General features: G+C 37.9%; 3 protein-coding genes across 4 annotated transcripts in view; all 3 read left to right on the top strand.

Moving 5' to 3' along the window:
• Positions 1–876, top strand: part of LOC120526871 (pepsin A-like) — an 8,115-nt gene extending 7,239 nt beyond the window's left edge. Inside the window, exons 8-9 of one of the 2 annotated variants that reach the window (XM_039749990.1) lie at positions 224–318; positions 747–876. In XM_039749990.1, the coding sequence (XP_039605924.1) occupies positions 224–318; positions 747–876 (225 nt within the window). Of the gene's footprint in view, positions 1–223; positions 323–741 lie in introns of both variants that reach the window. The other variant, XM_039749989.1, reaches the window with a different exon arrangement.
• An 18,600-nt stretch (positions 877–19,476) lies between these two features.
• LOC120525876 (pepsin A-like) lies at positions 19,477–27,789 on the top strand. Its single transcript, XM_039748532.1, has 9 exons — positions 19,477–19,532; positions 21,624–21,777; positions 21,872–21,989; positions 23,447–23,565; positions 24,511–24,710; positions 25,798–25,914; positions 26,413–26,557; positions 27,242–27,340; positions 27,655–27,789. Exons 1-9 carry the CDS (start codon positions 19,477–19,479, stop codon positions 27,787–27,789), a joined length of 1,143 nt encoding a protein of 380 aa, XP_039604466.1.
• A 10,659-nt stretch (positions 27,790–38,448) lies between these two features.
• LOC120525874 (pepsin A-like) lies at positions 38,449–47,777 on the top strand. The gene is made up of 9 exons (XM_039748530.1): positions 38,449–38,521; positions 40,579–40,732; positions 40,827–40,944; positions 42,157–42,275; positions 42,702–42,901; positions 44,168–44,284; positions 44,738–44,882; positions 47,103–47,201; positions 47,643–47,777. The coding sequence occupies exons 1-9, from the start codon at positions 38,466–38,468 to the stop codon at positions 47,775–47,777; spliced, it is 1,143 nt and encodes a 380-aa protein (XP_039604464.1). The 5' UTR covers positions 38,449–38,465.
• Positions 47,778–72,089: the final 24,312 nt, after the last annotated feature.

The raw sequence follows: 72,089 nt of genomic DNA, 5'->3' as shown, positions 1-72,089 counted from the left end.
CTAGATTAAAAATCTTTATTGTTTAAGTTAAAGTTAGTCAGCCTCAAATGAATAGTCTCTTATATGGTGTTAACTGAATGGTCTTTGTTTAATTGATAGGGTGCTAAAATTAGCTTCAGTTGTTTTATTATATTATATTATATTATATTATATTATATTATATTATATTATATTATATTATATTATATTATATACTTGTTTTCTCAAATTGTTATTTTGTTAGTACACTGTGAACTGCAACAACATTGGCTCAATGCCTGATGTCACCTTCGTCATCAATGGAGCTCAATTTGCCCTCCCTGCTTCTGCTTATGTAAAGCAGGTAAGGCCAAATTTGATTAACATAATAAATCTTAAATGGAATCCCAGTTTTCAGAAACTGTGTAGAGTAGAGTACTGTCAATTCTTCGGCAGATTATCCTTTAAAATGCCTAAATCCTGGAATAATAAAAAAACTAAAAACTTATTTACTTTGTTTCGTTTTATATCATATATTTTCCTCTGCTCTGTGAATATACTGTATTGTGCATGCGTTTTTTACTATACCTATGTGTATCTCATGAATGACACTTTAGATTTCTCAAATTTTAGTGTAAATGCTGTGCACACATCCGATATTACAGCCTTCTTTACAGAGATGGCAGAATATTCAGTTATGGCTAGCATAATGTCAGACATTGTGGTTTAAAATAATACATACTGTATTCTGAAATAAATTTGTTCTTTATTATCCTTTTGCAGACCAGCTCTGGTTGCTCATCTGGCTTCAGTCCCAGCAATGACCAGCTCTGGATCCTGGGTGATGTCTTCATCCGGGAATGGTACTCCATCTTCGATAGAGGCAACAACATGGTTGGTCTGGCCAAGGCTGTTTAAGCCAATCACCTTCAAAAATTTTTAATGTCAAAAATATATGATCATGAATGGTTTCCCAAATTAAAGGATTTTATCCTTGGATAATTGTGCCTGAAATTCAAGAAACTACATGTTAAACTCACCTGTAACAGTGTTAACATTGCTTTCTTCATGATTTCAATCATTGCGTAAATAGTCCCTCCAAGTTTTATTAAATGAGTATCTACAGTACATGTTAAAGACTAAAAGAGTTTGTGGATTCTGAGAACAACAGATATGAGAATGGAGAAGAGAAGCTTGTGTGGTTAAGACTGGTTAGTAAAGATATACAACTGAAAGAAATCACTACATCAAAATGTATATATCATGACCAAGGCAAAAGACAATGTTCAAGATGATCATTGAACAATTTGTGTATCTGTAAAAAAAAAAATGAATAAAGCATTTAAAAAGAACTTTCCTGCTCTTTTCATTGTGGCGAAGACTTGTAATCTTGGATCTATGAAATCTATCTTACTTATCAATCTTTGTATGCCATTACTAGCATATTTAACACCTATTTCTATCAGATATTAATTATATATATACATATTTATCAACTGGGTGTAGGTCTCACTTAATCCTGGTTGTTGCACCAGTATTTCGAGGTGCCCCCTCACACATAAACCCGCACTCACTCCCTACAGGCCAGTTTAAAGCCATCATTTGGCCCCCCACACTCACACACACATTTTGGGGAGGAAATCAGTTATATCTGGAATGCACTGTATTTCACTCTGTGTCTATTTATTCACTTAGTAGGGATTTCCCAGTGAGCATGTCTTCTGAAAAAACTGTAGGTGCGTTTATGGTATAGGTCTGTATATTTTACGCATTTATTTGCGTTGTTTATGCCTTAAATGGTTATGCATTAATACAATGGTAGATCAAAACCTTTAGAAATTAATCTAAAAAGATGTGTAAAATCAAAATAAAAAATATGACAGACACTCTAGACCTTTTTCTTCTAATTATTTTTGCATGATTATTAACCAAGTGAGGAGAATATTAGGGCTGATGTTTTATCTTGGCAATCTGGACTCTACAAACAAGAAGATGAATCAGAAATGTTCTGATGGAAACTTTTTTGCCAGTTATGCAAGGACTTACTGACATTGAAGTATTTGTTTCGAAACTTCAAGATTCCGCCACATAGGAATAAATTCTAGAAGTATTAATAACTGTTGATGAGTTGGAAGGTCAGGATGTCCTAATTTTTTGGGCATCCAGGCATTTCATAAATTAATTAATTTTTATTGGTAGACAATTTTGGTGTCTGCTATAAACAAAAATGCCACACATTGCATATAACAATGTGAAAAGTGTAATCAGTCAATTCTCTAAAGGACATGGGGTCTCAAGGAACCATATTCTCTATAAAAACAGAAGCAGGTCCTTAATGGAATACTGAAAAGAATAACAAAACCATTCTCAAGATTTTCCTTAATGTATTCTTCGACTTTTAGGATGACACAATTTACACATCATTCTTTTGGATTATGGTGAATCTAGTAAAAGATTGATAGTTCGGTCATCACTGTGATGTGATGAGAATTGTTGGGCACTCTATTTGCTCAAAATGTAAAAAGATACCTTGCATCTAGAATGTAAAACTTTTACAGAAAGGCAAGTAGTCATCAACAAGAAATAGGTGTTATACATTAGTGAATGCAATCGTTAATAAACCAATTAAATATTTTCCAAAAAAATATGAAAATTATGCTTGTGTAGCTCAGAAACATTAGAGCTAGTCTTGGCAAAGTGCAATGAATAAAAAAGGATATTTCTTCAGAATGATGTAATCCATCAATGCGTGGATAATTGAGGTGAAATTCTGTCAATATGTTTACCAATCAGAATCATATCTGCAGAATGAATTTTCTGCACCTTTTACATTGACTTACTAGGATTTTGTATTTGCCACAATAAATATGCACTGATGAAATTACCAGCTGTTATGATCAGAGATTTAAAAAAAATGATGTGGTGAAATAGTGTCACAAATGGGTGTCAGAGGATGATCTTCAGGACTCGTCTCAGGTATGTAATATCTCTCCAGGGCAAAAGGGATGCCAACGCTAATCACAACCTCTCCCTTTTCCTCTATACTGCCAAGAAGATTCCCAGTGAAGGCAACTGGCTCCACTTCTTCCATTCGCTGGCCCCTAAATTCTGAGCCGACTGAAAATGGGTATCTTTTGCTGACCGAGCAGCCCATGAGATGGAGTTCCTTAGTCAGAGCAACAGCCAAACAGTAAAAGCAAACTGGAGTACCTCGGAAAGGCTACCTTTATTTTTTTGTTTGTTAATTGCACCATCAAGCGCTCTTTTTATTGTTTGTGTACTTTAAGAATTTGGCATTCCAACTTTTCACCTGTGTTGATTGTCTCTTTTAATGCACTAAATAAAATGTTAATTGTTTATTAGTGCAGAGAATTTTATGATAATGTTTACAATCAGTGCAGCAAACAAGAGTTTGCAAAACACAGAGTGCTGAACAGATAATTTCTGATGGTTTTTGCTGAATCCATAAAGCCTTTTGATGTAATTACAGTATATAAGACACAAACTGTTTCATCGACACTGATAACGATGACTGTTTTTACAATGAAAGACACATTGAAATGAATCAATGCATTAATATTAATTCACTCATTCAATTCTTCCTGAATTCAGGGTCACAGGAAACCAATACCAGTCATGGCAGCACTGGCGTCAATGCTGTAACCAATCCTGAGAGCAGTGCCAGTCCATCATGTTACACTCTAAATCATATTGGGCATATGTAGAGGAGCAGCAAGCCTAACACACATATCTTAAGAACATGCAGCATCTAGAGGACAGCCTTTATGGATACAAGGGAACACAAAATATCCACACTGCGAGTGAGTAGGTCTGAATCTGAACCCAAGAATCTGGAAATTTGAGGAAGCAACTCTACAATGTTGTCCCTTTATTGATATTGAAACAGTTTATTGCTCTGTGTTTGCAATGAAGAGGCACTTTGAAAGACAAAGACCAATCGATTGACAGAGATAATGCTACTTTGTTTGCCCAATGCTTGCAAATAAAGACTGAGCCAGATTGCTAATATTAGAGTGCATTAGTGTTATGTTGATTAAATGATTAGCCTGAAAAGTTGCCATAAAAATCACATTTTTTTCACAAATGAAACACTACCCTGTTGGGGAATGACCAGTACACATTATAAGTAGAAATACTCTGCCATGCTTTCATTATATCTTGTTAAATTACTGCTTTTGTCTTTCAATGGTTATCTTGAAGATTTAACAGGCTTCAGTTTAAATATTTTAGTGTCAAAATTCATCAATGGCATTAAACATAATGGCAAAAGTTGAGTCAAACATCCCAGCTTCTTGAATTCTTTCCCATTAAATTTACATTGCTGACTTCTAAACAGTGCTGGATTAACCATATAAGCAAAGTAAGCACATGCTTAATGCATTAAGGGTAAAGGCGGCACCACAAAAATGTTTCATTACTGAATTTATCACATGAAAACATGTGCAGATCTGTATGTATCATTAGCTAATCAACAGTGTACTTTACAAAATGAATTTGAAAAATATGAAAAGAAGCAAAGGAAATGTTACCAGATGTCGATTACAAGGCAGCTACAACTCGCAAACGTATCAGAAAGAAGCTACTCAATGATGGAGGTACACCAGAAGTATATCTGAATGCCAGAGATAAATTTCATATCAGCACCTTTTGCATAATTGTTGACAAACTTGAAACTGAGATGAAAAGGAGAGGAGAATACACAGAAATAGCTGAGAGATTTTCTTTTCTAAGTGATCTGCCAAATGTTATTTCATCATCTAGTAACATTGAAAGGTATTCTAAGTACTGTGAAAAACTGATTGATGCTTACCAAGAGGACTTCAACAGTAATTTCTCAGCTGAACTTCAGCAGTTTCATTTAGATGTGCGCCATAAGTTCAGTGCAACAGGAAATTTAAAAGCAAGATTCAGTCATGCAGAACTTTATAAAATAATTTTAGAAGACAATATTGAGTGTGCTTTCCAAATGTAGACATTGCCTTTCGTATATTTTTAACATTAATGGTTACAAACTGCTGAGCTGAACGCTCATTTTCTCTGTTGAAACATATTAAAAATCCCCTCAGAACAACTATGCATCAAGGCAGGCTGGATGCCTTATCTCTATTATGTACAGAAGCAGATGTGTTATGTAAGATTGATTATGAAGATCGAATCAAAGAGTTTGTAAGGAAAAAAAGTAGGAGAAAATTATTGAGATAAAAATAAAATGAAGCATACAAAATAAATATTATTTTCCTTCTTACTATAAGTATGTTTTGTTTAATTTCAAATTTTCGATAATAAAATCAAATTTTATTCTCTACTTTGTTATTGTTTTAATATTTTGAATTACTAGTGTAAGGGGGCACCAGAATTACTTCATGCTGAGGGCATCTAACGGTCTTAATCCGAACCTGCTTTTAAAATATAAACTGAACCACATCTGCTTTTAACAATTCTGTGTAAATCTGATGCCAGGAAAAATTCAGTAAGAGCACAATGTACTACTTTGCAAAATGCAACTTTTCATTCATCTCTCTTCCTCTCTCTTACCCTCAGCAGAGAAAAAAAATGAAAAGTAAAAATGTTCATACAGCATCATCTACTGAAACTAAACACAACACATCTGGAATTATCTCCCAAATATGGAAGAAAAACAAGCCACAATATTTTAGTTTAATACATGGAGGTCTTTATTAGCATTAAAACAGTACACACTCTTTATAAATCAATCCCAAACTGCTTAGTTTTACCAAACAGAAATTACTTCATATTTCATGACTTTTTTTTACTTATTAGCTTTATTATTTACAGAGATCACTAATTGTCTTATCAGTAAAAGCCTATCAATAAACTCCAAGATACTCCTTTAACAAAATCAGGACATTGGTCACATCACCTTCACATTAACACTAATGACCATCTCTGGAAACATTTTATGAGTATGATACACTTAAAGGGTAAGTATAAAGATACAAATTTGGCTAAAACTGACAAGAAAATAAATTAGAATGAAACTATTTAATTTACACAAAACCTTGTTCATTACTTATTGTAAAAAGCAATCTATATTTTACTAAGAGCAGAATACAAACAAAGAATAGATACATACACTGTATATCCACAGAAACACAATACAAATTGAGCTTATATTCTTCCATACTGGCTTTATCCATGAAGCAAAAACTTACATCCATCGAGGAAACTTACATCAAATACAGTGAAAACCACACTCTGAAGCAGAAATCATAATGGAAATGAGAAGATCATGCAAACTCACACATGAGGTTTGTGATGGTCCAGGTCAGCTCCACACTACTTATTCCATCCAGGAGCTTCTTGAACCCGGATTGTCATGACCTGAGATGAACCAGGCACTTACATAGCAAGGGGCTGGTGCAAACAGTTCTCAGTGCTTTTATTAAAATCAATCCAGAAAAACATCATTCAAAAAGTGCAGTTCAAATGTTTTCCCATAAATAAATAATAAATCTATATCTATATCTATCTAATAAAAGCCAAAGCCCTCACTGACTCACTCACTCACTCACTGACTCACTCATCACTAATTCTCCAACTTCCCGTGTAGGTAGAAGGCTGACATTTGGCAGGCTCATTCCTTACAGCTTCCTTACAAAAGTTGGGCAGGTTTCATTTCGAAATTCTACGCGTAATGGTCATAACTGGAAGCTATTTTTCTCCATATACTGTAATGGAGTTGAGCTCGAAAGCCGTGGGGGGCGGAGTTTCGTGTGACATCATCACGCTTCCCACGTAATCACGTGAACTGACTGTCAACGCAGTGCGTAGAAAACCAGGAAGAGCTCCAAAAAGCGCTGAAGAAAACATGCATTATATAATTGAGAAGGCAGCGAAACAATAAGAAGCGAGCGAGTGACATATACTACCATATTCATGAGTGCTGCTACTTCGGAAACAAAAGCACTGTGTAAACCTAAAGTTTAAATTAAGTTCATAGACAGGCTGCCGCTGGCATTTGTCATGCCCACGGTAATGCGGGATACAAGTTTAATGAGAGGACGCAGGATATAAACAAGAGTTTTGATCACTTTGTAACTAAGTTAAAATTGCAGATCAAGGGCTGTGCTTATGCAAATTCCAAGAGGCTGTGTTTGTGGGGGATTGACAGTTAAGGCGGGTGGGGGAGTCACGTCATCATCTCCCCTCCCATTCACCTCATTTCGCTGTGAGCTGAGCTCTGCAGCTAACGCCGTCTTGAGGAACCAAGTTTGTGACGCTGCCACCAAATACTCACATAAAATCCACAAGTTAATACACACGCTGTCCCTACAGTTTCTCCACACTGAATCCTCCAGGCACTAATTACAAAAGGTTACATTGACAATAATGTAATACGTAATGTTAGGTTATTTTTCAAATGTTTCCTTTTCTTAGCACAAGCACAGCTGAGAAGCTTCGATGCATGTGTTCCATAACACGTTAAAAAATCACGCATTTAATCACACTTTGCATTCCAAACAAAGGGGAACTTCTGTCAATGCATGATTTCCTGGTACACCGATTACATTGATCAGCGCTTCCCGATTCATTTTACCCTCGCACCCTCATTTCAATTCAGATGCCTCCAATTTCCAGTAAGGCTCTGCTGCGCGATGACAAGTAATAAGTCTCAGGGACAAACCCTACAAAATGATGCCATTGATTTCAGGCAAGATTGCTTTTCTCCTGGACAACTTTACTTGCATTCTCAAAAGTGAGCTCGTGCAGCTTCGTCATATTACAACCGGAGTGCAGCCAGAAACTTTTAAGTGCCGGGTCTTAGCTAACATTAAATTAAGCCGTGGACATCGCAACATCACACAAGAGAGCAGCTCACATGAACTTACTGAACGCAGTACGAGTGATCACTTCCATGCATCAAACCTGTTCAAAAAACGCATTACACAATTGACAAGGTGATGGCTTTATATGTCGTTCATTTATAAAGCAGCAGAGAGGCTGTGTGAAGGCAGCTACACAAAAAAACAGCAGAGCGCCACACTCTAAATGTATTCCTGGCATCACCGTTATACCCTCTTATCTCCCATTATAATTGAAATGCCTCAAATTTCCAGTAAGGCTCTGCTTCGCGATGACAATTAATGTCTCAGGGACACACCCTACAAAAGGTTGCCACTGATTTGAGGCAACATTGCTTTCCTCCTGAACAAAACTATACGTTGCATTCTCAAAAGTAATATATATATATATATATATATATATATATACATACATACATACATATTATGGGGTGCCAAACAGGCAAATACATTGATTTTCTGAATATTTTCTGAATTCCACCTACACAGCTTCAACAATTAGTGTCCTCAGTTCCCAAACACTTATTGAGTGTCGTTAAAAGGAAAGGCGATATTACACAGTGGTAAACATGTCCCTTTCCCAGCTTTTTTGGAACGTGTTGCAGGCATCAAATTCAAAATGAGTGAAGATTTGCAAAACAACAATAAAGTTTATAAGTTTAGACATTCGATATCTTGTCTTTGTAGTGTATTCAATTGAATATAGGTTGAAAAGGATTTGCAAATCATTGTATTCTGTTTTTACGTACGTTTTACACAACGTCCCAACTCCTGCGGTGGGTTGGCACCCTGCCCAGGATTGGTTCCTGCCTTGTGCCCTGTGTTGGCTGGGATTGGCTCCAGCAGACCCCCGTGACCCTGTATTCGGATTCAACGGGTTAGAAAATGGATGGATGGATGGATGCCAGCAACACTCATGACAATGACAAAACAATTACATTGTCAATCATGTTATGTTATTATTAAAATGTTTCCTTTTCTTTTTCATTACTTCTTTAACACACTACTTCTTCGCTGCAAAGCGCGGGTATTTTGCTATACATGTATATTTATATATATATATATGTATATGTATTTATATGCATATATATGTATATGTATATATATGTGTGTGTGTGTGTATGTGTGTGTGTCTGTGTCTATATATATGACAGCAACACTCATATCAGTGACAAAACAATTACATTAACAATCATCTTACGTTATTTTTAAAATGTTTCCTTTTCTTTTTCATAACTTCTTTAACACACTACTTCTCCGCTGCGAAGCACGGGTATTCTGCTAGTAATCCAATAAAACAAAGTGCTTGTGGATGTTAAAAATCCATCAAATAAATAATACATAGGATTGAATTTAAAAAGTTGTCATCAAACCGTCCTCTTTAAAAACTCACAAGCCCAAGCGCACCCCTTTAAAACTGATATTTCCCCAACTTACCCTACTTAAGTGTCACAGCATGAAGAGACATCATCCATCAGGCGCAGAAAAACCTCAGTCCTGTCCATGTCCCTGCTGCCAATCTTATGGTGTTGCGACCATATCTGGCCTTGTGGGGGAGTCCCCCGAAGTATTTGGTGGTTGTTCTTGCTCCCTGGGTGCTCAGATTGACTCTTCTGCATAGGATATAATCTACCCATGTGCAGCTTTCTCCACCCTTGTACGTCATCCTATGTTCTTCGCTTCTCTAAAAATATGCTTTCACCACAGCCATGTCCATCGTTTTCGCAAAATCCACTATCATCTGACCTTCTTCATTCCTCACCTTGACACCATACTTACCCATCATCTCCTCATCTCCTCTGTTCCCTTCACCAATATGTCCAATGAAATCCGCTCCAATCACCACTTTCTTTATCTTGGGTACATGTCCATTACTTCATCCAACTCACTCCAGAAATCTTCTTTCTCATCCATCACACCAAATTGCGAGGCATATGCACTAACAACGTTCATCATCACACCTCCAATTTCTAGATTCATAATCATCACTCCATTCAATGCTCTTTTCACCTACAAAACACACTTGACGTAATGTTCCATCTGAATGACATCTACCCCATTTTTTCTCCCATCCACACCATGATAGAACAATTTGAATCCACCTCCGATCTACCTGGCCTTATGCCCCTTCCATTTAGTCTCTTGCACGCAAAATATATCAACCTTCCTTCTCTCCATCATATCGGCTAACTCTCTCCCCTTACCAGTCATACTGCCAACATTTATTCAAGGTTCCTACCCTCAGTTCCAATCTTATTATCTTCCTCCTCACCTTCTACCTCTGGACACGTCTCCCACCTCTTCTTTTCCTTCTTTGGCCTACAGTAGCTCAATTTCCGCCAGAACCCTGTTGGCTAACAGTATTGGTGGTGGACGTTGTTAACCCAGGCCTTGAACTATTGGGATGGGGAGAGAATGTTATTGCCCATATAAAATGTTGTTGTTTAGCTTTTCACAGTTAAAGCCATGCAGCACAAACCAGTGAAAATGTATGAAATATATAGTACAATTTGCTCCCTTAATGGTAGCCACAGTAATTTGGAAAAAAGGAATTACATCTATACCAGGAGTGCACTGTTCACAAGACATTAACTTGCATTGTAATTATCACTGACTAATAAAGAAAACCAGTTTAACTTGTAAAGGTTATTATGGAAGCCTATTAGTACTATGCTCACTTCAAAAAGGGCAGAATCCTGGTGTGGAAAGATTAGGTATTAATGTAAAAAAATGTTTTGTTTTTTTACTGAGCATACCATGTGCAGTTCATGTCATGCAGAGTGAGTAATATATACTTGCTATACTCTTTAAACTCTTCCTTTTTCTCTCTCTTTCGATTCTAAACTTGAGGTGTTGCTGTTTCTATTTATATATTCAATATTTTCATGAGCATTGTTAATGACTGTGAAGCAGATGGTATATGAAAGTCACCAGGAGAACAATGTATAAATGGCGAAACATGGTCAACACAGGAAAAATGAAAGAAATCAGTTGACAAACCAAAATGAAGGACTAACTCAGAGTCAAAAAGCAATAGCAAATATCGATACACAAGAAATTTGACTCACAAACATTTTCTGTGACACAATCCACAAAAAGTTTTATCTGCAGGATAACTTCCCCAGGAGACCTTATATTCCATCACAATGAAATAAAGATCAGGACCTTCAAGGACATGTCTATGACAACTCTGAATGCCCAAAATAACAATAAACACACATAACCCTTAAATGACAGTCAATATGGCCCAAAAATAATAAATGATTCAAAAAATTTATACAAAATATCTGATAAAATTACCAGAAGTACGATAACTCCATAAGAAGCAGCAGGCAGTTGCAAGGTTCTCAACATTACTTAGTTTTAAATCTATAAGGCAGTTTTTTGTCTGACGATTGCTGATAGTGCCATAATGATCTGATGGCAATCGAGACAGACCAGGTACCAGCAGCCAATTGTTTGATTTATTTGTTATGATCTGAGAAGTGCCTCAACTTCCATGCTTTTCTAGGCATTAGTAAAAGAGGGCCATATATTGTTAATTAGGTAAGTTAAAGTTTACTTTAGGGAAGTCTGCATACATTTTTTAGAATTTAGGTATGGCTCCATCAGAATTTTCATGCCAAAAATGACAGTAACTAAAATACTCCAATCAACTGAAATTTTGAATATTTTTATTCTACTAGGGGGACCAGTAATCTCTGTAATCACATATTATGCCTTTGAAATCATTTGTGATATGTCCTTCACAATTCTACAGTTTCAGTCTGTGGGAGAAGACTAAAGGAGTTGAATGTTTTCTGCTTACACACAAAGACTGAGGAATGACATGACAAGCGTTTTTTTTTTTTTTTTTAATTATATAAGGAATTAATATGGTAGATGTCATTTTAAAAATGAGTTATGTAACAAAAACAGAAAGGTGTTGATTGAGGGTAAAAAGCATTTCAAAGTAATTCGGAGCAATAAATACATGAAATGAATTATGAAGCAGGGTATTGAGAAATTTTGATTTATTGACTCAGTAATATTTTTAAAGGAACATACAAGCTGAGTTCTGGTGAATGTTATCTTTTATGTTATCTTTTCCTTCAATAATTGTGTCCTTAATTATCTTATCACGAACATTCAATATAATCTGTCTTAATGGATAATTTTGTAACACTTGCAACTGTGCATGCATTAGTGTTCCCAAAAGCCACTAAAATTAAATGAAGAGCAACAACAATTGGAATGTATAAAATGGTAAAAACGAATTTCTATGAATTGTCAAAGCAGAAATCCAAGAAGCTGTTACTTTATAGGGCATGTTACATTGCAATATCTGTTTCAAACAGCTGGGTCACTGGCAGAATTAGTTATTCACTTGTGGTAGCATTATAGGAAGCTGTAATGCTGCATTTTTAAGTCTACTATAACAGTTGCTACACCACACTATCTTCTAAAGAAAACAATGTGAGAAATGCATGACAAAGAACATTGCTTTACACTCAGCTTCAGTCAAGCAATTTACTGATCTCCATACATTACAAAGCCTCAAGAGTTGAGGGATATCTTGGTTGCTACAGAAAACACAAAGAAGTGTATTGATGCCAAATCAGTTGTGATCAAGCTGCCATTCAGGCATTTTGTTGCTCGTTACTTCATTCGTCCACACTCCTCAAAGCAAACTGAACACATGCAGTCCTTTTCATCATGAGGTTTCCAAGCACCTTTGACAATGTTATCTTTACCTTTAACTAATGTGTCCTTACTTATCTTATTGCAAACATTCAGTGTAATCTGTCTTAATAAATAAATGTTGTTAACTCAATTTTACTTTTTGTAAAAAATTGATTGATTTGTATGGATTGCAATAAAATTAATACAACTTCAAATAAATAAATAAATGGATAAATAAATATTGTAACAAACTGTACTGTACATGTATTAGTGTTACCAAAAGTCATCAGAATATAGAATGAAGGGAAATAACAATTGGAATGTATAAAAAGGTCAAAACATATTTCAAAGAATTGTCAAAGTTGAAACCCTAGAAATTGTTACTTGATTATGCACATTTCATTGCATATGCCATTTCAAACAGCTGGGACACTGATAGATTTAGTTATTCACTCAAGAAAGCATTGTAGAAAGCTATAATGCTGCCTTTTTAAGTGTACTATATTAGCCAGCCCACACTATCTACGAAAGAAAACAATCTGAGAAATGCATGACGACAGACACTGTTTTTCACTCAATTTGTTTCCGTGATTTCCTGATCTCCATACACTACAAACCAACAAAAGTTAAAGGATATCTTGGTTGCTACAGAAAACACAAAGAAGTACTGTATATTGATGCCAAATCAGTTGTGATCAAGCTGCCATTCAGGCATTTTGTTGCTCATTACTTCATTCATCCACACTCCTCAAAGCAAACTGAACACATGCAGTCCTTTTCATCACCACTGATGAGGTTTCCAAGCACCTTTGGCAATGTTATCTTTACCTTTAACTAATGTGTCCTTAATTATCTTATTGCAAACATTCAGTGTAACCTGTTTTAATAAATAAATGTTGTAACAAACTATACTGTACATGCATTAATGTTACCAAAAGCCACCAAAATATAGAATGAAGGGAAATAACAATTAGAATGCATAAAATGGTCAAAACATATTTGAATGAATTGTCAAAGCAGAAATCCTAGAAATTGTTACTTTATTATAGCACATTTCATTGCATATGCCATTTCAAACAACTGGGAAGCTGGTAGATTTAGTTATTCACTCATGGTAGCATTGTAGGGAGGTGCAATACTGCATTTTTAAGTGTACTTTAATAGCTGGTAGCCCACACTATCTACTAAAGAAAACAATCTGAGAAATGCATGACAAAGGCCATTGTTTTCACTTACAGTAATTTCGGTCACATGATTTCCTGATCTCCACACACTACAAAGCAACTGGTTGCTACAGAAAACACAAAGAAGTTTGTAGATGCCAAATAAGTTGTGATCAAGCTGTCATTCAGGTTTTTGGTTCATTCATCCGTACTCCGCACTGCTAACTGAACACATGATGTCCTTCTCATTATAACTGATGTGTCTTCTAAGCCCCTTTGGCAGTTAGATGTAGGACTACAGGATGGGTGCTTACTGGAGATGGCCACAATTCATACAAAACATTAGTATGAATGACATTCTATATAAACAATGACTGCCCTAAATTTAAATGATTGACTACTGCACTTGTACTAGTGAACATGTAATACAACAAATAATTGAAATTTCCTCATCCATTTCAGTACATTGTATTTTCATGTAATCTTTATCCATTTTGACTTTTTGACATTTTTGATATGTGTCAGCAACCACAGATCCTTAAGAAACCAGATTTGAAAAAAAGTTATAGACTGTTTTAGATCAACAAACAACATCTTATTAACAGGCTTCCAGCATCAGACTATGAGACCAGAAGATAACAAGCAAATAACCAAGGATTTATGTATTCAAGCACATGCTGATGGCTGGTGGGCTCTGTCCACAATATGGGAGGTTATCCTTTATCAGTGAAAAATATCTAAATGCTTCATAACAGAAGTCAACCTCATCACTGCAGAGGCTGCAGAGTCTAAGGAACTGTGAAAGCAGAGGAGAATTTTTAGAATGGCAGGTTGGCGCTGTAGGGAAGGTAACTGTGTGAGTCAGATGGCTTAGGTCTTGGAAAGATGACAGAAAGACTGATATTTAAAAATGGTAGAGCTGTGATGCAAACATCGACTGTAAACCTGAGAGATGAATGGAAACTAGTAAAATTATTAATGAATTCCTGTAGCTGGAGTAAGATGCAGCACCAACACAATCATTAATATATCTTTTGTACAGATCTGGTGCAAAGCCTTGGTAGGAAGAAAACAAAAATGCTCTTCTACCCCAAAGACTTTTAACTTATTCTGACATTCTGACCCTTTCTTTTAGTTTACCCTCTCTCTCCAGGTACTCAGGATGATTTGTATCATAAGCGATGTTATTTGTTCAGGGTTTTCTTGTGGTATTTTATATTTGTGTATGTTAATGTCATTGCCTGATATTGTAATTATAAGCTTTGTGTTTCCTGTATCTTTATATACAATACGCTACCGTGGTTGTCTGGTTGTCTGTCCAGGATTTTAAATTACCTGTAGCTCGCAAACTGTTTGAACTATTGACCTGAAATTTCGTACACATATACTACATGACGTCTACTAGCTGCTTTCGGGATGATGATTGACCTCCAAGGTTATTCCTCTTTTTGTTTTTATTTTATTTTATTGTAGAATCAACTCTCGGCAGCGGCCAGCAGGACAGCCGTGCAGCACATGCATACAGGCACCGTTCTCATCCCTACCACCTTTGCTGTCACTTTCCCTACCTCTTCATATCTTAAATCATTCTTGAGGCAGATTGAAGACTTAAGAGCCAGCTTAAGTGAAAAATTAAACAAAAACATATTAAATAATTGGAACACAAACACAGAGTTAATCAGTTAACGTGAAAAGATGGCGACAAAAGAAGAGAAGAAGCGGGCTGCTTGGGTGGACAAAAGAAGAGCTGCTCAGGAGGCAGCAAGCGCATCAACCTCAGAGCAAATGAATGTTAAATGTACAAAGTATGAGAACTATGAATGCTCAAGTCAAGGGTATTCACTGCAAGTTGTTGTGCATTGCGCCGTTACTGGTTTATATATATTTTGTGTTTTATGTAGATGTTATTTTGTATCCAGTGTTGTGTATTTGATTCTTTTTCTGCCTTTTCCCTGTTGTTCATTTTGAAAGTCTGTGAAGCACTTGGGAGCATGGGAAAGGCACTATATAAATAAAATGTATTATTATTATTATTATTACTATTTAGTTGATTAAAATGGTACTTATGAAAAGACATCACAATAGAACTACCCACTGTTAAGCTATGGAATTATGCCAACAATATGCATCTAGAGAACAGATAGATAGATAGATAGATAGATAGATAGATAGATAGATAGATAGATAGATAGATAGATAGATAGATAGATAGAACTTTATTACTATACCATAATATTACATGTATAATTATATCATAACATAAATTTTGACCACACCACCCAAACCTTAAATAATAAAAAAATATTATCATCCTATATGCTAGATATTATTTTCAGTTACGAATTATGAAGGGAGACATTCAACCAGTGCACTGCCAAGGAAAGCCGAAATATGAGTAGTTGGACAGATGCATGCAGAAACAGTAGTTTTTGGATTTTGGAGAGAAGGTCAAACTGAGATATCTGTAGTTTATCAACAATAAGCAGGTTAGCATTAGGAAGCAATTCTTTTTTGATGATGAAAAGAGAAATGGTTAAACTTGTATTCAAGACTGGTATTCATCTGTCAGATCCTGTGTGAGGGGAAGATACACAACTGCTTTAGAGAGTTGTCTTGAACTTTCTACAATATAAAGGTCCTTTTGCCCGACTACCAGCACAGCTCACTTGTCTGAATATTTGATGACAATAACATTTTGATGGCACAGAATACATAGCACCTGAAATTCACCTCTGGTAAGGCTGGATCTGTATTTGTCAGGAATTTACAGAAATATGTTGCGTTTAACTTTATTACCTGCAAAGACTGTGTTATTAATAATTTATAATTCCCTGTAAGGTCCACTGTTGTAAAATTACGACATTACCTTTAGTTTTCCTAAACATTTTTTTTTCCAAGACCACATTTACATAGTCAATGGTTCCTGGCATCAGTTTAGCCTTAGGGTTTCACCTTACAATGCTATTGGATAGTAAATGCGTATATATACACCTGCCCATCTGGCCACGAAATCATTCTACCTGCAAACCTTCCTTGAAGTTCAACTGCTTGGTTTATATAACAAGATTGAAGTAAGTAAAATGCCTGAAGTATTTTTATGTGTTTATTGCAATGTCTAGAGCATGCAGATACTTAGTTACTGTGGAATATAGTCATCATATTAGATTTCGAACTTGTTATGTCTGTCTTGTAATTCTACAACATTGTGTGAGGTTGGAAGTCACAACAGTATGTGCACCTTACACAGTACATGGGGACAGGACATTGCGCTTGATGTTCAACTACGGAAATAAAATACTAGAATAGTATAATATAAATGTAATGTTTATAGTGATTAAAAAGCTCAAAAATGTATTTTCTTTTTACAATTTGGAGTTTTGACCAGAATTAACTAATGGTTACAGTATTAGAAGCTCTTTCTGTAGCAGTATTTAAAAGGCTATCTGTATCTAACTTAAAATAATACATATCCTGGGATTGTTTGTTGACTATTTTTTTCCCCTGATACTTGCCTACACAGTAGGTCAGCACTTGTGCATATGGAGACACTGGTGAGGTGCTATGCTCCTTCTCATATTTAAGAAGCAATTGAAAACCCATCTGTTCTGTGAATATCTGTCTAAATTAAAAGAAAGAAAAAACTTTGCTCTGTGATCTTTTATATTGTTAGTTGATGTGTTGTTGCATTAAGTTTAATTGTTTTATTGATTGTTAATCTATGATTATAAATTTATTAAGTTATTACATCTTTTTACTTGTGGCAAACAACTTTTGTTACCTGTCATACGACACTCGCTGAACAAACAGGCCCAAGCCTAATGTTACTCGATGATGTTTACCTCTTTTGTAAGTAGCTGTGGATAAAAGTGTCTGCCAAGTAAATTAATGTAAATGTAATATTTTTTATTAGCCCAAACAGTAGCTTGTTGCATTAGGCAGAAACAAGTTCTGAATGTTCAAGAAAGTTGAGGGGTAAATGGTCGTTGCATTGACCAGGGACAGGTGATAATGTTCTTGAATGCAGTATATAACTGGTCTGGGGAGTTGTATGTTAGTCCTTTTAGTATGGTAAGTAGAACACATAATGGGGTTGCCAGAAAGTATTGTATCTCATATTGTTGAATGCAACTGTCAACAAAACAAATAGAGGGCAACCACTTTCAGGCAACAACAGCCCAGTAACACAGGCATCAGGGAGCCCTTCGACATTAAGGAGCCCTTTGAATGCTCAGAAGAGACCATCTTCAGGTTATGCAAGTCCACCAAATGGAATCTCAGTCAAGAGGTTATCTATGCATCCCCTACTAGATGTGTTCAAGGACATGATTGCATGTTTCCCTGTGAATACAAAGAGAGGATGCTGCAGACACTGTGATAATTGACACACCAACACACTATGCAGCAAGTACAATGTCTGTCTCTGTGTCTCAGATGAAAAGAACTGTCTTTGGGACTATCATTTTAAATGAACAGTTAAACAGTGGGTCTATGACAGGTGATTTAATTTCTAAATAAAAGTTTATTCTATTTTTTAATTATTATTACTAGCAAATTGTGGTTCACAAAAATGTAACTGTTGTGCAGTTATTATTCATACTATATAGTCTTTAACTGGACAAGAATTATTCTGTAAAGATGTAAGAAATGCATGGATACCACAGTATTTGATTTTGCCATCCATGTTGATTCAAAGTTAAAGATGACAGAGGATCTGGTCGGCTTTCAACATCAAAAACAGAACTGCCACTGTGAATCTATAGTGAAAAACAGAAACGTTAATAATGTGCAGTTTAGCAGACATTATGGGGATTTGTTATGGGTGAGTAGAGACTACCACCCATTTCTTATTCAGAAGGACTACTTCCATGGGACAGGCTATGGAAATGATAAACTCATCATGCAAGACAAAATGTTTCACTTGAGTGGGATAAAGCAGCTCGGTGAAAATTATAACAAGTATAGTAGTGTTTACTGGGATTATGCTGAAAACTGTGGATTAAGTTAAAAAAAATAAGCTGTTTCTCTTAATAGCCCAGACGTCAAAGTTTTTGATCATCCCTCCTATATACCCATTCAGTGCCCACTTTATTGGATACCCTTGCTTGCTAACTCTAAATTCTGACAGACATAAGTCAAATATTAGAATAGACAAGATGTTTAATTTAAATGACTTTCAGCAACTCAACATTGGTTAATTTGGTTTTAGCATTGGCTCAGTGTTTGTATTATTTTTTCAAACTATGATTTAGAGTGAACTAAACTGAACTGCATATCTAAAGATTTACTATACACATACTAGAAACAAATGTTAAAATTCATTTTAATTAGGCTTGTCTATCTGAATTCCTTTCTTATGGAATGAAAAGACAAGTAATTTTTTAGTACAATATTATGCTTTCGATAACATTTATGCCATTCTTTTACAGTTATATATTCTGCTACCTATGCTACGCATCTAAGAGGGGTTGAAATTTAAGTAATAGATTTAGACTTCTGCGTTAACATTTGCAGGGCACCATGCATTGCATATGTCTCTGTTATATTTTAGTTGGTTTGCTATTCATAAAGCAGTGTTAATATTTGTGATACGTATATCACAATACGTATCTCAAATGTTCAATAAAATCTGCATCAATAAAGAAAAGGTTTTCCATTGAATAGAGCAAAACTTACAGCCAAAGTGGAAGTTATCTTATTTTTTTACATTCTGCAGGATCTTTGATATCATAATCTGAAGGGAAACGTGTACAAGATATCTTTGTGGAGGATATAAAAAAATTCATAAAATCTACTGGTCACTAACCAGCTTTGAGTTCATTGGAAAAAGTTTACCAAGCTCTGGCACCAAAATGAAGTGGACTATTGCTTTGTTGGCCATCTTTGGGCTTTCAGAATGCTTGCTCAAGTAAGTTAAATCATCAACAATATTTTCATTTTACTGCTCTTTTGTTTTTAGATATGTATGGTTATACTAAAAGAAGTGCATTCTCTGACTATAAATATGTAAATCATGTCTTCACTAACCTTCATGTTATACTATCTGTGTAAGGCGTTTGTCCACATGTAAATTTACTGCTAAGTTTTCAATAAATTGGGAATCTTGTGGGTTGTCTAGCAAGACAACCTCCAGTGTTCAGGTAAGGATGTCATGTAGAAGAGGTGACAGACACAGTGACAAAGAGATCAGCTGAAGGATGAAAAGGAGAACTCAATGAGTCAAAACATAAAAGATGAAGTGAATCCTTTTTTACTTAAGCATGATTACAGCTTAGTTATAGACAGTAAGAGAGCAGGAGACTTTCAGTAACATAGTATAAGGCTGGCTTATTCTAATGTGTTTCCTACTTTCAGTTTTGCACTGCTTGACCATACTCCCTTGTGCAAATTGTACTTAAAATATGAAACATATAACCGTGAGAACATGACCAAAAAAACAGAAACTAGATTGGGTTTTGCAGATGTTTGAAGGTCTCAAGCCATTGCCCTTGTACTTACCCTGCCTACTTGTCAGGTTATGGAATATCAGGTTCTTTAAAAAGTTTATTAAGTTTATTAATAAAGGTTTATAGGCTCATTATTGTCACATGTAGAGCATACAGTGAAATTCTTATTTATATGTGGTAATCAACAATCAACTTATCACCACCAATACGTCTGTCTTCCCTACTACAAAATTTTCATAACACAGTTTTTAATTCCACAGATAGATCTGCAGTATATTTGGAATAACTGCATGGCAACTGAAAACCAAACTGGCATAACAAAAAACAAAAATCGTATAAAAGAAGAAGGGGTGGCATGGTGGCGCAGTGGGTAGCGCTGCTGCCTTGCAGTTAGGAGACCTAACTGGGTCCCGGGTCCTACCTTCATGAAGTTTGCATGTTATCCCCATGTCTGGTGCATTGGTGATTCTAAATTGTCCTTGGTGTGTGTTTGTGTGCCCTGTGGTGGGCTGGTGCCCTGCCCGGGGTGTGTTTCCTGCCTTGCGCCCTGTGTTGGCTGGGATTGGCTCCAGCAGACCCCCCGTGACCCTGTATTTAGGATATGGCGGGTTGTATAATGGATAGAGGATGGAAAAGAAGAAGAAAAACAATAAACCTGTTTGAATTTCTTGACCTCATCATCAGCAATTGCCTACTGTTTGATGAAGCTTTGCCCCTTAGAGTTGCTCCGCTGCCCACAACTAACTGATATGACAGCTTGGTCTGGACTTAAGCAGTATCTTGGAGAGAAAATCTGTAGTAGTCTTTAATATTACAGTTTTAAAACTTATTAATATTTACTGGCTTATTAATAGACAGAGTAATATTTAGAAGATAGACAAACAAATCTTTCTTTTATTTAAAACAAAAAGAAAAAACAATTCTGGGTCCAATAACTCCAAGGTTCGAACCTTGACTCAGGTACTGCTTCATTGTCTTTACAGTACAGAACCAATTTCACAGATATGTTAAAGTACACCGTACTGACTTGGTTATGGTGGCACAGTGGTAGCGCTGCTGCCTCAAAGTAAGGAGTCCTGGGTTCACTTCCCAGGTCCTCCCTGCCTGGAGTTTGCATGTTCTCCCCATGTCTGCGTGGGTTTCCTCCCACAGTCCAAAGACATGCAGGTTAGGTGCAGTCATGTTCCTAATGTGTGCTTGGTGTGTTGGTCTGTGTGTGTGGGTGCCCTGCCCGGGATTTGTTCCTGCCTTGAGCCCTGTGTTAGCTGGGATTGGCTCCAGCAGACCCCTGTGTTAGGATATAGCAGGTTGGATAATGGGTGGATGGCATATCCTATAGTTTACTACACTACCAACTTCTTTAGGTCTCCTAATGTGTCAGTATCTCCTGTAGGAGTCAACAACAATCCAAACATACATAAAACATTATCAGCACTTACCACAGACTTTGACAAATACCTACATGATTTCTAAATTGTCATTTTCCTTAAAAAGCCTTAATTATAAGAAAGAGGAACATCTGTCAAAAATTGAATCTTACCTTTGTTTTTTAGGATCCACTTATACAAGGGCAAATCTGCCCGAGATGCTCTGCAGGAGAAAGGCATACTTGAAGAGTTCACGAAGATGAATCCCTACAACCCATCCATCAAGTTCAGCTCCAATTTGGCCCAAATTGCTAAAAAACCTCTCACCAATGACTATGATGTCAGTCTATGTTTTATAATTTAGAAAGCATATGTTTTCCTCCAGATAACATCTCTATTCAGGATTCATTAAAAACTAATTTCTTTCTCCATAGCTCACTTACTATGGGATTATCTCCATTGGAACTCCACCCCAGTTCTTTAAGGTTGTCTTTGACACTGGCTCCTCCAACCTCTGGGTACCTTCTGTCTACTGCAAAAGCTTTGCCTGCTGTAAGTCACAGTTCAGTACACCAACATTAAGTACAGGGTGGTCCAGATCTAATTATGCAGATCCAGATCATCTGAATGACTTTGATTTATGCGGGGATGATTCCAGTTTGGCGCAAAGACAATTCTTCATGTCGTCAGTTCACACACTTCTCGATGGTCCAGGATTTTTCGGGTGATTTTCTATGTAATAAACTTAATAAGTTATAGCGTAATGAAAATTGCATAATTAGATTTGGACCACCCTATATTACATTTAAAACAAAGATATTGAAGCATAAAGATGCAGTTGTTTTAATATATTTAAACTTGGGAGTTCTTAGATGGAATGTAAAATCTCAGCTTCTGATACAGTTAAAGTAGAGCTGTAAATGACAACATAAGAGAAAACTGCTTTTTTCTTTTCTTAATATTTATTTAATTACTAATATACAGTTAAACCAAGCAAAAAGAGTAATATGTGCTGTAGTAAAGTCATAGAGGCCCAGGTCAGCAGACCTTTGCAGTCATTTCAACTCAACTTAATTTTTTTGGGTTTAAACAGAAATCAGTTCACTCAGTATATATCACTAGGTGACTATAATGATGAAACAGCGGTATTCGTTTTCTAGGATTTGACAATCAGGATAGGCTCCTGCTTCCTATGACCTTGTAAAACAGCAGTGAGGATCAGAAACTTGATAAAATAATTGGTAAATGCAGCTGCCATTTTTATGGATAATTGATTGTGCTTTTACTAATTTTATCTATCAATTTAACTGACACCGTGAACAAAAATTTACAGACACAAATTTCTAGATTTGTTAATTCCAACATTATCACTCTCTGTTTGATTTTTATACATTCTCTTCATAACCATGTAAGTTGTTTATAGGTATTGTGATGTTCTTTCACATTCTAAAGAGCTGATAGGTGAATTAGTGATTCGAATCCTAAACGCACCCTGATGCTCACATAATAAACACCTCAGCACTGTTTTGGATTAAGACCTTAGATGGAAGGATGGGTTATCCTGTCATTTATATTCCTACATTTTAAAATATTAAATAATATGTGTTATATGTGAATAAAATATGAGACACATACATTATGGTTGCTTTATTACACTATAATCATAATCTAAGGTTGCTATAATGTAAACATTTCTCAGTCCTTCCATGTCTGTGTGGAAGTACAGCAGTTTTCATATGAGCATATGAGGGATCGAGTGACTTGGATTAAGTGGGTTAGCGGAAGTTTTGTTTTAATGGAAACATTGTTGTAGAGAAACATTGTGAACTTCCCAATGCTGTTCTTGGTTTGTTGACCTTAGAAATTAGAAGTTTTAACATTAATGAAATATGAAATCTAAATAAATTTGATTTGAGCATTCACAATTTTGGTCCAAATAATATCAGGCTAACCTCTGCAGTAAACCCTTAAATCATTACTTTTGTTTGATTTATATTTTCTCTCTGCAGCTAACCACAATAAATTTAACCCGAATACGTCATCCACCTACAGGAACACCTCCCGGACCATCTCTGTTCAGTATGGCACGGGTGCAATGAGTGGAATCCTTGGCTACGACACAGTCACTGTGAGTAATTAATCAATTAATTACAATTATATAGTGTGTTTCTAACCTGCTCACATCTCTTTACATAGAAATTAGGGAACCGCTTCATCTACCACTAATGTAGATGATGCAATGGCAGCCATTCTTATGCCAGTACACTCAAGTACTCACTCAGTATACCAGTGGTGAAGTTGTGACATAGATAGTTAGCCAATAAGGAACAGGGGATTATTGGGTATCAGAATGACTACTGTGGTAGGCAATTTAGTCAAAACATTTGGAGACGCCCTACTCTTTTCAAACAATACTCAGTGATATAACGAAACAGAGTCAGAACCTCGATTTTACATCTCATCTGAAAAATGGTACCCATTTTTACAACACAGTGTTCCCATCCTTGCACTAGGGTATTGAGATTCACACACAGGCCACAGGGTAAATACCCCCCAATGTCCTTACCATCATCTCTTTCAGCATCAACCTATCTTTTCCTAGATGTTCTCCCATCCTAGTACTTGCCAGGTTCAGACATGCTTAGCTACAGACTGATTATCTACTCTGGAGTATAAGACAGCCTTTTGAAAACTTCTAACTATTACCATGTTTTCCTGCTTGACCTCAGTTCAACTGTTGGAAAGATACACAGACTACTGGAGTCATTCCATGTCTTTGAAGTTGAGTGATGTGATTGTGTGGGTTATGTCTTACACTCAGTTCTATCAGGATAGACTAAAGCTTCCTTGAACTTTGTAAAAGAGTAGAAAGGATCATAAACTTGATGAAGAGATTTCTGAATGCAGCTGCTTCTAGATGCATAGGTGATCATGATTTTACTAATTTTAGTTATCTTTCCATTTAAAGTGACACTGTGAGCATGAATTTGCAGACAAGGATTTTCAGATTTGGTAATGTCACTCCAAAGTATTTCATGTGAGCAAATCGTGTCTATCTTGAATATTCACTTAGGTGGGTAGCATCGTGGACACCAACCAAATCTTTGGCCTTAGTATGAATGAACCAGGAAACTTCTTCCACTATGTGCAATACGATGGAGTTCTTGGACTTGCCTACCCTGCAATCTCTGCTTCTGGGGCAACTCCATTCTTTGACAACCTGATGAGAAAGGGTCTTGTCAGTCAGAAGCTTTTCTCTTTCTACTTGAGCAGGTAAAGGATTAAATGAAAATGGGCATGAAAATAGTGGGTGAATCTTGAGATGGTAGCCTTGAGTACACATACATTTTGAAAATTATATGTGTAAATCATGACAATAATAGAAATATCTAATATGATTGTGTGAGTGATACAAACGAGTGTACCTGAATGAATCAGGTGAAATAATGCAAGTTTTAAGTGTGCAGATTCAAATCTCAGTCCTGCCTTTTAGGTGACCCAAGGAATTCTCAGAGCCTACTTGCATACCACTTTAACAAGTACTGTACACTGCAGAGCTTGTTTCTCAAAAAATAAAAATCTTATAATTACTAGATTAGATTTGACTTACTAAAATATAATTATAATACATTTCAAATTATCAAACAATCAAAGAGTCCTGAGTAGTCTTGGTTTTCTAAGATTTATTACCTCCATGTCACAGGAAGGAGCCCTTTACTTACAGGCGCTCCTTAATTTAAATTTTGTTAGATTATTTACCTAAAACAATCTATTAAAAATATAGCTTAATATACCGTAATTTTCTCCAATCCAGGAAATTAAAGTACAGGGATTACAAATACATTTCATTTTAAAAATTATTTTAATGAATCTCCCTGTACTACCTCAATTAGTGCTGATGCTTTCCTTTTCCAAAGATCTAGTTACTGTGTGTATGTGTGTCTGTGTATGTTTGCTTGTTCTTCCCATTGGTTTTCTCAAAACTCCAGAACAAGAGTGTTCTATAGTGGACATCATCTCCCTATAGCCTAGTATTGGAATTATATTATTAAAAAACACATAGCCAGATTATTTGAATATGGCACTTTACCACTGTTCCTGTAATACCAGCTACCCTTTGAAAACTGAGAGTTCCTATGTGCTTTATATTGAATAAGTATTGGATAGTTTTTGGGCAGCATGTTTATTAATATGAAAAGTTTTTTTGAATGTGCAGATGTTTAATCATCCTTTCATGGAGAGTTATGATCCATATTATTTGGTGCTAGTAGCAGAATCAAATGATGAATATGTATTTTACCTTAAAGCTTGAAAAATGAATGATCGCTACTAAAAATTTTATGTGATCCCCACACCCAAGGCATAGCCGGGCAGGCAGTGTGGTGACCTTTGGTGGATATGACCCGGCCTACTACAATGGCAGCATCCAATGGATTCCTCTGAGTTCAAAGACCTACTGGCAAATCACTGTGCAGAAGTAAGTTGTTCATTTTATTTACTGAAATGTCTATGTAAATAATTTCAAAACAGCTAATAATGAAATGTTGGTAATTCAGAAACATACAATTCCATCTGAATAGTTTCTCTCTAAGGAACTGAGTAAATATCTTGCATTTTTATATTAAGTGAAAGTATTGTGTATGCTATTGTTATAGCCAAGCCATGACACCATACTCTTAATTCTCGGTGTTGTTTGCATAGCACTCAGTGTTAGTGTGTTTAACTACTGCCAGCTCCATTCCGTTAATAAACATTTGTGGCACTAAACTGGAGCTGATGGTTTATCATCATTATTTAATTCTTGAGTATATAAAGATTGGCACTAGATTTCTGAAGAAGTTGTAAAGAAAAAGTGGTTCAGGGTAATTGACAGATGACACCAATAACACTATTTAAATTATAAAAATATGTCAAATTGAGATTCCATTGTTTAAGGAGGCTCTGGCTGCCTTTCTATATTTTTATTTTTATCTAGTGTCAAGGTCCAAGGACAGGTTGTTGCCTGTGTGCACGGCTGTGAGGCTATTGTGGATACAGGCACCTCAATGATTATTGGAGATTCCAACAATATTAACAACATTCTGGCTAGGGTTGGAATGCACAAGGATCAGAATGGGAAGGTAAGAACAATTCTGGTTGTATCAATTGCTGTTTTTTAAAACATAAAGTCATTCTTATACTTCTGTTCTCAAACTGAATGTAAAAAACTTAGGTAATTGGAGATCAAGCGGATTAAATAATCTTTAAGTTAAAGTCAGTCAGCCTCAAATGAACAGTCTCCCATAATGTGTTAATTGAGCAATTTTTGTCCCGTTAATAGGGTGTAAAAATAGCTTCATTTCTTATGTTATATTATATTATATTAGCTGTGTAAGCCTGTGCTGTAAAAAGCCTAGGGTCCTAGAAACTATTAAAATCATCAGACAAAAAACTGAAATATAGAGATGTCAGGTAATTAAAAGGAACTACTCTGGCCATCCCTCTCCTAGGAGGTTTCAATTTGCCGACATGCTCGCCTCACTTGTGTATTAGCAGTGGTAAGAAAAGTAAAACAGATACTGTTTTGCTGATGTGCTCGCCTCACTTGTGCATCAGCGACTAAGCAAGTTTCTGTTTCCTCAGAGGCGGAGTCCTTACCCTGACTCCACCTCTCACTACCGGGCCAGACAGACAGACACACACACTTTCACGTGTAGACGTTTATATATTATATTATATTATATTATATTATATTATATTATATTATATTATATTATATTATATTATATTATATTATACTAATACTCATGTCTGTGTTTTTTCAGTACTCTGTGAACTGCAAAAACATTGCCTCAATGCCTGATGTCACCTTCGTCATCAATAGAGTTGAATTTGCTCTTCCTGCTTCTGCCTATGTAGTGCAGGTAAGGAAAGGTTTCTTTAAAATAATAAATCACAATCCCAGTTTCCAGAAATTGTCTCAGCACGCGTTGCATAGGTACTTTTTAAGTACTTGAATGCTAGAATAATATTTAAACTGTAAATTTTTGAACCATATAAATGAATGTATTATGAGACAGAATAAGCACTTTTATTTACTGTACTTTGCCTCATTTCATATAACACATTATCATCCATGTTGTGAATATACTGTGCATACATTTATGCAGTTAGACACTGTGATTTAAAAAAATAAATATTCAAAAACAAATTTGTTCTTTTTTAATTATTTTTTCAGACCAGCTCTAGTTGTTCATCTGGCTTCAGCCCCAGCAATTACCAGTTCTGGATCCTGGGTGATGTTTTCCTCCGAGAATGGTACTCCATCTTTGATAGAGCCAACAACATGGTTGGTTTGGCCAAGGCTATTTAAGCCAATCATCTCAAAAACATGACATCAAAAATATGTGACCATTGATGGCTTCACAAATTAGACAAACATTTTATCTTTGGATAATTATTTCAGAATATCAGTGAACATCAAAGGGACTGCATCCTATACCCAACTAAAACAGTGTTAACATTGCTTTCCTCATGATATCAGTCATGAGCTACTGCAGGTATTCTTTTACTCAGTAGCTAGTTTTCTAGTTTTTACTTTGTTAATAAAATTATTATCTACATGTTTAAGACAAAAGAAGCTTGCAAATTAGTAATACACACATTAGAATAGAGTAGGTTATCTGTTGACTTGAAAACTGGTTGGTAATGATATACAACTTATTGTAAATAAAGGTGTTCATGACATCACTATGAAAAAAGACAATGTCACTCATTAATTACTGTAATTTGTATTTTTGGAAAAAAAAAATTCAAAAGATGTTTCCTGTTCCTTTCATTCTAATGTTGATACCACTTTAACTTACTGAGATTCTCAGAAAAACCTTGTTTACCAGTATTGTCACATTTTAAAACATGTTTTGGCGAGTGGCTAGGGGTGGTACCCAGCCGGGGTGCCCTGAAGGACTGGAAGAGGGATTATGCCTCCTCCGGACCATGAGGGGGCAGCTGCCCTGGTTGGTATTGGAACCACGGGAACAGAGCATGGAAGCTCAACCCTATATGGGCCTTTGGTCACCACCAGGGGGCGCCTGGATGCCTGAGAAGCCCTGGACGTCAGCACCTGCCACACCCGGAGGTCCTGGGGGAAGGAATACCAGGGACACCCGGAGTGCTTCCTGGTGCTCATCCGGCACTTCCGCCACACCAGGAAGTGCTGGCGGAAGTTCATCGGGAGACACCTGGACCACGGCCGGGTGAACATAAAAGGGGCCATCTTCCTCCATTCGTTAGCTGGAGTCAGGTGGAAGAGGACAAAGCCTGGAGGAGAGGAGAGGAGTGGAAGCGGAAGAGAAAAAGGCATTGAGGAAAAGGTGAACTGAGGGTGATTGATGCAGGAGCACTGGGTTTTGTGCACACTTGTAAATATGGAAGTGTGGAATAAACGTGTGTTGGTGCTTGAACCATCTGTGTCTGCCTGTCTGTGTCCAAGTGTTCCCTACAATGTTTATATAAGACCTGCAGTGGGCTGGCTCCCTGCTCAGGGTTTGTTTCCTGCCTTGCACCCTATGTTGGCTAGGATTGGCTCCAGCAGACCCCCGTGACGCTGTAGTTAGGATATAGCGGGTTGGATAACGGATGGATGTTTATATAAGACATAAATTACATATATGTATATCCTTCCACCCACTGTTGATTGTATTTAATCCTGGCCAGGATAATGGAGCCCATCCCTGTATAATAAAAGGAGGAAAAACAGGACTTGCTGCTGGACACGCTCTCATACACACACACAAGGAAAAAGGAGGAGGGTTGGGCGTTGGGCTAGCAACCCCACCTCGTAAAACCCCAATACTATGGAAACACCAAAAATAGAAACAGAGACTAACTTCCTGGAAGATGAAGGATCTCCAACAACTCGGAGATGCATGATGCTAGATGGTGAAAGCCGAAAGGAAACCACCGAGCTGACTACTCTTCTTTCGACCAGGAGAACCCTTATCGGTGCATGGAATATCAGGGCCATGTACAACACAGGCAAGACGGCACAGGTAGCTGCCGAGATGAAAAAGAACAACCTGATCATGCTGGGCATCAGTGAAACCAGATGGACACAAGTCGGACAGAGGAAATTAACGACAGGAGAGCTGTTGCTGTACTCCGGGCATGAAGAGAGTAATGCACCCCATATGCAGGGAGTAGGCTTCATGTTAAGTTCCCTGGAGGAGATACAGGCCTTCACCTACCTGGGCAGCATCATCGACAAGCAGGGTGGAACAGATACAGACATCAAGGCAAGTATCGGCAAAGCAAGAGCTGCCTTCATCCAGCTCAAGAACATCTGGGATTCCAGAGAACTGACCTTGACCACCAAGATACGTCTGTTCAACGCCAATGTGAAATCAGTACAGTTTTACGGGGCTGAAACCTGGAGGACAACCAAAACCACCACTCGAAGAATCCGGACATTCATCAACACCTGTCTCAGAAAGATTCACCACATTCGCTGGCCAGACACCATCAGTAACACCAACCTATGGGGAAGGACCTGCCAACCTTCAGTAGAAGCAGAAATCTGGTAGAGAACATGGGGATGGATAGGGCACAGCCTACGTAAACCACAAACTAGCATCACCAGACAGGCTCTCAGATGGAACCCCCAAAGAAAGCGGAAGAGACGCCGTCCAAGAAACACCTGGCGATGGGACCTCGAGGCAGACATCACAAGGATGGGCCACACCTGGAGTCAACTAGAAAGAATGGCCCAGGACAGAAATCTCTGGAGATCTACCTTTTGCGGCCCATACCCCGGAAGGGGTGGAGGGCATAAGAGAAGAGAAGAGAGTGTGCTTGGTGTGTGTGTACCCTACAGTGGGCTGGCGCCCTGCCTGGGGTTTGTTTCCTGCCTTGCGCCCTGTGTTGGCTGGGATTGGCTCCGGCAGACCTCCGTGACACTGTAGTTAGGATATAGTGGGTTGGATAATGGATGGATGGATGGATGGATGATTAATTAATGGCTTGATTCTTGATTTCTCCCAGGAAGTTAACAGCTGAGCAGGAAGATGTGAGATGAAAACCAGAAGATAAGATTGCATAAGTGGGAAGCATACAGAAAGGTTTTATTCTACTACTGGTTATAGTTTTTAATGTAATTTTTAAATTGTTAAGATTTTATATTTTTGTTCAATTTGAAATCTAGACAATCTTGGGGACCTAAATTGACTTTTTGAACTAAGAAATGGTCTCTGGCTGGCAAAGTGAACTCCAAGGGGTGGCTTCTTGTGTTTCAAAAATTCATGAGGCTTGGAGCCTTTGTGCTACATCAAGGAGGAAGGTAGTGGGGCGAACTGAAGTGAAACCTATCTGGAAGGAAACTGGAGTGAAAGCTGCCTGGCAGTTTCTACCTTAAGCTAAGTCCGTTTGAAGTAGGAACCTGACCATGGATAGTGGTGGAGGATTCCTTTGGTATTTTGGGCTCTTGTCCAGTTCCTAAAGGAGATAATTTTTCTTCAGAAATTGGTGTGCTTGGTACCAGTGTTGAAGAAGCAAGAGTAACTGTAGCAGCTTTGGCCTCACATTTTGTTGGACGTTTCTCCCAGTCTTATTTTAAATATTGTTTTTTTTTTCTTCAAGATTGTATAGTAGAATCAATATTTTTACTGTGTGGAACCTGTGAAAGAACCTGGTTTAAAAAAAAAATTGCACAACACTTTATCAATAGGAGGCATAGTCGGCCTAAGTGGCACTAACGTTTTAGGTCACATCTGCAGTGGGAGTTTAATATAATCAATGATAAATCTGTCTCAGTGGTTTGTGCTTTAAATCAGGGGTGTCCAACTTAGAGGGCTGAGGTGGCTGCAGGTATTCATTTTAACTAGTGATGGGCCACCTGATGATGACATGTTGACATCGTGGCGTGCTTTCGAAGCACAGATGTTTGAAGCACTACTTCTTATCGTAATTGCTATAGTTTCTAGGCTTGTTTCAAACACGTCTGTGATGTGATCCTGAGTCTCACTAGCATCATAACCTCATTACCAGCTTGGTCAGCCAGTCTACTGCTGATCTTGTTTGGCTGAATAAAGTAAAAGCAGTAGCTCTTCACCATCTGCATGGTGTTCTAACATGAGTTTGAATCCTGCAGTTCCTGTAGGTGGAACTCTAGCATGGTTAAAGCAAAAATAAAAACATTTAAAAAAGTTATGTACTACTTATCTGTAGTTGTAGTAGGGTGATGTACCGTGTTAGCCATTATGTATGCATTGAGAAGTGAAGTAAACTGACACTTTTAATTAACTAACTGAATAGATTACTATATGCAAGCTTCAATTCAAAGTAGTTCTTATCCCCTCAACAAAAAGTATTAAGATATCAACCCGTGGGGCCAGTGCTGTGACTAACTTTAACACTAATGCGTGACACTTTTAGTGGCTGATTGAATGGATTACAATATGCAAGCCTTCGAGGCACCTTCTTCAGGCAACTTCAGGCCTTATCTGCCTCGAAGGCTTGCATATTGTAATCTATTCAATCAGCCACTAAAAGTGTCATTTTGCTTCACTTCTCACAGTACTTATAAGATAACAAATACTTTAAAAGACATTATGAAAGATTTATTCAGGATACCACATTTCTTGCTTTGGAGCTGATGAGCATATGTGGCATAAGATAACACAAGTAGTAGCAGTCCAGCTTCTATACTACCCTAGGCCAATCAGGTCAGAGAGGCTTAGAGACGCATCATTTTAAAGTTTATGAAGCCTATATAGCAACAATACAATTTTCCATACTGGATTGGTCGAGCCCCGGGTTAACATCAACCGCCACCAATACTGTTAGCCAACAGGGTGCTGGCAGAAATTGGGCTACTGTTGGCCAAAGAAGAAGAATAAAAAGGAGAAGAAGGGGGAGACGTATCCGGAGGCAGGAGGAGAGAAGGAAGGTAAAGAAAGTGGAACTGAGGGTAGGAACATTGAATGTTGGCAGTATGACTGTTAAAGGGAGAGAGTTAGCAGATATGATGGAGAGAAGGAAGGTTGATATATTGTGCTGCAAGAGAATAAATGGAATAAGGCCAGGTGGATCGGAGATGGATTCAAATTGTTCGATCATGGTGTGGATAGGAGGAGAAATGGAGTAGGGGTTATTCTGAAGGAACAGTATGTCAAGAGTGTTTTGGAGGTGAAAAGAGTGTCAGACAGAGTAATGATTATGAAGCTGGAAATTGGAGGTGTAATGATGAATGTTGTTAGTGCATATGCCCCACAAGTTGAATGTGCAATGGATGAGAAAGAAGATTTTTGGAGTGAGTTGGATGAAGTGATGAACAGTGTACCCAAGGGATAGAAAGTGGTGATTGGAGCGGATATTAATGGACATGTTGGTGAAGGGAACACGGGAGATGAGGAGGTGATAGGTAGGTATGGTGTCAAGGAGAGGAATGAAGAAGGTCAGAGGATAGTGGATTTTGCCAAAAGGACATGGCTGTGGTGAATATGTATTTTAAGAAGAGGGAGGAACATAGGGTTACGTACAAGAGTGGAGGAAGATGCACACAGGTAGATTACATCCTATGCAGAAGAGTCAATCTGAAGGAGAATGAAGACTGCAAAGTGGTGGCAGGGGAAAGTGTAGTTAAGCAGTATAGGATGGTGGTCTGTAGGATGACGTTGAAGATCAAGAAGAGTAAGAGAGTGAGGGCAGAGGCAAGGATCAAATGAAAACTGCAAGGTTGAGTTTAGGGAGAAGGTGAGACGGGCACTGGGAGGTAGTGGAAAATTACCAGAGAGTTGGGAAAGTACAGCAGATGTAGTAAGGGTGACAGCAAGAAGGGTGCTTGGTGTGACAGCCGGACAGAGGAAGGAGGAAAAGGAAACTTGGTGGTGGAATGGGTAAGTACAGAAGAGTATACAGAGGAAGAGGATGGCAAAGAAGAAGTGGGATAGTCAAAGAGATGCAGAAATTAGACAATAGTACAAGGAGATAAGGTGCAAGGTGAAGAGAGAGGTGGTGAAGGCTAAAGAAAAGGTGTATAATGAGTTGTATGAGAGGTTGGACACTAAGGAGGGAGAAAAGGACCTGCACCAATTGACTAGACAGAGGGAGTAAGCTGGGAAAGATGTGCAGCAGGTTAGGATGATAAAGGATAAAGATGGAAACATACTTACAAGCGAGGAGAGTGTGCTGAGCAGATGGAAAGAGTACTTTGAGTGGCTGATGAATGAAAAGAACAAGAGACAGAAGAGGTTGGGTGATCTGGAGATAGTGAATCAGGAAGTGCAACAGATTAGTAAGGAGGAAGTGAGGAAAGCTATGAAAAGGATGAAGAATGGAAAAGCCGTTGGTCCAGATGACATACCTGTGGAAGCATGAAGGTGTTTAGGAGAGATGGCAGTGGAGTTTTTAACCAGACTATTTAATGGAATCTTGGAAAGTTAGAGGGTGCCTGAGGAGTGAAGAAGATGTATACTGGTGCCGATATTTAAGAATAAGGGGGATGTGAAGGACTGTTGTAGCTACAGGGGGATAAAATTGATGAGCCACAGCATGAAGTTATGGGAAAGAGTAGTGGAAACTAGGTTAAGATATGAAGTGATGATTAGTAAGCAACAATATGGTTTCTTGCCAAGGAAGAACATCACAGATGTGATATTTGCTCTGAGGGTGTTGATGAAGTATAGAGAAGGCCAGAAGGAGTTGCATTATGTCCTTGTCGACCTGGAGAGAGCATATGTCAGGGTGCCTCGAGAAGAGTTGTGGTATTGTATGAGGAATTCGGGAGTGGCATAGAAGTATATAAGGAGTGTGACCGTGGTGAGGTATGTGGTAGAAGTGACGAATGCATTCAAGGTGGAGGTGGGATTACATCAGAGATCGCCTCTGAGCCCTTTCTTATTTGCAATGGTGATGGACAAGTTGACAGACGACATTAGAAAGGATTCCCTATGGACTATGATACTTGATGATGACATTGTGATCTGTAGCGATAGTAGGGAACAGATTGAGGAGACCCTAGAGAGGTGTAGATATGCTCTAGAGAGAAGAGGAATGAAGGTCAGTAGGACCAAGACAGAATACATATGTGTAAATGAGAGGGAAGTCAGTGCAATGGTGAGGATGCAAGAAGTAGAGTTGGTGAAGGTGGATGAGTTTAAATACTTGGGATCAACAGTACAGAGTAATGGGGATTGTCGTACAGAGGTGAAAAAGAGAGAGCTGGCAGGGTGGAATGGGTGGAGAAGAGTGTCAGGAGTGAGACAAGCTATGTTCTATGGGCTGGAGACAGTGGCACTGACCAGAAAGTAGGATACAGAGCTGGAGGTAAAAGATTTAAAGATGTTAAGATTTGCATTAGGTGTGACAAGGATGGATAGGATTAGAAGTGAGTACATTAGAGGGTCAGCTCAAGTTGGATGGTTGGGAGACAAAATCAGAAAGGCGAGATTGCATTGGTTTGGACATGTGCAGAGGAGAGATGCTGAGTATATTGGGAGAAGGATACTAAGAATAGTGCTGCCAGGCAAGAGAAAAACAGAAATTCCTAAGAGAAGGTTTATAGATGTGGTGAGAGAGGACATGCAGGTGATGGGTGTAACAGAACAAGATGCAGAGGACAGAAAGATATGGAAGAAGATGATCCGCTGTGGCGACCCCTAACAGGAGGAGCCGAATGAAGAAGAAGATAGCCATCACAACAGACAAGATCCTCCTCATTAAATGTTTTTAGTATTCAGTGATTTTCAGATCTGTAGAGGATACAGTATGTATCATTGATTTACAAAATGCAATGTGAATAAAAGTGTTTGCTACATAACTAATTACTTCTGTCTTCAAAACAGAATCGGCTCTGTAGACAACATCTCCTTTAATTTGTGGGAGCCTCAGGACTTCTTAATGAGACAACAAAGTTGTAAAGAAACTTTGTGAATTCATCCAGAAGTGGACATACACATCACTCAAGTACTGACAAGAAGAAGCAGCTGGATAAGCACTTCTGGATCCAAACTGTCAAAAAAGCACCTGACTTTGTTGGCAACATCCATCCTTTGTGAATACATCTTGTCAAAGGCTGGCGAAGGATCAATCAATAAGAAGTCGATAAAACTGCAGCATACCAGAATAAATTATTTATGTAAATAGAATTATTAAAAGAATGAGCTTTTGTCATTTTTATATTCTTAAATCTTTTTCCAATGACGTAATCCCAGTCACTGACAAGTGTTATGTTTCCCTGCTCCTTACCTGTCATGTTACCCAAAGAAAGTACCTGTTTTCACTTGTCTCCAATCATCAACACTGAGTTTCATACAAGACTTTACCGTCCGTCCTGTCATACACATAAAATAAGGTACACACTTTCTCTACATACAGTGGTGTGAAAAACTATTTGCCCCCTTCCTGATCTCTTATTCTTTTGCATGTTTGTCACACAAAATGTTTCTGATCATCAAACACATTTAACCATTAGTCAAATATAACACAAGTAAACACAAAATGCAGTTTTTAAATGATGGTTTTATTATTTAGGGAGAAAAAATCCAAACCTACACGGCCCTGTGTGAAAAAGTAATTGCCCCTTGTTAAAAAATAACTTAACTGTGGTGTATCACACCTGAGTTCAATTTCCGTAGCCACCCCCAGGCCTGATTACTGCCACACCTGTTTCAATCAAGAAATCACTTAAATAGGAGCTGCCTGACACAGAGAAGTAGACCAAAAGCACCTCAAAAGCTAGACATCATGCCAAGATCCAAAGAAATTCAGGAACAAATGAGAACAGAAGTAATTGAGATCTGTCAGTCTGGTAAAGGTTATAAAGCCATTTCTAAAGCTTTGGGACTCCAGCGAACCACAGTGAGAGCCATTATCCACAAATGGCAAAAACATGGAACAGTGGTGAACCTTCCCAGGAGTGCCCAGCCGACCAAAATCACCCCAAGAGTGCAGAAACGACTCATCAGGGAGGTCACAAAAGACCCCAGGACAACGTCTAAAGAATTGCAGGCCTCACTTGCCTCAGTTAAGGTCAGTGTTCATGACTCCCTCATAAGAATGAGACTTTGCAAAAACGGCCTGCATGGCAGATTTCCAAGATGCAAACCACTGTTAAGCAAAAAGAATATTAGGGCTTGTCTCAATTTTGCTAAGAAACATCTCAATGATTGCCAAGACTTTTGGGAAAATACCTTGTGGACTGATGAGACAAAAGTTGAACTTTTGGAAGGCAAATGTCCCGTTACATCTGGCGTAAAAGGAACACAGCATTTCAGAAAAAGAACATCATACCAACAGTAAAATATGGTGGTGGTAGTGTGATGGTCTGGGGTTGTTTTGCTGCTTCAGGACCTGGAAGGCTTGCTGTGATAGATGGAACCATGAATTCTACTGTCTACCAAAAAATCCTGAAGGAGAATGTCCGGCCATCTGTTTGTCAACTCAAGCTGAAGCGATCTTGGGTGCTGCAACAGGACAATGACCCAAAACACACCAGCAAATCCACCTCTGAAGGGCTGAAGAAAAAAAAATGAAGGCTTTGGAGTGGCCTAGTCAAAGTCCTGACCTGAATCCAATTGAGATGCTATGGCATGACCTTAAAAAGGCGGTTCATGCTAGAAAACCCTCAAATAAAGCTGAATAACAACAATTCTGCAAAGATGAGTGGGCCAAAATTCCTCCAGAGCGCTGTAAAAGACTCATTGCAAGTTATCGAAAACGCTTGATTGCAGTTATTGCTGCTAAGGGTGGCCCAACCAGTTATTAGGTTCAGAGGCAATTACTTTTTCACACAGGGCCGTGTAGGTTTGGATTTTTTTTCTCCCTAAATAATAAAAACCATCATTTAAAAACTGCATTTTGTGTTTACTTGTGTTATATTTGACTAATGGTTAAATGTGTTTGATGATCAGAAACATTTTGTGTGACAAACATGCAAAAGAATAAGAGATCAGGAAGGGGGCAAATAGTTTTTCACACCACTGTATGTGATCAATATTAATAAAAGCAATATGGGAATAATGAGAAAAAGCACAAGACGGGAATACAGTATATATGAGAAGAGCCTGGGTGTTAGGATGAGGAGGTGTCTTGTCTTCCATAACTTAAGCTCTCATTTGTCGCCTCTCAGTATATCAGCCATACTGGCACGCATTACACTGAGACCAAATGAAAAATACTGACAATGTACAAACATAAAAATACAAAGCTTAACATTTCAGACAAATGATGAGATTTGTTAATTATAAAAAAAAATGCACCATAACTACTGTATGTGTTGTTTCTTTTTTATTTAATTTCAGCAAATGTTGCATATGCACGTGGGCAATGAATATGGGTAATATGTTTAAAATAATTCAGATTAAATTAAAATTAAACACTGTCAAAATATATTAGTAAACAAATTCAGAAGCACTGGCCAATAGGAAATTTCAAAAACATTCATGAGTTGGAATTTTTAAAAATTATTTAAGTTATTAATATGGTAAAATTAATTCTTCAAACAAAAACAGAAAGATTTTGGTTGAGGGTAAAAAATGTTATAAAGTAATTCAAAGCAACACACATACGGATTGAGTTAACAAGCAAGGTATTGAGGAATTTTGATGTATTGACTCAGGAGTTTTTTGAAAGGTTAAGGAAATTGAAATTGACAAGCTGAGTTCTGGTGAATGTTCTTATGTTATCTTTACCTTCAACGACTGTGTCCTTAATTGTAAAAAGACTTATCACAGAAGTTCAATATAATCTCTCTTAAAAAATAAATGTTGCAACAAACTGTACGGTACATGCATTTGTGTTAAAGTTTGTCCCAGCACTGGCCCCACGGGTTGATATCTTAATACTTTTGGTTGAGGGGATAAGAACTGCTTTGACAAACATACTCCCACAATGTCAATCCTATTTTTTTACAATTTCAAAGAATTTGTGAAATCATCATCATAAAGTGACGTGTACAAGATATGTTGGGGTGTATATAAAGGTGGTCATAGCTGCTTCTTTACTCTGACCAGTTTGGAGTTCAGTGGCAAAGGTTTGTCAAGCTTAAGAACCAAAATGAAGTGGTCTGTTGTTCTGCTGGTCATCTTTGGGTTTTCAGAATGCTTACACAGGTAAGTCAAATCATATTATTTCTGTCACATTTTTATATGCAGTTTTTGTTATCTGAAGCACTTTTATTAACCTTCATGCTTGAATGTGTCTGGCAGTTAAATAGATTCTGGGTTAAGTGTTTTTGTCACCCCAAAATTCAGTGATTAATGCAGAATGCTTTAAAATGGAATGGGTTTTTTGGAATAAATGTCTCTATGACTATATTGTACTGTCTTTGACCAAACTCTGCTTTACTGTGTGTATTTTTGTTATCTTAAAAAATAACAGCCTTGAATTGATCTGTTGAGTTGTCCAGCTTAAAGTTTGACCAAAAGTGTCATATAAAAGGGCAAACACAGCACGTGACAGAGAGATTAGTCAGCATGGTGGTGCCTTCTTCTAAAACTTTCCTTGTGGGATGTATATATACAGGGTGAGTCAAAATTATGTTAACATTTGAATGGCGGAAACAATTTATTCACAAAACATACTGCATATGGGCAAGATGATTTACAAGAATATCTCAATCTGTTCACAATCATGGTCAACACACAAAACCAACGATCAACACTACCATTTAAAGCCCGGACACACATTTCACGGGGAATAGATGATACACAGTCCATATTCTGTCCTTCTGGTCATTGATATCTCAAACTCTCCTGCTATACACAGGCTCCTTCAACATACCCCATAACCAGAAATCACAGGGTGTCAAATCAGGGGAATGTGGAGGCCATGGCAATGACTCACCCTGTAGTATAAAGTGCGCCCAAGGTGACATGCTGCATTTTTTATTAAACATTTAACATGGTTGGAAATGCAAATATATTTTCTATCTATATAATACAATTAAGTCAACAGAAAAGACAAAAAAAAAAATATGTGTATGGTGGTGACAGAAGTCAAATAATTGGTGGAAGGATAGCCAACCCTGACACTGACAAGTTCTAAAAAATAAGTTCAGTGCTCTTAGCAGTGTGTGTGAAGGTGACCTACCACGTCCTTCATTAGACTATTACATCATTGGCATCATGTTAAATCCCTAAACCTCTTTATGGAAGTGTGGAAGTTTCGTTGAGTCATTATGAGCAGGCAGTATCCATTCTGAGTACAGGTTAGTGGTGTTGGTATGCTGTGATTTACAGATAAATGCAAGCTGAAACTGCAGACACATTATAATACTAACTGGTTAAATCATATATGGATACAATGTATACATGAAACACAAACTAAAGGTTGGCTTTAACAAAACTGCCAGTCATCATGAATTGTATGTAACAGATTTTGAATATCGATAAAGTGGAACACATTAAAAGGTCCAAGAGCCAATCTGGCCCATGAGCCTTGAGTCTAATGTGCTTCTTGCTTTCTGTCATCTGATAAATATTAAGAGTGAGATATAATAATTTGAATAATCCATACAATATGGAGAACAATGTAAATAGAAAGTGGGTTGTGTTTAGCACACGTCCTAATGCTATCAAGCGCTGTCCTTGAGCAGTCCTTGCAAACTCTTCAGAAAATGGCCTATAAGGTTCTTTAACGGTGTATTAATCTAAAATTGCCTGACTATCTTTTCCAATTGCTATGTCATCTAAGGAAGCTTTATCTCTATTAGGTGTCATGTTAAGACAAAATGCTATAGCTCCTTTGACTTCTCTGACTGTCTGATTTATACTTTAGATGTGTCTTGGAAAGACAATGATTTGAAATTTTCGATGGTGACTTCTCTTGAAGATATTTAATTATGTTGGGTAATAGAGATAAATGTCATATTCTGATTTCACACATAAAGTTTTTGCATGTGTCTCATTTTTTGGTTATATCAGAAATTCCAGTTTTTGTAACTTCCCCTCCTCCTTGTTATATATAACTAGCCCTGCCATGCTTTCCTATACTATACTTACCTATCAACTTACCTTTCACATCAGCATCTCATGCAGAAGTTAACACTACAGACCTTGGCTTTGGTAATTACCCACTGTTTGTTCCAGATATCACATCTCACCAAAGGAAAACTACCTTATACAGCAGAATTTAATTTAAAAAACTGAAACATTTCTTTGTCTTGTAGGATCCCATTGTACAAGGGCAAATCTGCCAGAGAAGCTCTCAAAGAAAAAGGCCTACTGGAAGAGTTCATGAAGAATCATCCCTACAACCCATCCATCAAGTTCAACCCTGCTTTGGCCCAGATTTCTAACGAGCCTCTCACCAATGACTATGATGTCAGTCTTTGTTTGACAATTTGAAAAGCACAAATTTGTATCCACAAAATTCCTCAGTTCAGGCTGTGTTAAAAACTTTTTTGTTTCTCAACAGCTTGACTACTATGGAGTCATCTCCATTGGAACACCACCCCAGTTCTTCAAGGTCATCTTTGACACTGGCTCCTCCAACCTCTGGGTACCTTCTATCAACTGTAAAAGCTTTGCTTGCGGTAAGTCTCAGTTCAGTACACCAACACCAAATATTACATTTACAACAAAAGGTCAAGGTTAAGGTGACCTTAAAGTATAGAAGACTCTACACTATTTTGGAAGTTTTGGGATATTTTCCACTTGGAGACTGAAATTTGTTACACTGATAATAGTGAAATATAAAGCTAGTATTGACCTTTTTTGAATATATTTGTACTTTGGACTTCTTTGTTGAGAGGTAAAATCTCAGTTTCCTATATGGTTAAACATTTAAGTTGTTTGTGAGTGTATTTATTTTAATATATGGTGATACCAATCATGAAGATTACTGTGTGTCATAGTGCAGTAGTAAAGTCTGCAGCCATTTCACCCTATTTGTACTCTTTCTTTTTAGCTCATTCAATATATATTACTTAGGGACTTTGATCCTATGTTAAACAAACAGTGTATTCATTTGATGGAATTTGACAGCAACCTTTTCTTGCTATTTAATAAAATATAAACATATTTATCCTCATACACCACAACTTGATAGAGCTCAGTCAGGCCTAATAGAGCAGTTCTAGTCTTTTAAAATTAGGAAATATTCAAGCGCTGCTGCCACTCAGCTCCAAGGACTAGAATTAGACTACCGGGCAACTCACTGTTTGCTTTTGGTTTCTACATTCTGTTCATAATCATTTAGATTTTGTGATATTCTTCCAAGTATTAAAGATATGCTGGCTAGGTGATTATGATTATAATTTGGTGTTGTACGAGTATTAACATGCTGCTCTATGATGGACTGGCATCTTAATCATAAACAGGAATGCAAATCTCAACTCATCAACACTGTTTTGGATCAAGAATTTGAATGGAAGGGTGGATTGGAATTTTATAACTTAATTTTAAAATGTATACTATGTCTTGGTACTGTTATTAATATTGATTTCAACTAGGGTGAAAAATTGAGTCATTCACCATAGCGTTGCCTTTTACACTAAAATCATAATTAAATATGTTGTAATGAAAACATGACATATTCTTCCCATGCCTGAGTGGGTTTTCTTTGGGTAGTTTAGGTTTGGGTTTTTCCCTTATTTTGTACCTTTTTTATCCCTAACCATGTACCTAATGATTGTTAGCAGTTTGAAATTTAAAATCTAAAGTAAGCTAAACACTTCGATCCTAGTCTAAACAATGCCACACTAACTACTGCATGAAATTTTTAATGTGTATTTTTTTCTTTCCAGCTAACCACACTAAATTTAACCCTGCTCAGTCATCCACCTTCAGGTCCACCTCCCAGGACATCTCTATTGAGTATGGCACTGGTGCAATGAGTGGAATCCTTGGATATGACACAGTTACCGTAAGTATAAGCCAGCCTTCTGAAATCTCTGACTGCTTACATTTTTCCAGCATAGTGATCTCACTTAAACTGGTCACTAGTTATTGGACTTGAGTGCAAACTCCTTGAGCCATTCCAAATTTCTGAAGAAGAATGATGTGAGTGTGTGTGGGTGTCCAACACTGGGTCATTCAGTTCTGTCAGACAGGCTTCCTCAGACATTGTAAAGGAACAGCAGGAAGTACACAATTGATGGATGATGCTCCTGCCTCTTGGTATATATCTGATTATGCTCCTTGTAATTTTAGTGATATATAATTACTTACATGGGCAGTCTCAATACTGATTTTCAGAGATTCATTTTCAGAGTTGAGGTATCAATATTAACTCAGTGATGCTGTTGTGAATGCAAATTTCTAACATTTGTTAATTTGAACTTTCATTTAGGTCGGTAGCATTGTGGACACCAACCAGATCTTTGGCCTTAGTGAGGATGAACCTGGAAGCACTTTCTATTATGCAGAATTTGATGGAATCCTTGGGCTTGCCTATCCTTCAATCTCTGCTTCAGACGCAACCCCAGTCTTTGACAACATGATGAATAAAGACCTTATTGCTCAGGACCTTTTCTCTTTCTACTTGAGCAGGTAAAGGATTCATTGAAAAGAGTGGATTAATTGGAATGTGATAATCCAGGAAAAAAAAAAAACTGTGATGAGGAAACAGTGTAGCCTTGAGTTCATATATATTTTGAAAATTGTTATGAGTAAATAATGGCAATAGTTGAACTATCTACCATGACAGTGTAAGTGATAAAAAATAGGCTACCTATATGATTCAGGAGTAATACTGCAAACTGTACAGGTTCAAATATCACTCTTAATTCACTACAGTAGGTGACCCTTACAAATTTTTGAATACTATCTAAACAAATTCTGTAAAATATGGATGCTGTTTCTGCCAAAAAAAAAACTGAATTGTGTAATTATAGATTCTACAATAGTAGGGTCATTATTATCTCATATGCAAAGCACAGTGAGATTTTAACTTGAATGTGCTAATCAAAATGCAACATGTCAACACTCTCTGGCACTAAATCTTGTGAATATATGACCTATCATCATTCTATTATGTCTTACTATATCATATCACTTACTATCATATACTTATACATTTCAAAATATTTTTCAAATTTTAGCAGACACAAAAAATTGTAAAGAACAGTAATAGAATAGTAAAGCATTTTAGAAGGTGCTAAGAATTAACAATATTATATCAAATGAAAATAACTTTTTTTTTTTTAATTACAGGTTTTAGGAATTTAAATATTGATCAGGTTAAGGAGTCATGAATTGTTTTGGTTTTGTGAGATTCATTGCCTCTTTATCAGAAACTGGCAGTGATTTTTAACAGTCAGAAGAGTATTTTTGGAAGAAATGGCAATTAAGGCAAAAGCAGAAGTTGAATTCTATAATAATCAGTTTATAATTCAATGATTAATTATAAGTACCTCAACTGAAATTTACTTAGAATAATTTATTTTTCAGACATGCGCATGATATAGTAAATTAAAAATGTGGTGTAACATAACTTTTTCAAACCTCTTTAATTTACTTTAGCACTAAGAATTATTTAGTGCAGCTACCTTACATTTCCAAAGAGTCTGGTCCAAATTCTGATTACTATCTGCATGGAATTTGTTTCTTTTCCCAACATTTTTCTCCAGAACTGTCTGTTGTAAATAATGGTGTATATGAGGAACTTTCTACATTTGCTGATATGTGCTAATCAGGCCTTGGAGAACTGTTGTCCAAGTTAATGTGGGTTTAATATGAGCCTCAACCATTATGATGCATTTATACATTTTCGTATGTGAGTACAACCTAAAATATTATGTTATCTATACACACTAGGAACAGTGAGACAGGCAGTATAGTGACGTTCGGGGGAATCGATCCTGCCTACTACACTGGCAACATCCATTGGATCCCTGTGACTTCAGAGAGCTACTGGCAAATCACTGTGCAGACGTAAGTTCTTAATTTTATTTATTGTGATTAATAAATGCATACACAGGATTTCAGAAGTATACAATCACTGTAAATCACTTATATAGCCTTCAGCGTTAATATGGTAATTACTGACAGCTCTGTGCTGTTTATTTTAATTGGTGGTACTAAATTGGTCGCAATGGTTATGCATCACACCTAAGACAAAAATGATTCAGTTCCTTGGTTTTCAGAAATGATCACAGGTTTACTAAAGAAGAGATCTAGACAGATTGAATTAAGAAAAAGAACAGACAAAAGCAATTGAATTATTTAAAATATTAAATATTTAAAATGAACAGGGACCATTTCATTACTTTAGATCTTTTGGTTAGCTAATCTATTGTAAATAATTTGTAGACTAATTTTGAAAATCTTGTAGAAACTGATAGATCTGGTTATCTGGGTAATATTTTTCTATATTTTCTTTTCCAGCATAAAGATCAACGGAAAGGTAGTTGCCTGTGAGTCTGGCTGCACAGCTATTGTGGATACTGGCACGTCAACGCTTGTTGGAGATCCTAGCAGTATTAACAACATTATGTCTTTGGTAGGAATCCACATGGATCAGAATGGGCAGGTAATGTTCAGAAAACTACACCCTAAACTCTCTTCTAAAAATTGCTGTTTTTCAAAACTGTAAAAATATAGATAAATGCAGATCACTTGGATCATAAATATTCATTGTCTAAGATAAAGCCCCTCCATTTCAAATGAATAGTCACCCTCATTTTGTTAACTGAGTGATATTTGTTTCATGAATAGGGAGTAAAGATTAGCTTCATAAAATGCTAGCTGTGTTACCTAGCTTCACCTGAGAAACTTTATCAAATTTTCAGTGATAGTGCCATTCTTTAATTAGATGTATCACAAGTACTATGTAACAAACCAAGTACTTCTTTACCAGGGGTCAATATTATTAGTTCACTTAAGCTGCTTACTTTTGAACATGCTGTATACAGTCCTTGGTGGTGCTGGTATGAAAGAAATACACTCCAATTTAACAATTTAAAAGAGAAAACTAATAACAATATTCAGGAATATTACATAGATGATTTAAATTTGATTTAATAATAAACTCACCATTAGCATCAAAGTCTAAAATTAGTATTTATTAGAGTTGAATAAATGTCTACCAAAAAAAAAAAAGTTACTAATTGATTTTACTCACTGAAACACACACCATCAAATTCTCTTCTTGTCACATTCTGAAAAACAGCATCTCCTTCAGCTAAGAATTGTGCTTCATTTTGTTCAAATGTGGCTTGGGTCCATTAGTAAAGTTTAAGGCTTTTTTTTTTACATTTAGCTTTTTTTTTTAATTTTCTCTTTATTATTTCAAAAAGTGCTTAATGCTGATCATTGATTGGTATTGCAAACTTAATGATAATATGCAGGTGCTCAACAGTGCGGGTTTTTCAAAAATGCAAGGCTATACAATGATAAAAAAAATGGAGCGTAATTAATTTCAGATTTATTGACACATGTGCCACATCCCTTCATTAATGCTATGCACTGTTTTCCCCATTTCTAACTATGTTCGTTTCAACAAGGGAACCCTCCTCCATCTCCCTGCTCTTCAAATCATGCTCTATTCATGAAGTTGAAAACTCCCCACTCTTTAAATTCTGTCAATGAATTTTCAAAGAACTTTAAAAAGATAAAGTTGGATCCCAAGGCCATAGACCTTGAGAAACATTTCATTAAGATAAACAGTGTAATCCAAAGACAATGAAAATGTTATCCAAAAGTGGTTGTAGAAAAAGAAACACAGCAGTTAGTTGGTACCTTTGATGACATGCCACTTTTATCAAGGCTCTTGTTTACTGTAGACTTTGTGAGTACTGATGAAATTGTCTGGGGCAGCGTACTGGCTAATGGGAATTTTAGTCCACACATCAGCATTTGCACAAGGTTACAAATAAGATGGGGTGGAGGTTAATGAATATTAAATACATTTCTTACTGGATCAGTAGTATGGAATTGACTAAGCTCACAGCCACAGCATCTATCAAGCACTTACTAAACACATCTTCTTTGAACTTCATCAAACCTTCCTTCTGCAGAAGGCTTTCTTATATGTCCTTTGTATAATCCAGCATCCCACATTTTCATGAGTGATCACTGTCAGTGTAGTGATGAAACGTTGGACTTGGTGTGTTAGCTTTATTAGCAACAATTATCAACAAATAAAATCAAGTGTCAGCTAAATTTATTTTTTCTACAACATCACCAAATTTCAATCAAAATTCATCATAGCATTTTTGAGATTTTGTGGTATTTACTTTTTCTATTGTGCAGGGCTTTTATCAATAAATGTTTATATATAGAAATGCTCTTTCTTATTGGATACCTACTGCCTTTGATGAACCATCCTGCCAAATTTCAGCTTTGTAGCTAAATGGGAAAGTGTTTTTATTGATGAGTCAGGCAAATTATCCATCCATCCATCCATTATTCAACCTGGTATATCCTAACTACAGGGTCACAGGGATCTGCTGGAGCCAATCCCAGCCAACACAGGGTGCAAGGCAGGAAACAAACCCTGGGCAGGGCACCAGCCCACCACAGGGCACACACACTAGAGACAATTTAGGATCGGCAATCCGCCCTAACCTGCATGTCTTTGGGAGGAAACCGGATCACCCAGAAGAGAACATGCAAACTCCACGCAGGGAGGACCCGGGAAGCGAACCCGTGTCTCCTAACTGAGAGACAGCAGCACTACCACTGCGTCACCATGCTGCCCCAGGAAAATTATATTATATTATATTTATTTTCTCTTATTGTTGTTTTTTAGTACTCTGTGAACTGCAACAACATTGGCTCAATGCCTGATGTCACCTTCGTCATCAATGGAGTTGAATTTCCCCTCCCCGCTTCTGCTTATATAACACAGGTAAGGACAAATTGGATTAACATAATAAATCTTAAAATGTAATCCCAGTTTTCAGAAACTTTCTGTGGTGTAGAGTACTGTCAGTTTTTTAGTGTGTCTTGCAGGTTAACCTTTTAAATTCATGAATCTTGGAATAATATTAAAACTGAAAATGTATTTTCTTTGCTTCATTTTATATAATACATTTTCATCTGTGAAGTAAATATCCGGTGTATACGTTTATCCTATAAGGTACCTTTACACCTATTGTGTAGCCCATGGATGACACTTTAAATTTCACAAATTTAAAGTTCATGTGTAAATACTCTGCAGCCATCCAATGTTACATGCTTCTTTCCACAGACAGCAGGATGTGCTGATATGGCTAGTGTAATGTTAGACATGGTGGTTTAAAATCATACATATTCTAAAACTAATTTGTTATGTATTATCCTTTTGCAGACCAGCTTTGATTGCACTTCAGGCTTCGACCCCAGTGGTGACGATGGCTGGATCCTGGGTGATGTCTTTATCCGGGAATGGTACACCATCTTTGATCGAGCTAACAACATGGTCGGTCTGGCCAAAGCTGTTTAAGCCAATCAGCTTCCTATAATAACATCAAAAATGCATGATCATGAATGGATACCAAATGTTAACAATTTAACATTGGATAAGTGTGTCTGTAATTTAATAAGCTTTATGTTAAACGTAACTGTAACAATGTTAAAATTGCTTTCTTCATTAAATCAGTCCTTGAGTAAATAGTCAGATATGTAGTCCTGTCAAGATTTTACTTAATAAAATGAGTATCTACATGTTAAAGACCAAAAGAGCTTGTGGATTCTGAGAACAACATATATTAGAGTGGACAAGATGAGCTTGTGTGTTGAAGACTGGTTGATAAAGAAGTACAACTTACTTTGACTGAAAGTGATCACTACATCAAGATGTATATACAATGAACAAGACAAAAGACAACATTCAAATTGATCATTGAACAATTTGTGTATCTGAAAAGAACTTAAATAAAGCATTTAAAAATGACTTTCCTGCTCTTTTCATTGGTGTGATGAAATGTAATCTTAATCTATGCTATTATTAGCATATTTTAACACATATTTATATCGGATAGAAATTACACATATACATATACATTCACTGGGTGTTGATCTCACTTAATCCTGGATGGGGGCACCAGTTCTTCATAGTGCCCACTCACACACAAACCCACCCGCACTACTTACAGGCTAATTTAAAGCCACACATCAACCCAACTCACACAAATCTGGAGGAGGAAATGTCACATCTGGAATGCACTGCCTTTCGCTCTGTTTCTGTTCTTTACACTCTCAACTAATAAGGATTCCTCAGGGAGCATGTCTCCTGTAAAAACTGCATCTCCCTCTATAACATATGTCTCTCGTGTTTATGCCTTAAATGGTTATGCATTAATAAAATGAGTGATGAAAACTTTTCGAGACTGACCTAATCGGACAAAATCAAGCAAGTTTTGTTGTTCAAGAAAATCCTTGGGAACATTAATACACTTGTTATAACATTCACAGGTTTTTTTATGCCACTCAAATAAAATGTTTTTTTTTTTATTACGTATCCACACTTCTGTAGCTGATTTGACATATTCAACATTGCTTTCACAAGGAGTATCCCATGGAGGTAATCCTTCAGGTTGTTACAGGTGATAGATACACCAGGACAGGTCTGGACAATAGGGTAAGTGCAGCACCTTTTTGATCCCTCAGTTTCATTGAGCATTCTTGCATCCCACATAGTGTTAGCAGGTGAGTTATTGTGAACCACGAGAGGAATGGTCAACAGCTTTCCTCCCCACTTATCCATAACTGACTGTTGCAAATTAGTTTAATATTGACTAATATTCATCCTTGACATAATAAAAAATGTGAACTTTTGTCTCACATCATGAAGTCCTTTGAGAGCCTGGTCCTCGACTATATGAATTCTCTTGTGCTAGACCACCTGGACCCACTTCATTTTGCCTATCGGACAAAGATTGGAGTGGAGGGTGCAATTATGGTGTGCTCATCATCACACCAATGAAAGGCTTACTCTCATCTGGACAAAGCTGGCAGCACTTTGAGGATTATGTTTCTTGATTTCTCCAGTGCCTTCAGTACCATCCAGTCATCACTTTTAAGGGGTAAACTCAGAGATATGCAGGTGGATGAACCTATTGTTTACGTTTGTGAGACTCAAGGATTGTGTCTTTGATATGAATGTGACCAACAATCAAGTACCACAAGGAACAGTCCTGTGTCCTTTTCTGTTCACTCTGTACACCTCAGACTATAAATATAACACCAGGTCATGTCACTTGCAGAAATTCTCAGATGATTCTGAACTTATGGGGTTTATCGATAAGAGGGATCAGACAGAGAATAGGAGTCAGGCGGAGAACTTTGTTTCTTGGTGCAGAAAGAATTGTCTGCAGCTTAACATCAGTAAAACAAAGGAGCCTCTAGGCTGAGTTACTATTTGGGCAGTGAATTTAGAGGTGGTGCACTCAGACAAGTACTTGGAGGTCTATATCAATGATAGGTTGGACTATTTTCTTTGGAGACTGTGTTCCTCTAATGTGGGTAGTGATATCCTTCACATCTTTTGCAGCTCTGTGATGGCCAGTGTGATTTTCTAAATTGTGGTGTGCTGGGCCATTACCATCACTTCAAGAGGAGCCCACAGAATCAACAACCTAATTAAAAGGGCAGGCTCAGTTATAGGACTGGACACCCTGTAGGTAGAAACAAAGAAGAGAATTAAAACTAAACTGAGTGCCATTATGAACAAAGCTGCACATCCTCTCCATGACACACTAACTCTAAGAACTTTCAGACAACAAATTATTCAGCAGATGTGTGACAGGAAATGCTACTGGTGCTCTTTTATGCCAACAGCAACATGCCTGCATAATGCCTCACTGTGATGGTGACTATCAAATCAGAAGTTTTTTCTTTCTTTTTCATTTTCTTCAATTTTAGACTTTCTGGCTTTTGTTTATAACATAGTGGGTTTGTGTGTATTTTTATATCTACACTATCTGTTTAAATTTATTTAATGTGCTTAGGTAAATTTCTAAATTTCTACCTGGGGACAAATAAAATTCTATTGGATGTGTTACAAGAACAACAAAGAGTCATTGGAAAGGTTTGGGGCAGCCACCCATATAATATTTTCCACCTACAAAATCGATCAAAAAGAACAGACATGCTCTCATGGCTGAGTCCAAAACAGAACTGACTTGCTGCCTTAAAATGGCAGCCTTTAAATGCAAATAGAGGAGTGATTTCATCAGAGCCGGAACTGGCAGTGATGTCATCGGTTGCGTCAGAACTGGGCGGGACTTTGAGAGAGAGAATCAGTGCACTTCAACAACCCCCTGGTCAGGTGTGGAATTATTTTTTTATTTAAGCCCTTTAGTTGTCCCCTAATTGCGCATGTGTGACAGATGCTATGAATATCATGCCTTTCCTATGTTTTAGCTAATGCCCCAATAATATTCCAAAAAATATCATTTTCAGAAATCTGTTAAGGTGCTATGTTTTAGTATGCATACATGACACTCATATCTCCTCAGAGAATCTGGAAATACATAAGGAAATGTTGATATGTCTTAGAGCCAACCATCTATTTGCAAAGTTAGAAAAATGTGAATTTCACAAATATAAAGTCATCTTCTTGAGTTATGAAATAACACTTAAAGGGGTAGCCATGTGCTAATCCAAGATAGACGCTATCCTGAACTGGAAAGTACCAGAAAATGTGAAACAACCTCACAGATTTTTGGTTTTGCAAATTACTGTCAACAATTCATAAAAAATTTTAGTTTTATGATATCACCCAACAAAGAAAATACATAAGACATTTGTATGAACAATACAGGCTCAAGCAGTTTTTGAAAAATTAAAACAACTGTTCACAAGTGCTCCAATACTTTGACACCCTGGTCCATCATTATAATTTATTGTGGAAGTTGACTCCTCCACTGTGTGGGCTGGGACAAAAATTTTCTGATAAAAGCTTAATCTACACATGTGCTTTTTTCTAATGGAATAGAATTATGATGTGGCCTGTGTGTAACTGAGATGATCCCTATGAAATTGGCATTAAAAGAATGGATACATTGGCTTAAGGGCACAAAATATCCCTTTTTGATCTATACAGTTCACAAAAATCTTTTGTATTTTTGTTCTGCTAAGTGTTGTGTCAAACACATTGAGGCTTATTTTTCATTTGGTTTAAATTTTCTGTTTCCTATTGAGCAGGAAGCAAAAATAGCAAAGTTAATGCTTATCACAGAGTTTTGAATGAAGCTGTTGTTCACCCACACCTATTATACCCCTAGAGAAATTTCTGGCTGCAATAGCTGTTAATTCCTCTATTCAAACTGAGAACATTTCACACATATCACAGATGCACAGTATTCCTACCCAGTCTATTGAAGAGAATATGTTAGTACCGGACCGAGGCTTCTGCAATTTTTGGCCATCTTGGAATCACACGAACCTTACATATCATTAAAAGATATTTCCATTGAGTAAATTAAATCATGTCAAGTTTGTAATGGAGCTAAATCTACTCATGGTTTCTTGTTAGGGCTGCTTTAACCCATTCCTATTCCTTTTCGACTTTGGGGTGCTATATCAATGGATTTCAAAACTGATCTTCTTCCCTCCAACAATTTCACCACTATATTTGTCGTAGTCGATCGTTTTTCTAAATATGCACATTTTACACCACTCAAAAAATTACCATCTGCCAAAGAATTACCTTTCTTAAAAATATATCTCTGCATAGTTTACTCACATCCATTATCTCTGACAGAGGCTCTCGATTCTCTAAATTTAAGTGAAACTTTTCTAAACAGCTGGGCTGTGCCATCAATCAAGCTATTAACGAATGCTAACAGTTAGAATGAACAGTTTAATAGAGACTTAGAACAGTTCCTTCTCTGTTTGATCAACTCAAACCAAGATTCTGGGAGTGAATTCCTTGCATAAACAGTTTGGAATGTCTTTATGGATTTTAACATCACCTCCTGTTCTTCCATTTTCCAGTCTGACAGATCACCTTTAAGGACTGTGGTCAGTATGGCTGCTGATGCGTTGGAACTTGTTGAAGTTTGGAGCCTAGGCCAAATTGTTTGCAGATCGTAAACATAGAAAGGCACCTGTGTGATTGGTCAGAAGGTGTGACTTGCCACACAAGACATTTAGCTGAGAGCTCCTTGTTGCAAGTTGTCACCATGTTATAGTGCACCCTACGAGGTCTGTAGGAGGGTTGGTCTGATATCCTACATTCGGGCATTATCAGCTCAGTTTTAAATCCACTTAATATTTCATGTTTCTAGGCTGTAGTATTATGTGTGTAAATCACCACCTGTCCCTGTGTGCGGATGGTTCTGATGAATCTGAAGAGCAGACGATTCTTAACTTTCATCATCAGAGGAAGACTGTTGAATATTTTGTTCATTAGAGGGGTTATGGTCTGGATGGATCATTCCTGGGTCCATTTTTTCTGTCGCATTTCCACATTCATTTTCCCAAAGCATTTTTGTCTGTTGTGATCTCTGATTTTCAATAATTTATTTTGCAAATTCTAGCAGAGTTTATTGATTATCTTGACACACAGAAATTCCAAATTTAAAGATTTATTTTCTGTTTTTTGCACCTTTACAAAGTTTCCTCATTTTCACCCATTGTTGAGGAGAACAACAGCTTAATTTGAAAAAGCTACCATGGAAGCCTATCAGTGTTCCTCCCACTTCCTAGTAAAGAAGCCAGCAGTATGGGGCTCCTTTTTTCAGAGAGGGGCAGAGTCTTAGTGTGTAAAGGGCTGGTATGTATACTTTGTATGTAGAAAAGTATTGTTTTCAATTGTTAGCTGGTCTGACCAGAAAATAGCTGGTGGCATGGTGGTTTAGTGTTGCTACTGAGCGTACAGTGTGCAGTTCAAGTTGTTCTGTGTGTGTTGTCTACATATTCTTGTTATTGCAGCTTGTCCGTTTTAATCTAAAAAGTGCTCTGATTCTAAACTTGAGGTGTTGCTACTTCAGTTTAGGCTCTTCATAGACAATATATTTTCCTGAGCAGTGTAAATGACTAAGAGTAAATGGTATTTGTGAATGACCAGGAGAACAATGCATAAAAACAGATATTGGGTCAAAACTGGAAAAATAAAAGAGATCCATGCAACAAGCCAAAATGAAGGTCTAACTCTGTGTCATAAAACAATAGTTTTTGACACACAAAGATTTTCTGAGACTCAGTTCGATTAGGGATTTATATGCAGCTCAGATAGAAAAGAATTGCCCAAGAAGACTTTTTGTTCCATCACAGTGAAATCAGGGTCAGAACCTTCAAAGAAATGCCCATGAAAGAGTATGCATGCCCTAATAACTTGCATCAAAAATGGCAAAGAACATACGCAGCCCTAAACAAAGGTCAGAACGGCCCAAAAATAATGAATAATTCCAAAAACTGATACAAAGTATCCACTGTATTTTTTGCGACCTGAAAGGTGCCTGAACTAGCAAAAGAGGGACATACTGTATATTATTGGTTAAGTAAGTGAATGTTTACTTTATGGAAGTCTCCATACATTTACTAGAGTGTTGGTATGGACACATCAGAATTTTCACGCTAAAAAGGATGGTTTATTTGAGATAGATGTAGTTTACTTTTAATTATAACTGTTATACTGCACTTGACTTAATTCTTTTGAAAACTTTTTATTCTACTAGAAGGAGCAGTAACCACTTTAATCCTATATTATTGCTTGATCTCATTATGGTCTGTACTATTAAAAATGTAAAACGCGGAGCAGACAAAAAAAAAATTGTGTAGGGTGGCATCAGCAGTCAGGTAAAATGTGAAAGGATGGCCAGTCCTGAACTTTAAAAATCAAGCACAGATTTGCTAATGGTATTGTGAAGTTGACCTATTATTTCCTTCACTAGACATTAAGCCCGTTACAATAATGGCCGCTAAAACAGTAGTGCATAAACATTATTAGGAACAGTCTATATTAAATGGCAAGGGACCTTGTATGTGGCTGTAATATGCGTCACTGTATTGTGTGCCTTTAATTTTCTCTCTATAATACTGGTTTGTATTTTCGTAAAATGCCTGTAATTTTGTCAGACAGTAATACAGTGGAACTGAAGTAATTTCCCCCATAGGATTGTATGTAAATACAATTAATCCGTTCCAGATCATATGAACTGTATGTAAATATATATATTTTATAAGATTTTAAGGACAAATATAGTTAATTATACCAATGAATGCACATAGTAATAGTAAACTAAATGTAAAAACATTGAATAACACTAAGAAAACCTTGAACAATAGAGAAAACTAACACTGCAAGAGTTCGTGCTATAGCCTTACCACCCACTCACTAAAAACACCTATTTTAATGAGTTTTAAGCACAGGGAAAAAAATGAACGTTTGAAAAATACGTAATCTAATAAACAACCAAGAAAAGTAACATTGCAACAATGCACGCGTGCGCCTGTGTTTGTGTGTCTGACTCTGTCCCGTGTGTGTGTGTGTGAGTGCGCGCGGGCGAGCGTGCGTGCGTGTCTGTCTCTGTGGCGGGCCTGCGTGTGTGTGTGTGCAAGCTTGTCTGTCCCCCATGCGGGCCTGTCTCTGTGTGTGTGTGTGTGAGTCTCTCGCACGGGCCTGTCTGCATGCGTGTGTGTGTGTGTGTGTGTGTGCGTGCATGTCTGTCTGTCTCTCGGGCGGGCCTGCGTGTCTGTCTGTCTCTCGTGCGCACGCACCTGTGTGTGTCTCTCTCTCTCTCTCTCTCTGCACACACAGGGAATGCACAGGAAGAGACTGAACACGTGCCATGTGGCCCCGCACATGCGCACTTCACCAGAAGACACACACACACGGACACCTGGACGCACACAGGAGTTTTATTAAAGAGGATGATGATATCATACGCTGCCGTGGCAAGGCCATTCACTGTGTGCCCAGCTTCCAGTGTGTGTGCTTTATTTGCTTATTATGCGCTGTCGCAGATAGGCCATTCACTGTGTGCCCAGCTTCAAGTGTGTGTGCGACCAAGGTGCTGTGCGCATGGGCGGGGCACGGTGCGATGTGCATCACGGCCTCACGCATGCGCACTTCACCAGAAGACACACACACACGGACACCTGGATGCACACAGGGCTTTTATTAAAGAGGATGATGAGACATCTTTGACATAATTCTAAAACACTAAAGTTCTTTATAGAACTGTGGAATGTTATATTCTTTTCACTTTTTCTTATTGGATCTATGCAAGCTGTCAGATTCCTTTCTGACTCCTGGTTAGTAGCTTCAGTGTGCAGAAAAATGCCACCAGATGCAAGAGATGCATTATAATGCCATTCAACTAAAGTATATATGGATATATACATTCTGGTGTGTATGTAACAGGTTTTGAAAATTGATGGACCAGAGGCCCAAGAGCTGAATCCAGCCCACAAGACTTAAGTTTGATACCCCTGATCTAATGTGTTTCTTTTTGTTTGTCACTTGGACTCTAAATATTAATTCTCATTGATCATAATTAGAATAAGCCATATGATATCTTGTTTAATAAACATACAAAGTGGATTATGTCTTGCACATGCTACCAAGCACTGTTCTTGCAAATTGTTCAGAAAATGGCATATGAGGTTCTATGAAGGTTTATTATTCTAATACTCCATGACTATTTTCCCCAATTGCCATGTTATCTAAAGAAGCATTACCTCTAATAGTTGTCATGTTAACAAGAACGAATAGAGCTCCACTGACTCCATTAACTGCCTGATTTATACATTAGATGTGTCTAGGAAAGACAATAGTTCCACTTTTCAATAGTGATCTTTATTCAAAGTATTTGATTTTAGGGAACGGAGACTGATGTCTTAATCTGCTTTCACACAGACATTTTGCATGTGTCTCATTTTTTGGTTACATCAACGTTTCCAGTTTTTAACATCCCCTCATCCTTGTCATCTATAACTAGTTCTGTCATGATTTCCTATACTGTCTTTACCAATCACCTTACCTTTCATGTCAGCAACTCATGTGGAAGTTAACACTACAGACCTGGGCTTTGGTAGTTACCCATTGTTTGTTCCAGATTCATATCTAATCAAACTTAGAGAATACAACTTATAGGAAAGAATATAGTTTCAAATAAACTGAATCATTTCTTTGTCTTTTGGGATCCCATTGTACAAGGGCAAATCAGCCAGAGAAGCTCTCAAAGAGGAAGGCCTACTGGAAGATTCATGAAGAATCATCCTTACAACCCATTCATCAAATTCAACTCTGCTTTGATCCTCTCACCAATTACTATGATGTGAGCCTACATTTTATAAATTGGAAAGCATATGTTTTTTACATACATTTTCCTTACTTGTTTTCATTGACTGTTTGTTTCTTGTCACACAGCCCAATTACTATGGGATCATCTCTATTGGAACTCCACCCCTGTCCTTCAAGGTCATCCTCTAACCTCTGGGTACCTTCTGTATACTGCAAAAGCCATACCTACTGTAAGTCATAATACAGTACAACAACACCAAATATTACATTTAACACAAAGTAAATACTGTATTTGATCATCATAGTTGTTAGGATCTGTTACAGTTTATGTAATTAACCATACAGCTACTGAGGGAAGAAAAAATCCCAATCAGGTATACAGAATATGTGTTCTTTAAACAGTTTATAGTCTTAGATTCCCTGAGTAACTTTTCCAATTGCTATGCTCTCTATTGACTCTTTTTTATTGTAATGCGTTCACACCTAAAGTTCCTTAGAATGGCTGTAAAGGTTCAGTTTTCAATATTGACTTAAAACATCAAAATAAGACATGAATCTGTCCAGCCACCTTAAAAAAACTTCTCACAGTTCTGAAATGACAGACAGGACAGACTTCCTACTTTCTCGTGAGAGTAGCTCTGCTGCAGCTGCTCTTAGGGAGGCTGCTCTCATTATGAAGAGGGTGGGGAAAAAACCTTGGGAGCCTCATCCCTGTAAGAGACAAAACTGCCTGAGAACCAATGGGGTCAGGCCTATTTGGGATTAGAACTGGTGTGCTACTGAGCCGTCGCCCGCTGCCAGGCAGCACTGGGGTCCCAATTTGAGGCAGCCCATCCAGGTAAGTGAGTAGAACGTTTTGCCTCTCCAGCATGATGATTGTCTTCCTCTGCTGTTGCAGGAGCTTCGTAAACTCTGTATTTCAATGGGGAAACTCTCTGAGGTATGCAGACCTGGGAATGGCTAGATCTCTGTAAGTGGGTACACATTTTATTGGTCTGGTTGCTTTGACGGCTGTCATACTCAGGGAGTAACTATTGCCATGGCGGATCGGCTCCTTCTGATGGTGTCCACTTTCACTCCTTTCAATGAGTGTATCGTGAGACTCAGATTAAGGCACTCTCTGGGTGCTTTGTCTGTTGTCTCACTGTATGATCTGACTGGAGTGAGTGATGCCTTGGTGAGGGAAACATTTTATTCACAACTTCACTCAGTGGTTGATGGGTGCCTGCAAGGTGACACTCCTCTAGTCATGGGTGATTTCAGTGCGACCACTGTGGCACTGACAGGGATGGCTATGAGGATTTTGTCTGTCCCCATGGGTTTGGTGATCATGGTGAAAGTGGCTCCATGTTCCTTAACTTTGCAAAAGGTCTAGGGCTGCAGATTGCTGAATCCTGGTTCCAGCACCCTGGGCTGCATCTTTGAACTTGGTACTCCAATACTGTTGGTGTGGTGAAGGAGATCGATCACATCCTCATGAGCAAACACCGGAAGCTCTTGCAAACTAAAGGGTCTACAGAAATGCCTGGTTTGTGAATTCTGACCACAGACTTGTTGCTGCTACTCTGAAAATCCATCTTAGGTCTAATAGCCTACCACCTACTTTGAGAATGAGGCTGGACCTGGCCAGATTCCAAGATCAGGCTGTTTCTAATGAGTCTGCATACAGTTTCTGTGAGGAACTTATAAACTTGAGTGTGACTGCTGAATCTTATATGATGTGGGAGACCTTCCGTGTCAAGACCCTGAAGGTTGCTGAGGGTTGTGTTGTTGTTACTATCGATTCTTAGAAGGAGGTATCTCATCTCACGGGGAACCCTGGATATCACTGAGATGAGTCACAGTGCACAGCATGATGGCAACTCCAGTCTGTACTGGGAACTGAGAAGGACAGCTGTGAGGGCTATGAGGGCAGATAAAGAGATGTTTGTTAAAGGAATCTGTGAGCAAGTGACACATCATCTATGGTTTAGCATTGCACATCTTGCTTACAGATGAATCCAAGCATTGTGCACATCTGATTCTGTTCTTCAGAGAGTTGCAGTCAGGGTGAGTGATGGAATGGTCCTTACGGATGACACTGCAGTTGTGACAAACTAGGCTGACTACTTTATACAACTTTATAAAGCTGATCTTCTGGTTAGAATATAGGGCATCTCTGGGTCCACGGTTCTTGACGCTGATTCTCCAATTACCTGTGAACCACCCACTCACTAAGATTGCACAGGTGGTGAACCAGCTGAGATTAGGGAAGACTGCAGGGATCTGTGGTATCCAGGATTAACTCCACCAGGCTGGTGGCAAGGCCGCATATCTTTGGAAGGAAACCGGAGCACAGTGTGGAATCCAAGCAGGGAATACCAGCGACATGACTCTCTGCGACGCAGCAGTGCTACCACTCCGCCACCATGTCACCCCCATGTGTGGCGGGGTGCTCTAAACCTTTGTCTGTTATTTCTGAAGATCAAATACAGGAAAACCTACCTGACCTGACATCACTCCCTTTCCCGGCACCCAGACGGACGTCACTTCCTGTCCCCGTACCCAGACTGATGTCACTTCCTATCCCGGTACCCAGACTGACATCAGTTCCGGGTTACAAGACATAAGAGCCTCCATCTTGGCTAACTCAAACAGTTCAGTGTGGAACTCGAATAAGCAACATCGCTGTACCCAAGATAATCCTTTGCAGCTAGGAACAATATACGGGTGGCTGCCCCAAACCTTTTTGGAAATGTTGAGACTCCTTCTTTCACAATAGATAGATAGATAGATAGATAGATAGATAGATAGATAGATAGATAGATAGATAGATAGATAGATAGATACTTTATTAATCCCAAGGGGAAATTCATATACTCCAGCAGCAGCATACTGATAAAAAGCAATATTAAATTAAAGAGTGATAAAAATGCAGGTAAAACAGACAATAACTTTCTACAATGTATCGTGTCATTGCGATCAGGAAGATGCGACGCTTGAATATAAAAGCACCACGAATACATCTGTATGTCGGCATTTTGCTTCAACACATCGAACCGTTCATCAAACATCGAAGGGCGCACACCGATCTCGTAGGATCCGCAAAGCTTTCTGTCACATATAGATAGTAAACAGAGACTTTGGCGTCACACTCATACACACTTTAATGCATTTCATCATGAAAGTGATATCAAGTATAAATGAGCTGTCTGATAACTCTTCACTGCCACCCAGTGCCTGTCTTACCTCCTCCCTAAACTCAACCTTGCAGTCTTCCTTTTTCAACTTCCACCATTTGATCCTTGGCTCTGCCCTTACTCTCTTCCTCTTCTTGATCTCCAACATCATCCTTCAGACCACCATCCTATGCTGCTTAACTACACTTTCCCCTGCCATCACTTAGCAGTCTTCAATCTCCTTCAGATCAACTCTTCTGCATAGGATGTAATCTACCTCTGTGCATCTTCTTCCACTCTTGTATGTAACCCTATGTTCCTCCCTCTTCTTAAAAATACATATTCACCACAGCCATGTCTATCCTTTTGGTAAAATCCATAGTCCTCTGACCTTCTTCATTCCTCTCCTTGACACCATACCTATCCATCACCCCCTCGTCTCCACTGTTCCCTTCACCAACATGCCCATTGAAATCCGCTCCAATCACCACTTTCTGTCCCTTGGGTACACTGTTCATCACTTCATCCAACTCACTCCGAAAATCTTCTTTCTAACCCATTGCACACCCAACTTGCGGTGCATATGCACTAACAACATTCATCATCACACCTCCAATTTCCAGCTTCATAATCATTACTCTGCCTGATACTCTTTTCACCACCAAAACACTCTTGATATACTGTTCCTTCAGAATAACCCCTACTCCATTCTCCTCCTATCCACACCATGATAGAACAATATAAATCCACTTCCAATCCACCTGGCCTTGCTCCCCTTCCATTTAGTCTCTTACACGCACAATATATCAACCTTCCTTCTCTCCATCGTATCAGCTAACTCTCTCTCCTTACCAGTAATACTGCAGTATTATTCATTGATAAAAACACAATGATTACTTAAAATTAGTTGAGGCACTGCTGCCGCACAGATTTTTGGTTCAAGGTGAAATGCATTTTCTCTCTACTTTTCCCATATCTCTTTGTTGTTTGAGAAAGTGTGACTGTGAACATCCTCTTCAATAGACTGCCAAACTGTCCAAAGTTAGTTTGTGCTTTATAAGTGGTGCCATTGGAAATGCCTTACACTTTCTGGATCTTTTTCACTAATTCACATATCAAAATGGAAACTAAGATATCTCTTAGTACCGTCTATCATAGCCATGCTGTCATCATTGTGTGCAAAACTGAGGTCAATGTGGAACAGTTGCATTTCAAAAATAATATATAAGTATTCTAAAAAGTACAAATTGAAACAGTACGATACAGAATTATAGGCTCTGTAGAAACAACTCTCTCTACCACTGTTTGGCTAAATGGATTTACAAAATAAATGTCTTGATGGCACGAAATGCATATTTTAAGTGAAAGTGAGCAGTGCATTTAGAGTCCTAAACCAAACAAAATGAGACAAACTTTACCGCAGGATGCCTTTTAATGATTGATTGTATTTGTTTTCTCCTTTTCCTTCAGCTAACCAAAATAAATTTAACCTTGTTAAATCATCCCCCTAAAGGCCGACCTCCCAGGCTGTTTTTGTTGAGTATGACACTGGCTCAATGAGCGGAATCCTTGGATATGACTGTGAGTCTAAACAAATACTTGATTGCTGTAACTACTTAAATATTTCCACTATAGTAACCTCACTAAAATCTGTCATCAGTTCTTCCAAAACTACTGACAGAGTACACCAATAACTATAGCCATTCTCTGTATCTTAAATGGCCTAATGTGAGTGAGGAGGACGTTGTCTGTCAATTGATCTGCAATTGACCTGTTTATTGTAGAGAGCTGAGTATTACATCATAGCTTGTATTAAACTCTGCCAGGATAGGCTCAAGCTCCTTGTGACTCTGTAATAGAATGGCAAGGATACGAAAATAGATGGATGGATGAATAAATGTATTTTCTTCTTTACTTATAATTCAAATTATATTTAGGGACTCTAAAAATCTTTCCTTTGAATGTGTGTTTGCTTGCATGAATTGTCAGAGATGGTAATATCAAGTTAATACTTTTAGGGTAAGTAAATCTCTAAGGTGTGCACTGTGTATCCTGGCATAGGTGGGCAGCATTGTGGACGCCAACCAGATTTTTGGCCTAAGTGAAAATGAACCTGGAGACTTCCTCTACTATGTGGCATATGATGGACTATGATTAGACATTGCAGCCCTCTTGTGGACTCCAAATGACATTACGCTCAGACACAGATTCCAGAATTTTGTCATTTCATATACACTACTGGTCAAAAGTATTAGAACACCTCAGTTTTTGCAGTTTTTCTTCAAATCTAATCAGTTGAAATGCAATGTATGACCTTGTTCTTTTTTCTGCTACTCCCATTAGGGGTCGCCACAGCAGATCATCTACTTCCATATCCTGCTGTCCTCTGTTACACCCATCAGCTGCATGTCTGTTTTCACCACATCCATAAACCTCCTCAGGCCTTCCTCTTTTCCTCCTTACCTCGGAGCTCCATCCTTAGAATCCTTTTCCCAATATATCCAGCATCTCTCCTTTGCATTTGTCCAAACCAATGCAATCTCACCTCTCTGACTTTGTCTCCAACAACCTGAGTTGACCCTCTAATGTACTCGTTCCTAATCCTGTCCATCCTCGTCACACCCAATGCCAATTGTAACATCTTTCACTCTGCGATCTCCAGCTGTTTTTTGGTCATTGCCAAACCCATATAACATAGTGGGCCTCACTACCATCCTGTAGACCTTTGCGACCATGTGGGTTATGATTCAAGCTCCCTTCTGGCTTCCAGAAGCTCTTCAACTGACACCGTCAGTAATGTAATGAGCTAGACAGTGAAGACATCACGGAGCAAGGGGATAGTGCAAAAAGGTGCAAGAGTGCTTTTATTTAAAAACAACAAAACCAGCGTCTGAACAAAACAGTGTTCAACTAAATAGTGCAGCTCTCCAAAGTCAATAAATAATCCATAAAAACAGGTAAAAATCCCAGATGTTTAAACCAAGCCTAAAACACGATCATAAAAACCTGCAACAGTCATTGGGGTCACAACAGCCAAGCTCTGTTACTTCCCTGTCTCTCCAGCTCACCCGAGGTATGCTCAGCAGGAGAGACTTCAGTGGTAGTTCTCATACTACTGACCCCCGTCCTGCTGCCTCCGCCAGAGTCAGCATGACTGCTCAGGGTCGGTTGTCCTCCTTCTTCCTTCTCTCACTCAAAGTTGTCCCTCAGATCCCTAAGGCGGACCTTTCCCCAATCATACCCACTCTTCTAAAAACGTCAGTGGGAACGATCCTGTCCTATGAGCACCAATCATTCACTTATTCCGAGACCCCTGACCGTGCCGACCTTTCTTTTTCACAGGTGGCTGGTTCGTCCACTCTCTTTTTTCCCCCCCATGCTGCTCTCTCACTCTCCAAGGCTATTTTTTTTTGTCTTCCATCTTCCTCCTTCCCTTCACCTCGCGCTTCTACTGTTTATTCTGGGGATGTGGCTCAGGTGTGGTGATTAGAAGTTCCTGGCTTTAATTACGGATGCAGATCATTCCTCACCTGTGCACATAAGCGAGGAAATGTCTGCCTCACGTAGCGACCAGGATGCGCTCCAGCCACACTACCACGCCCTCTCTTTAAGCCACAACTGCAATGATTATTTATTTAAAAACTGGGCTTTTATTATGAGCCGTGGACCCACTATATCAAAACCTTCCCTTTCACTCTTGCTGATATCTGTCTGTCACAAATCACTCCTGACACTCTTCTCCACCCTGCCTGCACTCCCTTCTTTATCTCTCTTCCACACTCCCCGTTACTCTGTACTGTTGATCCTAGCTATTTAAACTCATCCATCTTTGCCAACTGTACTCCCTGCATCTTCACCACTTCTCTGACCTCCCACTCATTTACACACATGTTTCTGTTATTTTCCTATTGACCTTCATTCCTCTCCTCTCTAGAGCATATCTCACCTCTCCAGGATCTCCTCAAGTCTCTACTCTCGCTACAGATCACAATGCCATAAGCACACATCATAGTCCATGGGGACTCCTGTCTAATCTCGTCTGTCAACCTGTCCATCACCATTGCAAATGAGAAAGGGCTCAGAGCCGATCCCTGATGTAATCCCACCTCCAACTTGAATGCATCCGTCAGTTCTACAGCAGACTTAACCACTGTCACACTTCCCTCAGTCATATCCTGTACAACTATAACATACTTCTCTGCCACTCCCGACTTCCTCATACAATACCACAACTCCTCTCGAGGCACCCTGTCATATGCTTTATCCACTACTCCATCGACATCTTCAGGGAAAATATCACATGTGTGGTGGTCTTTCCTGGCATGAAACTATACTGCTGCTCACTAATTATCACCTCCCTTCTTAACCTAGCTTCCAATATTCTTTCCCATAACTTCATGCTGTGGCTCATCAATTTTATCCTTCTGTGGGTACTGCAGTTCTGCAGTAGTACTAGTAGCATCTTATAAAGTTATAAGAGGTTTAACTTTTGCTATATTCCTCAAGTCAGTGGTTCTCAACCTGTGGGGCACGAAGTAACAAAAAGGGGGGTGCAAAGATGTGAAAAAAAGAAAACAAGAACCAAAAATATGAAAAAAAATCTGTTGAAACCAAAACAAATTAACTTAAACTACATTCTGATACTAGAACAATAAATATAGAGTTAGATAAATGTCGATAAAAGTTAAGTTGGTATAATAAAATATGCATCTACATTTCCAAAAAATTTTAGGATGGGTTCAATTAAAACTGTTATGAAAACCCGGGTCACAAATACTTAAAGGTTGAGAAACGCTGCCTCAAATGAAAAAAAATGGAGTCATTTGGTTAATATGTGATTTAAAGTATAGGTCAGAGTCAGTGATTACCCCTAAATTCTTTACCTACTCCTTGATTTTTAAACCTAAGTGATCAAGTTTATTTCCAATGTCTTCTCTATATACATGTTTGCCAATCACTAAGATTTCTGTTTTTTCCTTATTTTGTTTGAAAATTTACTACTCATCCAATCAGAAATACTGCTAAGACACTGGTTGAGAATGAAGAATGCCAAGATCATTCTTTGTTATATTATATTATATTATGTTTTATTTTCTTGTTGCTTAGCCTGAAATTAACTGCAACAAAATCAGCTTGATGTCTGATATCACCTTTGTCATCAATGGAGTTGAACTGACCCTCCCTGCTTCTGCTTATGTAATACAGGTAAAGACAGAATGGATTAAGACCATTGTTCTTTGAATGTAATCTCCATTTTCAGAAACCTTGCATGTTATAGAGCACCTTCAATTATTCAAGTAATTTAGTTAACCTCTTTTATGTTACATACTAGCAAAATACCCGCGCTTCGCAGCGGAGAACTAGTGTGTTAAAGAAGTAATGAGAAAGAAAAGGAAACATTTTAATAATAATGTAACATGATTGACAATGTAATTGTTTTGTCATTTTTATGAGTGTTGCTGGCATATATATATATATATATATATATATATATATATATATATATAGCAAAATACCCACGCTTCATACACACATATATATACGCACATATATATATACACACACACACACAAATTATATATATATGTACAGTATGTGTCTATATGTGTGTGTATAGCTGTGGTGACTGAGTGCAAGTGAAAAAAAAATGTAGTCATAAGTTATTAAACAGTAAAACATTAACGTTTTAAGAAGTAAAGATACATTGAGCACTACTGGCGGTATAATACAACAGGTAAGTAGTACCAACAGCAGCTAAAATGTATATGGATCATCTCCCGGTAGTAGATCCCTTTTGAAAGGCGCAACACGACGGCTGTGGTATAGAAATTACATTTTCTATGTGAACATCCAAATTTCTGCCTCTGGTAATGTGCCTTACCGGTATCACCAGCAATTTTTCCAGGGCAGGAGACGCCACTTTTTGCAGACACGTTCACGTGATCAAAAGTCTCCGTGCTGTTTGGAGGTTATTCATATATATATATATATAGATATTTTTGTGAATGTTTTAAGGAGTAAAGATACATTGAGCACCACTGGAGTGGTTTTGGGTAAGCTACATTTTAAAGACGGTAATCACCAGCAATTAAAGAAAATTAGTTTTGTGTCCTCTGCAGTGTTAAGAGTATACGTGCAACGCAGGCTGCTTGACTTTAATAGTATTTTTGCAGGTCAGGAGATGCCACTTTTTGCAGACACGTTGACGTGATCAAAAGTCTCCGCTCTTTGAGGTCATTCATATATATATATATATATATATATATATATATATATATATATATATATATATATATATATATATATATATATATATATATATATATATATGTCTAATATCTATAATAATAAAAGGCAAAGCCCTCACTGACTGACTGAGTGACTGACTGACTGACTCACTCACTCACTCACTGACTCATCACTAATTCTCCAGCTTCCCATGTAGGTAGAAGGCTGAAATTTGGCACGCTCATTCCTTACAGCTTACTTACAAAAGCTAAGCAGGATTCATTTAAAAATTCTACACATAACGGTCATAACGGTCGATAACGGTCGACAACGTCCGCCATGTTGAACTTTCTTATTTATGGCCCCATCTTCACGAAATTTGGTAGGCGGCTTCCCTGCGCTAATCGAAACCGATGTACTTACTTATTTCGGTGGTATGACGCCACTGTCAGCCACCATATTGAACTTTCCAAAGTCACTAATTCTCCAACTTCCTGTGTAGGTAGAAAGCTGAAATTTTGTACTTATTTCAGTGGTATGATGCCACTGTCGACCGCCATATTGAACTTTTAAAGGAAACCGATATCCGTACTTATTTCGTTGGTATGACACCACTGTTGGCCGCCATATTGAACTTTCCAATGTCACTAATTCTCCAACTTCCCGTATAGGTAGAAGGCTGAAATTTGGCAGGCTCATTCCTTACAGCTTACTTACAAATGTTAAGCAGGTTTCATTTCGAAATTCTATGCGTAATGGTCATAACGGTCAACAACGTTCGCCATGTTGAACTTTCTTATTTATGGCCCCATCTTCATGAAATTTGGTAGGCGGCTTCCCTGAACTAACCGAAACCAATGTACGTACTTGTTTCGGTGGTATGATGCAACTGTTGGCCGCCATATTGAACTTTTCAACAGTCTTTATTACTTATGGGCCCATCTTCAAGAAATGTGGTACACTGGTTCACAACGCTAACTGAATCCTACTTACGTACATATATACGTCCATAGCCTGCACCTCGGTCACTGTGTGAGGTGGCGTTGGGTCCCCCATCCCAACGCCTCCCACGTTGTTGGCTGCCTGCCTATATAAGGCCGTCCGTCGCTCCCTACTGATAACTACAGCCTTTTTGTTTAATCTACGGCTTCTCCGCTGTTTTATTGTTTGTTTATTACAATCATAGTTATTGTGTAGGTATTTTAGACTTACTTTACATTGCTCAGGTACCCATTTCCTGTATCATTCCAACCCCCATTACCATGTCTATCGAGATGATCACTATCGATCAAAGAACTGTCACTTACCGAGTGGTTTCCATGCCCGGAGATGGCACCTACCTTTTCCATTCTCTTTGTTACATATTGCACGGCCATATCAGGCTTACTCTTGATATCCGGAGGAACATTGTGTCTTATGTATTGAATGACTGGGACTGGTTCAAGGTGTGGACTGATGATGGTACAGGAGATAATTATACTACACAGGAGCACTAGAAGAGTGAAATGCTTAAGCCCTTCACCTATGGTTCTGCATGTGAGTTGATGGCTGCCGCTGAATTGTTCGGTTGTCGCTTTCAAGTGTACCGAAATGGCCAAATATTTTACACCTTTCGACAATTGCCCATGCCTCTTAAACATCTTAGATTGACAGGTGACGATTTCAGTAGTGGACACTTTGATGTTTATGAATGTTTAAACTCTCAAAAGCTGGATGTGATATAATCAATGAAACCGGTTGTGTGCTTACAACGCTTGACAGATGCCGAATGTCTCTTCAACACAAGTCCTACAAATACTGTCGTAATTGAAACAAACCATGAAACTCAAACCGATTATGACAGCAGCAATCCAAGCTGTGAGATTTGAGACAAGATTACTGTTCACATGGCCAACTGTTACTTACATGCTAAAGCGTAAGCTCAGCGCACAGCTTGGTCATATTACAACCGGAGGGCCGAACTGACAACATGGTATACAAAGAGATCCTTAACAAATAATTATTGGTATATTTTCCCTCAGTTTAAAAAGGTTTAATTTTCTTCTTAATAAAAATTTTAATGCAGTACTTCGCCGTTGCGAAGCACGGGTATTTTGCTAGTATATATATAACTGATCACCCATTGGCCTCGCTCACTGAGTGCAAGGGAAAAAAATAAAAGGTAGTCTCTAAGTTACTAAAAGTAAAACATTAACGTTTCGTTCAATTTCTTGCTATAGCAATTTTAACTCCGTTTCAAATTGATCCAAAGTCTTGTTTATACCTCGTGTCTTCTCAGTAAACTTGTATCTTTTGAATACCGTCATTCATGGTAGGCATGACAAACGGCAGCGGGAGTGTGTCTATAAACTTAATGTAAAGTTACGGTTCACGCCGTGCTTTGTTTCCGCAGTATCATGCATTGAGAGAACTTCCCCTTTGCTTGGAATGTAAAGTGTGATTAAATGCATTATTTTTCAACGCGTTATGGAGCACATGCATCGAAGCTTCTCAGCTGTGCTTGTGCTAAGAAAAGGAAACATTTTAAAAATAACGTAACATGATTGTCAATGTAACCTTTTGTAAGTAGTGCCTGGAGAATTCAGAGTGTGGAGAAACTCTAGAGACAGGGTGTGTATTAACTTGTAGATTTTTCTGTGAGTATTGGTGCATAGCCCCTCACCAGCAATTTTAACTTTGTTACAAAGTGATCAAAACTCTCGTTTATACCCTGCATCCTCTCATTAAACTTGTATCCCGCATTAGTCATGGGCATGACAAACGCCAGCGGCAGCCTGTCTATGAATTTAATTTAAACTTTAGGTTTACACTGTGCTTTGTTTCTGAAGTAGGTGCAGTCATGAATATGCTTGTATGCCTCACTGCGCATGAGAAACGGCAGTGGGAGCGTGTCTATAAACTTAATTTAAACTTATGGTTTACACCGTGCTTTGTTTCCGCAGTAGCTGCATTAATGAATATGCTTCACTCGCTCGCTTCTTATTGTTTCACTGCCTTCTCAATTTTATAATGCATGTTTTCTTCAGTGCTTTTTGGAGCTCTTCCTTGTTTTCTACGTCCTGCGCTCACAGCCAGTTCACGTGATTACGTGGGAGGCGCGATGATGTCACACGATACTCCGTCCCCCACGGCTATCCAGCTGAACTCCATTACAGTATATGCAGAAAAATAGGTTCCAGTTATGACCATTATGCGTAGAATTTCAAAATGAAACCTGCCCAACTTTTGTAAGTAAGCTGTAAGGAATGAGCCTGCCAAATTTCAGCCTTCTACCTACATGGGAAGTTGGAGAATTAGTGATGAGTCAGTGAGTGAGTGAGTGAGTGAGACAGTCAGTCAGTCAGTCAGTGAGGGCTTTGCCTTTTATTAGTATAGATTATATACTCTGTGTTTTAAATATAATGTACGCTACTTTATCATTCTCATGGCAGCCTTATTTAAGGTCAGGACATGGAAGTTTAAATATGCTAATTTTAAAACACATTTGTTCTTTATTTTGCTTTTGCAAATGAAATTTGGTTGTGCATCAGCCTTCAATCCCACTGGTGACCAGCCTTGGATCCTGGGTGATGTCTTTATCCGGGAATTTTACTCCATCTTTGATAGAGCCAATAATATGATTGGCTTGGCCAAGGCTGTTTAAGCCAATCAACCACTTTGTATGCTGATTGAAACACTGAATGTAAAATGGGATGACTTCAGAAAAAGCAAAATAGTTTATTATAATATTGTCTTCACAAGTAGCTGAATATCAAAGGAAAGGCTCCTTACACTCAACTGACAAAGTGTTAGCATTACTTTCATTATAATGTTCAGTTGTTCAACTAATAGCTGATCAGGTCTTTCCTCAAAGTAGCCAGCAGACAGTATTCTAGTTTCTATTAGGCCCTTAACGTGAAAATTCCATGGGGATTAGTAAAGTTAAATTATTAATCAGAAAAAAATGCTTAATAAAAAATGAATACTTTAATGTTAAAGGTGCAAGGGCCTTGTGGATTCTGAAAGTAACATACTTTAAAGCAGAATAGTGTAGCTCTTGTTTTGAAGACTGGTTGTTAAAAATATAGAATGTAATATAAATAAAGGTGTTTGCTACATCAAAATAAATATTTAAGGGTCAAAAGATATAAGAAAATATTCTAATCAAATGTTAATAAAGCTTTCTTTCTGCTGCGGTGGGCTGGCGCCCTGCCCAGGGTTTGTTTCCTGCCTTGCGCCCTGTGTTGGCTGGGATTGGTTCCAGAAGACCACTGTGACCCAATAGTTAGGATATAGCGGGTTGGATAATGGATGGAGAGATGGATTTCTTACTGTAAAAACTGAATACATTATTTAAAAACCGGCATATTGTTCCTTTTCTTTTGATGACGACGTGCTATTGCTGTGGACAAAGCAGAAGCTAGTTATTGAAGGAACTGAAATTAACTACTATAAATCCATCCAATTACACCCAGTTTGTCCTTCTGCCCATTTCTGTTCAATTTTAATCTGTCCTCCAATATGTGAGGAAGGGTGTGGGGTTTTATAAGGAGATTTGCGGAAGTGACATCGTCCACATGGTCGGGATAGGAAGTGACATCCTCAGAGCCTAGGTGGAAGTGACATCTTCGTATTCAGGTAGGATTTCCCTTGTATGGTCTGTGGGGACAAAATAAGAGGGTTGAATGCACCCCCTCACCCCCTGGATAGGCACGGAATTCCCTTCTTTTGGTCCCTGTGGCTGGCTCCCATGCGCATGTGTGTGACAACGTGTACTGTATATTTTTACGACTGATGGACAGAAACGTTAAGTTACTTTCTTGAGGTCACACACTGAGTCAGACATTATCCAGCAAAGACTCCTAGCCTTCCTGCCATTTTCAGTTTTTGTAAATTGATAAGTGTAGCCCTCAAATTTCTTATAATGTCTCAATGATGGAAACCTACTAAAATTTGTCACTGGAAAAAGGAAAAACAAAATATACAGTTGCATAGATTTGTCTCTGGTAAATGTAATTTTCCTCTCACATCCCAAAAATGTGACTCTAAATTGGCCCATCGTAAATGTAGGTGCCACTCTCACCTTGCACCCTGTATTGCAGGGATAAGTTCCTTTCTCCTGCATTTTGATTTGGATTAATTAGCTTTGCAATTCATTAAATATAATTCAAAAAGCAAAAAAATCTAAAGCCAAAACAGCCATTCTCTCTTAAAAAGTTAAATATGGTATATTTGCAGAGTTAATGACACACAAACAAAATTTTGTGTCAAATCTGGGATGCATATTCATGAGGCATGAGCACTATGATGCCCCCATCAAAAGAATTATTAACATAATTAATCAAAATGATAAAATGCTTTTCAATACAACCATCAATCTTTTACAATAATTTGTGTGTGTGTGTGTGTGTGCTCAATAATGGACTGGAGCCCTGTCCAGGGATGAAATGTCCTCCTATTCTTCAGTTAATAAAATTAGAGGAACTGTTTTTGGTAAATCCACATCTAGAATATAGAATGAAAGTTGGGGATTGACATAGAGTGATGGTAAAGATATATTTTAAGTGTTAAGAGTCATTTAGGAGCCAATGTGAAACATAAGAAAATAAACTTTGAAAACACATTTCTCCCTGAAGTTCTTGTGACATATTGGTAAACAGCTGACCTTTACATTAACTTCTGTTTACCTAATGATGTGGTGCATTGGTGGTAAAAAAAAGTCTTTTCACTGTGTAGCCAGTTGACATTTTAAGGTGAATGACAATTTATAAAAAGTACACTGTCTGAAAACAGAGTGTTTTTTTTAAAGATGTTAATGTGGGAAATAGAGGAATCCTCCATTTCTTTCATGTGGGTCTGGCTGATTTGTTTTCTACTGATGAGTGAAGAAGGAGAGTTTTGTTTCACCTGCCATTTCTACCTTTAAAAGTTATTTTGATTTCTCAATTGCTAATCATGAAGCTCATTAAAATTAAGCTTTGTGGAGTTTTAAAAGTGTTTTTAGCATGGAAAACAACGATTGTTTCTCCACAATGTTCTGTTTCCTGGTACCACTTGCTCATAAGTACATGTCAGTTCTTAAAAACCAGACCAGCCATTGAACAGTTTCCACCCTAGGCACCCTAGCTATAACTCAAATTGCAGACATCTATACAGTGTTCTGCCACCTAAAAATAAACAACAACAACAACTTTAT

This window comes from Polypterus senegalus, chromosome 3 (genome assembly GCF_016835505.1).
Source record: "Polypterus senegalus isolate Bchr_013 chromosome 3, ASM1683550v1, whole genome shotgun sequence".
Classification (NCBI taxonomy): Eukaryota; Metazoa; Chordata; class Cladistia; order Polypteriformes; family Polypteridae; genus Polypterus; species Polypterus senegalus.
This window is presented reverse-complemented; position numbering and strand designations above follow the sequence as displayed.

What these genes read in the sequence shown, in the direction of transcription:
- LOC120525876 (XM_039748532.1), top strand. Translation starts at nt 19,477, where the DNA reads ATGAAGTGGACTATTGCTTTGTTGGCCATCTTTGGGCTTTCAGAATGC. An exon ending in CTTTCAGAATGCTTGCTCAA is followed by an intron (nt 19,533 to 21,623) that starts GTAAGTTAAATC and finishes TTTGTTTTTTAG; the next exon opens with GATCCACTTATACAAGGGCA. An exon ending in CTCTCACCAATGACTATGAT is followed by an intron (nt 21,778 to 21,871) that starts GTCAGTCTATGT and finishes CTTTCTCCATAG; the next exon opens with CTCACTTACTATGGGATTAT.
- LOC120525874 (XM_039748530.1), top strand. Translation starts at nt 38,466, where the DNA reads ATGAAGTGGTCTGTTGTTCTGCTGGTCATCTTTGGGTTTTCAGAATGC. An exon ending in TTTTCAGAATGCTTACACAG is followed by an intron (nt 38,522 to 40,578) that starts GTAAGTCAAATC and finishes TTTGTCTTGTAG; the next exon opens with GATCCCATTGTACAAGGGCA. An exon ending in TGGCAAATCACTGTGCAGAC is followed by an intron (nt 44,285 to 44,737) that starts GTAAGTTCTTAA and finishes TTTCTTTTCCAG; the next exon opens with CATAAAGATCAACGGAAAGG.